General features: G+C 43.5%; 1 protein-coding gene across 1 annotated transcript; it reads left to right on the top strand.

Annotated features, from left to right (window-relative positions):
- The first annotated feature begins 11562 nt into the window (after nt 1-11562).
- Nucleotides 11563-36693, top strand: NUAK2 (NUAK family kinase 2). Its single transcript, XM_044673524.1, has 7 exons — nt 11563-11941; nt 22962-23082; nt 28059-28210; nt 29655-29720; nt 32121-32240; nt 32935-33067; nt 34674-36693. Exons 1-7 carry the CDS (start codon nt 11708-11710, stop codon nt 35732-35734), a joined length of 1887 nt encoding a protein of 628 aa, XP_044529459.1. The 5' UTR covers nt 11563-11707; the 3' UTR covers nt 35735-36693.
- Nucleotides 36694-69240: the final 32547 nt, after the last annotated feature.

Below are 69240 nucleotides of genomic sequence, written 5' to 3'. Positions count from 1 at the left end.
AAAAAAAAAAAAAGACAATGAGTTCTGTTTTAGACTTCTTGAATTTTAAATACCAATGAAACATTCAAAAAGTAGTTTGGGGGGGGGGGGGAGGGGAAGCTGGTTAGCTCAGTGGATTGAAAGCCAGGCCTAGAGACAGGAGGTCCTAGGTTCAAATCCGGCCTCAGACACTTCCCAGCTATGTGACCCTGGGCAAGTCACTTGACCCCCACTGCCCACTCTTCCACTAAGGAGCCAATATACAGAAGTTTAAGGGTTTAATTAAAAAAAAAAAGTAGTTGGTGGGGGCAACAAGGTGACTCAGTGGATAGAGAACCAGGTCTTGGGTTCAAATGTGACCTCAGACATCTCCTAACTTGGGCAAGTCACTTATTCCCCATAGCCTAGCCCTTATCTCTCTTCTGACTTAGAACCAATACATAGTATTGATTCTAAAATGGAAAGTAAGGGTTTGGAGTTTTTTGTGGGGTTTTTTTTGGTAATGAGAGTCCTTAGAAGGGAGACTAGGGTAGAATTTATAAATCTGAGAATCTTCTAAATAGAGATCATTGAACTCATGAGAGCTGATGAAATCATCAAATGAGATAGTATCAGGGGGTAAAAGAAAAGATCTAGACAACTAGGTTGCTCAGTGGATAAAGAGCCAGGCCTAGAGACAGGAGGTCCTGGGTTCACATTTGGCCTTAGACACTTCCTGGCTGTTTGACCCTGGGCAAGTCACTTAACCCCCACTGCCTAGCCCTTACTGCTCTTCTGCCTTAGAACCAACACAGAATGTTGATTCTAAAAAAGAAAGAGGCCCAGGATAGAGCCTTGGACTTCACCCATACTTACCTGGCATGATATGAATAAAGAACCAGTCAAGGAATCGGAAAAAGAGTAATCTGATAGATGGTCAATAGTAAATACTTATTAAGCACTAGCTAAGGGCTACAAATGCAAAAAGTAAAAACAAAACCCAAAGACAATTCCTACCCTCAAGGAGCTTACAAGTAACCAGGGAAGACCAGGCACAAAAGAAACCTGAAAATGTGGAATACCCCCTTGATGATAGTTGGGGGCCTGATGGACAGGTCAGAGATGGCCCAGAGTCATGTTGTCAGATGAGGAATGAGCAGTTGAGCTGAGCTCCCTTCTAAAATAGAAGTTTTGGAGTGGCTAGCTCCATTCCTCAATCAGAAAGGCAGAGAGTAGTGATGAGGAAAAGTCCCAAGGCTGTTGGGATCTTGGTGGATGATGTTGTTCAGTCTTGACTAACTCCTTTTTTTTATTATTATTAAAATAATCCCTTCTTTTCTGTACTAGTATCAATTCTAAAACAGAAGAGCAGCAAAGGCAAGGCAATTGGGGTTTTCCAGGGTCACCCAGCTAATAAGTGTCTGAAACCAGATTTGAACTCAGGAAGATGAGTCTTCTTGACTTCAGGTCTGGCGCTCTATCCAGTGTAACAGCAACAACAACAACAACAACAACAACAACAACAACAATTTTTTTAACCTAGAATCACAGGCCAGATCTATTCGATTTTCAATTTATATTCGAAGTTTACAGATACTAACAACCGTGGCCTCCAAGACCCCTTCCAACTTTCTATCTATGATCTGATGATCTAGAAAGGCCCCAAGTTCCTTGAAGGTGCTCATCCCAGGACTCTTAAATGCAACCTTCCTTGTGCAACCTGACCCTGGGCAGGGAGCCAGCAGAGGGCATCCATGAGCTGAACCGGAATTGCCAAAGACAATTCCAAGAGCTACCCTTTGGGTCTCCCACTGCCCTTGGGCTAGCAGACACAATTCCAATGTGGTGATGCCTGGCCCAGACAGTCTAGCTAAGAGTGGAAGGTTTGCAGGTCCTTCCTGTCCACCATGGGGGGCCCCAAAGGGAACCGATGACTCACCTTCTAGGAGGCTCTGGAGAAAGGAACACAATGGCTGAGGTCACTGGCTGGAAGTGGGTGGTAAGAGCTTCTGCGTCACCTGGAGTGGTCTAATACTCCGGACAGCCCCGAAGCTCTTGTCTGAGAGATGGAGATCTGTCAGGAGCTTCTGTTAGGAATTGCAACAAGTCTCTTTTCCAATCACGCCAACCTTCCCCCACACCTGCTTCCAGGCAGGATAATTCCTGGTCTAGCCTAGGCTAGGGAGAAGGTCTGTCTGAAGATCTCCAAGGAAGAAGGGCTCAAGGGGGGGAGGGGTGGTTTGCACTTTTATCATAGCCAGTAGTGCTGCCTTACCTAAGTTAGGGGAGGCCAGTGGGACTCATATGCTAGCCCAGGAAGCTTATTCTTGTCGGAGTCCAGAATAGGGAGCAGGGTGAGGGGTAGAGATGAGGGGGCTGCCCTTCCCCAGGTCGGGCTGCCAATCTACTCTTTGTTAGGATTCCAACTGACTTTATTCAGGAAAAACGGAGCTAGAAAATTAAGAGTGACATGGAGAGAGGAGCAAGATGGGGAAAAAAGTAGGAGGGGGGATTCAAAGTGGGAGGGGGGAATTCAACAGCTCTCAAATGTGTCAGGTTGGGAAGAGGGGAGCCCTAGCTAGAAAACCCCTAGATTGGCTACTTTGGTCTGAAAAAGGTCACGAGTTTAGAGCTGGAAGGGACCTCAGAGTCATCTAGTCTAACCTCTTTGTTTTGCAGAAGAGGACACTGAGACCCAAAGAGACTTTGCAGGGGCAGCTAAGTAGTTTAGTGGATAGAGAACCAGGTCTAGAGGCAGGTATTGGGCTCAAATGGAGTCTCAGATACTTCCTAGCTGTGTGACCCTGGGCAAGTCACTTAACCCCCATTGCCCACCCTTACCACTCTTCTGCCTTGGAACCAATATTTAGTATTGATTCTAAGATGGAAGGTAAGGGTTAAAAAAAAAAAAAGACTTTGTTAAGGTAACACAAGTAATAGAGAAAAGTGACATTTGAACCCCAGGTTCAATATCCTTTCCATTATAGTATGGTAGTTTTCTTGTTTCTTTTTCCCTCTGCCAGTCAACAAACAAAAAAATATTTATCAAGTGCCTCCTATGTGCCTGGCATTGTGCTAAGAATTGTCAGATACAAAGAAAGGTAAAAGACAAGCTCTACTCTCAAGGAATTTACAAACAACATGGAAACAACAATGTACAAACAAGATATAAATGAGATAAATGAGGTTCTCCACAGGGAAGACATAAGCTTATACATGTTTTTTTTTTTGTATGTAGAGGGATGTACGTGCTACTCTCTAGGAAGTAATGAATTATTTTAATGATTAGTTTAGAGTTAGTGGGCATGACTTATATAGAACACTTCCCAGGCCCAAGACACCCCACCTTGGTCTAACTAGAGTTAGTTTAAAGTTAGATCTTAGAGATCATCTAATCCAACTTTACTCATTTCAAGACAGGGAAACGGAGGCCCAGGATGAGGAAGGATTTGCCCAGCCATGCCCAAAGTCAGTTAATGACAGAGTAGGAGCTGGAACCCAGGTGTGCTGGGGCCCTATCTAGTCCTCTTTCCACTTCTCCCTTTCATTCTTTTTTCTTTTTTAAACCCTTACCTGCTGTCTTAGTATCAATACTGTATTATTGATTCCAAAGAAGAGAGGTAAGGGCTAGGCAAATGGAGTTAAGTGACTTGCTCAGGGTTACAGAGCTAGGATGTGTCTGAGGCTAGGTTTGAACCCAGGACTTCCTTTCTCTAGGCTTGGTTCTCAATCCACTAAACCACCTAGCTGCCCCCTTCCCTTTCATTCTTAGAAAGACTATTCAAAGTCTAGGAGAACTTCATCGAGGTGCCTTTCAGATCTCAGCTGTCCTCCAAATGCCCAGAGATCTTGGAGGCACCTCCATGAAGTTCCTCTAGACTTACTCAAAGTCTTTCTAAGAATGAAAGGGAAGGGGTGTGAGTGTCTCCTAACCTCTTTCCCTCTAATTTAGAGACTAGGATCTGAGGAGGCGCTCTCTCCTCTTTTCCAGAGTCCTTGCCCTGAGGTTGGGGATGGGGTTGGGGGATGGAGGAGGTTTGAAGAGACCCAGATCATCTTCATCTAGGTTTGTCATCCCTAGCAGAAGATTCGGGAAATTCCCAGAAATGGGTGGCGGTGATGTAAGCAAATTCCCCAGTCAATCACTCACTCTCTTTGCAGAGTTTCCCTTTGGGGATGGGGGGAAGAGTTGAGTTTCTGAGATTAGGATCATTTGCTCTCTGTTCCTGGCTCAGAATACTCTGCCTGCCTCCTGGGCATGACTTATATAGACCACTTCCCAGGCCCAAGACACCCCACCTTGGTCTAATAGCTAATGCTCCTTTCTTTCACAGGCTAGAGCTAAACAGATAGGGCTTAGATAGGAATCATCAAGATACCCTGGTTTGGGTTCTAGCCAAGCCGTGGGTCCCAAGAGGTAGTTCGAAGGTCGAATATTGCTTAGACCAGAGATTCTTGAACCTTTTTGTGTGTCATAGACCCCCTTTGGTAGTTTAGTGAAGCCTAATAAGGTTTTTAGATACATAAAATAAAATCAATGGGATTGCAAAGAAACAAATTATATTTAAATAAAGATATAATTTTCCAGACCAAGTTCACAGATTTGAATCACCTATTGAGATAGATCTAAGGACACCCCCCCTCCCCCAAGTTAAGAGCTTCTGTTTTTTATTTTTTATTTTATTTTTTTATCCCATATCTCCCTTCTTAGACTTAATACTATGTATTGGTTCTAAGGCAGAAGAGTGGTACGGGCTAGGCAATGTGGGTTAAGTGACTTGGCTAGGGTCACCCAGCTAAGAAGTGTCTGAGGCCAGATTTGAGCCCAGGACCTCCTGTCTCTAGACTTGGCTCTCAATCTACTGAGCTATAGACCTGCTCCCTGTCCCCAGAACCTCTGGTTTTTTTTTTGTTGTTGTTGTTGTTTGTTTGTTTTATTTTGTTTTGTTTTGTTTTGTTTTAAACCCTTACTTTCTGTCTTGGGTTCCAAGGCAGAAGAGTGGTAAGGGCTAGGCGATTGGGGTTAAGTGACTTGCCCAAGGTCACACAGCTGGGAAGTAAGTGGCTGAGGCCAGATTTGAACCTAGGGCCTCCAGTCTCTAGGCCTGGCTCTCAATCCACTGAGCTGCCCAGTTGTCCCCTAACCTCTGGTTTTTAATGGAAAGCTAGAATGAGGGAGAAGAGTTTCCTGGATTGGGACAGAATTAATGGAAGCCTGTACACTACCCATACCTCAATTTAACTGATAAGATTCATGATCCTGAAATGTGTAGTCCAGTAAGGTATAGGAGGTCACAGCTGGTGGGGAGGGAAGGCTGCTAAATGGCTCAGTGGATTGAGAGTCGGGACTAGAGAGAAGAGATCTTGGGTTCAAGTTTGACCTCAGACATTTCCTAGCTGTGTGACCCTGGGCAAATCATTTAACCCCCACTGTCTAGGCCTTTCTGCTCTTCTGCCTTGGTGCCAATACACAGTATTGATTCTAAGATAGAAGATAAGGGTTAAAAAAAAAAATAAGGTCATAATCAGGCTGGATAAGACGAGTGGGGATGGGGATCTCTGAGAACAGGGAGGTTTAGAAATATCGCTTGCTATTTTAGAGCCATAAAGGACCTGAAAAATTCCAGAGCAGTGATAGGATCTATGAGTTGATGCCACATTGCAGCTGATGATAAAGAAATGGTGAAGCACATCAAGGTGACCAGAACAAAGGACCAAGAGTTCTCCACCCTGGTCCTATGCCCAGGGAATTCTTACCTAGTGTGCTTATCTACTTCATCTAAAGAATTTGAAATCCTATTTTGCAGGCTCTAGAAAGGAAAGGGACTTACCTGATTCCTCTGATTCCTCCAGGGCATGGGGAAGGGGGTCACGTCTACCCACAGGTAAAGGATGAAATCACCATCAGGAAAAAAATCACGTGTTCTAGGTAAGTCAGGGCAAAACTAAGAGTAGAACCACTGGTCACCATGCTCTTAAGCTGCTTGCCTTTCCAAGTATCACACTGCTTCCCTGAATCCCAATTCATCTTTTTTTTTTTAATTTTTAATTTTTAAACACTTACCTTCTGTCTTGGGTTCCAAGGCAGAAGAGTGGTAAGGGCTAGGCAATGATGGGTTAAGTGACTTGCCCAGGGTCACACAGTCAGAAAGTGTCTGAGACTAGATCCCAATTCATTATAGTGGTTTGCTAAATATTGAGATCATAGGAATGTATTAGCTAGAAAGGACCTTAGTGGCCAAGAAGGGCATGCTAGAAAAATGTTAAGAGCAGTATTTCAAAAGAAACAGGAATAAAACTGTGAATGAACAAACTTCAAGTTAAATATGAATTACTTACATTTTTTTCATCACTTTATTAAATCTAGACAATCAACAAACCAAATCAAGCCCAGTTTGTAGCTTTTGCAAATTTCTCAGATATAAATGTTGACACTGAAAATTTAACAATTGACTCTCCAGAGCCTGCTCTCCTGCTGGCTCCAGCATACCTGTGGAAGCCACTGAGTCCCAACTTCTTCTCTTACAGATAGAAAGGAGATTGAAGCTGGTGAATGATAAGCGTTTTGCCCAAGGTCATCACATAGCTGGTAAGTAGCTGAGGCAGAATTTGAACACGAGTCTTGCTGTTGTCAAGCCCGTGACTCTACATACCAAACCACCTACCTAGCCCACATTCCCACTGGCAAAATGGCTAAAGGCATTATTGTCCAAGAGATTGAACCATCTCCTGGGCCTGCTCTGGGACAGGAGATCTTCTCTTCCCTCATTGTAGGGGTAATAGGAGAATATGGCTACAAAATGGTGCATGAGTTACAGGAATTGCCCCATTTCTGTAAAGTGGCTCCCTCACTAGCCATGGATCTGGCAAGGCTAACCCCAGCCCTGGTTCCTACAATTTTAATAACCATAACAATGGATCTTTATGGTTTAAAAGGTGTTTTCCTCACAACAAACTAGGGAGGGATATGGGTACATGTGTTAGCACTCCAACTGAACAGAGACACATTGAAATAAGGTCACACAGCAATTCTAACTGTTGAATCCAGAGTTATTTCATTACACTGGAGGACATTCCTCCCAAGAAAGGAGCTTGGGAATCAGAAAGAAGACAGATACTCATTGGATTCAGGGTATGATCCCTCTGGGAGTCTTTCTACAACCCTTCCCATCAACCCCCCCACTAACTTGCTCATTAGCCCTGATGGATTTTGGAAAGCAAAGCTGGAGATGTCATCTTGGGCTTCTATCAATAGCTACTAGAATCCATCCAGAAGACTGTGGTTGGCTAGGGGAAAGAGGATGGGGGGATCCCTTCAAGGATATGGACTAGAGATTGATGTCCTCCATCTTAATCTCCCAACCAATTCCCTCCCACCTCAAGGATGCAAGGTTATTAGGCGTGGGAGATATGTATAGAACTATTTTTCATGTTAGGTCTGTATGAAATAAAATTATATCAAGTATGGGTTAAACCAGGTGAACTATAGGGTCCTTTTCAACTACATTCTAAGTTTTGGGACATAACTTCATTGCTTCAGACTCAGAAAATATAGGAAAGGACAACATAGACTGAACAGATAAGAGCCTCTCTCTTTCTCTCTCTCTCTCTCCTCTTAGCCTTCATTTTGTTTTATATTTATGCTTTTATTCATTCTCTTTTCCTCCTTCCTTGTACCCCTCTCCCTCTCCTTTTACTCCAAGAGATGTGAACAGAGAGCTTGATATGTAGAAGAAGCACTCACTAGGCTGGGGGGCTAGAAAACTGGTTTCTAGTCTTGCCTCTGCCAGAAACTTCATGTGACCATCTCAGCTTGATAAAAGGGGGAATCCTAATAATTTTCACAGTCTATAATGAGTTCTCTAGCCTTTGTGTTTTTCAAGTGGAAGCCAATCAACTGATCTGTTGTTTAGAGATGTTATAGATCAGATTTATGTTTTGGATCTGGGTTGGATCAAATGACCTCTGACATCTCTTCCAGATCTGTTTTTCTTCTTTTTTTAAACCCTTACTTTCTGCCTTAGAATAATACTAAATATTAGTTTCAAGATTAAAGAGTGGTAAAACTGTGGAAAGTGGGGTTAAGTAATTTGTCCAGAGTCATCCAGCTAAGAAGTATCTGAGGTTGAATTTGAAACTCTGTTCTTTCAACCTGAGCCTGGCTCTATCCACTATGCTACCCAGTTGCCCCCAAACTTGTTTTTCTGTAAAAATCACTTCACCCTTCTAATATATAAAAATGAAGTGTTTGGATCTCTGAAGTCTTTTCTGTCTTTTCATTCTACTCATTTGAAAGAGCTGTTGTGAGGAATGCTTTATAAACTTTGCGGAGCTATAGAAATGCAAGTTATATACCATGACAATATTATTTCCAGGGGAAAAGATAAGCCCCAAAGTCATCCCACAGCAGATATATTTCCCATAGTTGATTTTGTTTTCCCTCTAATCATATTTAGATAGTTAAAAATTTTCCTTGGAACTAGATTTTTTATTCAAAGAGGGAACCAGAGATGGGAGAGTTTTGATGGATCCATCAATTAATAGGCCTATATGTTTTGTAAGTGTTAAAATTAATGGTTTGGCTAAACATATGAAAATTATAAATCTTTTATTTACAAAAGAGGTGGAAAGAGTGAAAACAGAGGAATACAAAAGGGTAGAGAATACATTAACCTATCTAACTAAATATTGTTCCAGTGCTTGGCTCAGCCAGGATTTGTTAACCTTCAACCAGAATTAAACTCTCTCCAGAAGACAGGAAGGGAAAGCCAGCTATCTATTCACCCAAGTTCCCTCTAAGAGGCAGGTCAAGACAATGACTTGAGCTCAGGGTGACTCCTGAGGCTAACTTTATTTTTCTTTAATTGAAAATTTTTATTTAATTAATTGATTTAGAATATTTTTCCATGGTTACATGATTCATGTTCTTTTCCTCCCCTCCCCACCTTCTCCCTGTAGCCAATGAGTAATTCCACTGGGTTTTACATATGTCATTGATCAAGACCCATTTCCATATTATTATTTTTTTTAGACCCTTACCTTCCATTTTGGAGTCAATACTGTATATTGGCTCCAAGGCAGAACATCAGTAAGGGCTAGGCAATGGAGATTAAATGACTTGCCCAGGATCAAACATCTGGGAAGTGTCTGAGGCCAGATCTGAACCTAGGACCTCCCATCTCTAGGCCTGGATCTCAATCCACTGAGCCACCCAGCTGCCCCCTTCTTTATTATTAATATTTGCATTAGGGTGATCGTTTAGAGTCTAGATTCCCAATCATGTCCACATTGACCCATGTGTTCAAGCTGTTGTTTTTCTTCTGTGTTTCTGCTCCCACAGTTCTTCCTCTGGATGTGGCTAGTTTTCTTTCTCATAAGTCCCTCAGCCTTGCTCTGGATCCTTGCATTGCTGCTAGTATAGAAGTTCATTACATTCCATTTTACCACAGTATATCAGTCTTTGTGTACAATGTTCTCTTGGCTCTGCTCCTTTCACTCTGCAACAATTCCTAGAGGTCATTCTAATTCACATGGAATTCCTCAAGTTCATTATTCCTTTGAGCACAATAGTATTCCATCACCAACAGATACCACAATTTGTTCAGCCATTCTCCAATTGAAGGGCATCCCTTCGTTTTCCAATTTTTTGCTACCACAAAGAGGGCAGGTATAAATATTTTTGTACAAGTCTTTTTCTTTATTATCTCTTTGGGGTATAAACTGAGACTTTCTTCTTTGAGCTGACCTTCTTCTTGAAGTTAACTTCCTTTCTTGGAGTAAGCTTTCTTGTTGGAGTTCACTCACTCCCCTCAGAAATTCAGGGCCTTTTATAGTGGCTTCTTGTCTCCTCCCCTCCTCACAGAGGTCAATCACAGCTTCCAAATAGTCTATCACTACCCCTTGGGGCAGTGTTTGTGGGACCCAGTTCACATCTTCTGGAGGGGTGAAAACTCATTGAAAGGGTTCATACTTTCTGAGGGTATGAACTTTTCTGATTGAGTTAGAAAAAAGGGAGGAGCTCTCCAAGTATCTTGCTGGCTTCTCACCTAGCACTAGGTAGGGTGTGAATTCACTAAGTGGTTTGTGAGCTCCTCCACCTAGTTCAAGCTTGTGTTGATTCAAAGTTATTGTTAACCAAAGTGTTAACTCCAACTAGGCAAAGAGAATAAAGGAATCCCTTTTCACAAGTGTGAACTCAAAGAGAACCAAGAATTTCCTTTTATAGTTTGTGCTATATAGTACATGCTAGATACTTGTGTCAGTCACTGGGCATACAAATAATAGGGGTTGAGACTAGATTTGTGATTAGAGTTATAGCAGGAGACTTCTAGATGAGGAAAACTCATTACCAAGGCAGGTAAACACTTATACTGCTACACCTTAGGGTGATTTAATCAATATTTAACATTTAGTAAGCACTTACTGTTTATGTGCAAGAGATTGTGCCAGAGGTTGAGAACAGGAAGGTGAAACAGCAGTACTGAACAGGAATTTAAACTATTCTAGAGTTAGATACAAGAAATATGACATGTCCATAGGTAAGAACAACGCTAGAAGTGATGAGAGCAAAGGAAAGGAAAACTTTTTCTTTCTTTATAGACCCTTACCTTCTGTCTTAAAATCAATACTGTATATTGGTTCTGAGACAAAAGAGAGGTATGGGCTAGGCATTGAGGATTCAGTGACTTGTCCAGGGTCACACAGCTAGGAAGTATCTCCAGGCCTGGCTCTCAATCCACTGAACCACCTAATCACAGAACTTTCTGAGAATTTGAGTCAAGATCCCTTTTAGCTGGTGGGAATCTGGGCAGACTTCCTGGAGGTCAGGTTTCCTAAGGGTTTAAAATAGGGGTTCTTAATCTGAGGCCTGAGAATTTGTGTGCTTTTGAAAGTATTTAGATAATGATTTTTCTTTAAATAAGTGGTTGCCTTTCTAATTCTATGTATTTTATTTTAGGCATTTAAAAGCACTATTCTGAGAAAGGGAAACTGGCTTCACCAGAATGTCAAAGGGGTCCATGACAAAAAAAAAAAAAAAAAAAAAAAGGTTAATGACCCCTGGTTTAAAAGATTGCTTATCTCGTCTCCCATACTCCATCCTCCCATAGAAAGTACAACTACAGCCGAAGCGGGGCTGATGGCATCATCCTGTATCACCAGAGAAACCCTGACAATGAGCTCCTAAATCACTTTAACATTATCCCAGCGCCACGAAGTGAGCGGTTGGACTTATAGCTGGGAAATTCCTCAGTCCTCGAGAATCAGAGGCTCTCAGTCCATCCTCAGGCCCAGGACTGGCTCCAAAATTCCCCCAACCATTCTCTGCTAGAGTCCTTCGCACCCCCCTCCCCTTCTCCATCCCTCAGTAACTGGGGGCCAAGAGGGCAGGACCTTCATTGACACCTTTTGCAGTCCTGCCGAAGGGGGAGGGGAGAGCGTTCGCAGAGGCAGAGGTGAGCCAATCGAAGCGTCCTGGGTCACGTGAAGCAGGGTAGCTGACCAATGGGCGGATGAAGGCGGGGCCAGGCTGCAGGGGGCTTGTAACATTTATTAGAACTTGGAATGTAGAGTTTCAGTCAGTTTCTTCTATGTCTAAGTTTCGTTCTCAACCTCTAGGCAGCTTACACATGTGCCCCAGACCCCTGCGCAGCTGAGCTTTCCCGGTGGCGGCTGCTGCTTTCTGCTGATTTCCTTCTTGGTTCTGGGCTGCGTCTCCCGGCGTCTCCGCCTGCTTCTCCTTCCCAACTCCATGGAGCCTTTCACTTTCCCTAAACGCTCCAGCCTGGCTTCTTCCCCTTCCGTGGGGCTCGCGTTGCCCCTTGCCGATGGACTCATCAAGTCTCCCAAGCCCCTGATGAAGAAGCAGGCAGTAAAGCGGCATCATCACAAGCACAATTTGCGGCACCACTATGAGTTCCTGGAAACCTTGGGCAAAGGGACCTACGGAAAGGTGCAGAAAGCGAGAGAGCGATCGGGCAGACTGGTGAGTACCGAACATTCGGCTTTGGCCGGGAGGGGGGAGTCTACGCAGCGTGCACAGCCTGCGTGATGGGGAAGGGGACCGAGTGGTTCCAGGAGCGAACCTGGACCCCATTTAGATGCCCGGAACTATCTGTGAAGGGACAAGCGAGACCTCCTCTCCTGTGTCCTTCCCCATGAAGGGGGGGAAAAAATCCAACCATCTGGTAATTTGGATTCGATAGCGGGAGAGCAGGAAAAAAAAAAGGGAGATGAGAAATGTATCCTTGGAATACCTACGTGGGTAGCTTTGAATGTTTCTTCCATCAAGGATGGAAGAAAGAATAAGTATTTTATTAGGGAACATCCCCAATTCCTGAGATCCACCTGTCAGCTCCCGAGCGGGGACAGATTGCTGGCTGCCTCTGGGGATAAGTCTGGGACTTGTAATTCCTCCTGCTATTACCCCATTGTCTCTGGGTTTCTTTCTACTGTTGCCATCCAGGTTCAATTTAAAGACAGGCCTGCCCCCACTCCCTTTGCCGGCGAAGAAACAAAAGCTGAGATTGAACCTTTAGGGACTGCTGAGGTTTGGGTTAGCCGGGAGAACACTTTATGTAAACTCGTTTCTAGAAGCGTATGAGAGTTGGGGCTTCAGTATCCCCTTTTACGGCTGGGGTATCGAGGAAATCCTTCAGCAAAACTGAAACAAGCTCTCTGGGATCTGAAAGCCAAGAGGCCAGTCATTATCTGGAACGGGGAGTCCCAGAATAGAAACAAACCCCCTAAAGAATGGATTCTAGTAGGGAAAGGTTGTGGGGATTTTTGGATGAGTTTTTCTTTTGTTTTTTAATGTCCTTAAAGGTCAAGGTTTACCATATTGGATCTGACCCCAGTCTCCACCCCTTACTGGTGTTTGCCGCTTTTGTCAGTTGCTGATTTGAAATGCAAAAGTCCTTCTCTGGTGAAGGAGGGAGATGGTTGGAGATGGGTGGAGATGGGGGATGGATTATGGACCAATCAATAGGATCTTGTGTGTGTTTTCACTTCTAATGCCTGGCACAGTCCCCAGATTCTGACTGCCAGCTTGGAGCTGTTGGGCAATACTGTACTTCACATTTCTTTTGCTTTCTGAAGTACAAGGGCCAGGTGAGCAGGATCCGGGGTTTTGAGATTAGAGCCTTTCCTCTGCTGTTCTTGGATTGAAATGCATTTCTCATGCCACTGCCTCCTTGCCCTCTCTTTAAGCCCCAAAGAGAGATGTGTTCTTAAGGTTCTAAGAGTCTGCACTTCTTTTTCTAAAGGAAAAACCTGGCATTAACAAAACCTGAAGTTTTTATTAGCAAAGCTGGGTACCAGAACTTCTGTTCTTTAGAACTTGTAGGAGCAGCTGCCTCCCAGAGGCCATCACAGATGATACCCAGGGTGATTCCCACCCTGTACCATAGTCTTCTAGCTGTGATTATAGATTCTCAATTCACAAGGCATCTTCTCAGTCCCTGTCTTGAGAAGAGGGCTTATCGTAGGAGAAAGAAAACCCTTTGGTCATTGCTTAACCCTGGTACCAACCACTTCCTTAATCAGTAAATGCTTGTATTTAGTAAAGCTTTTACTCTACTCTCATGCATTGTGTGCCTCCTCCAAGAAGTCTTCCTTGATTTCCCTCTCCTATTTTTCCTTGAAATGACTGATACTGTTGTGCCTGGCTCTCTCACTCTCTCTCTCTCTCTCTCTCTCTCTCTCTCTCTCTCTCTCTCTCTCTCTCTCTCTCTCAAAACCCTTTCCTTCTCTCCTAGTTTCAATTCTTAAGACCAAGAAGTGCTAGGCCAGTGATTCCCAAAGTGGGTGCCACTGCCCCCTGGTGGGTACTACAGCGATCCAGGGAGGTGGTGATGGCCACAGGTGCATTTATCTTTCCCATTAATTGCTATTAAAATTAAAAAAAAATAATTTCCAGGGGCACTAAGTAATATTTTTTCTGGAAAGGGGGCAGTAGGCCAAAAAAGTTTGGGAACCACTGCGCTAGGCAATTGGGGTTAAGTGACTTACTCTTGATCACCCAGCTAGGAAGCATTTGAGATCAGATTTGAAACCAGGATCTCCTAGCTGCCCCTCTCATATTTCTTAAATCAGTTTTTGTATATATGCTTTTCCCCTCCATTAGGACTAAGGATTTAAAGCTGAAAGAAGTCTTAGAGGTCCCTTTTCTTCATTTTGCAGATGAAGAAACTGAGGCCCAGAGAGAAGTTAAATAATTTGTTCAAATTTACCTAGATAGTAGTGGCAGATTGCAAGTGCCTTCAGAGAAGGCTCTGAATCATTTCTACCTTCATGTCTGGTACCTTGAGCATAGCAGGTACTTAATAAATAGTTTTCACCTGGATTTGTTTAAGTCAACAGTATCTGTATAGTGTCCTCAAAGGAAGAGTCCTTAGTTACACTCCCATAGGGTTGGGTTGGGAACATGGGGAAGAATGACTTCCCACCTACCCCCAACCAGCTTTGACATGGCATCGTCAGAAGCCAGATGGGACTGCCCTGTCTGAGAAGAGGAAGGAGGGACGTTGCTAATGGATCCTCCAGAAAGGCATCAAAGGGAAGGCAAATATTTGCCCTGGATCCATCAGCCTCCTGAGGATACTCCTGGCATCTCAATGACATTTCCTCCTGTTCTTCCCCAGCAGGGAGCTCCAGGACCTATGCCCCCAGCCTAGAGACACTTACTTATCCTGGCATCATGTGCTTATGATGGAAGAATTGCCTGAATTCCACTCTAGGCATAATCCCAGGGAGTAATCGACTTATAAAACCCTAGACCAGAGCCTACCATATGGTCTTAACCCCAGATCCTCCTGGATAATCAGATAAATGATCTGTGCCAGGTAAACCACTGTCCGTGTCTGGCTTTCTCTAATCGGTCTCTGCCCTTTGGCCCCAGTCCAGAATGGCCTGGAACCTTGTCCCTCTTGCCTAGGGTAATGAGAGTAGAGATCCTTGTGCAATTATTAGACCTAGCCTTTCCCCAAAGAGTGTCCTCCTTTATATGTTCCCCTTTTACCTCCATTTTTTTCTCTGTATCTATATTGCAGTTGCCATTGGTTCCTCAATATTCTGGGCTTTTGAGTTAGGTTTAGGGTGCTCCAGAGAATGTTGTTTTTTGTTTGTTTGTTTCATTCCTTGGTATCTATTTATTGGCCAACCTCATTGAGCACAGTGGAAAGGGCAGGGGCTCTGGGGTCCAAGGACTTGGGTTCATTTCTCCCCTCTGATACTTCCTATAAGTATAGGCACGTAACAATGCCCTGGGCCTCAGTTTCTTCATTTGTAAGATGGATGGATGGGCTCTAAGAGCCTCCCTGGGTCTAGGATCTAAGGTAGAGTCCATGAAGAGTATGGCTAAAGGAAACTCCTGATACTGGCTGACTCAGCTCTCATTTCACACTGCCCCCAGGGGTTGTGGGCAGGCAGTGGTCCCCAGGCCCCCTCTCTGGTCAGCTTCCTGGAGGGGCTCCTTTCTCTCCTGGTACTATTCCTTCTTATGCCTACCTCCTCTGCAGCAGGCCTGTGAGCAGGAGAGGGAGGCTGCTGGCTGCAGGCAGCTCCCATCCTTGGGTCCTGGCCAAGCCACACACACAGGGCTGGGTTGTGAAGCTCCTCGCCTGGGCAGCTTGGCAAGAAGGGTGGAGCAGGTTGAGGCAGGGGGACCTGCCATGAGGGCAGAGAAGGCCAGTCAAGAAAGTTTTTCTTCCTTTACGAGCCAATTTCCAGCAGCAGACTCAGTGTGCCCACATTCATGCCAGCCTCTCTGGCCACTTATCTAAATGGACCATCTCCTACCCTCTCCTTGCCCTGCCTCCCCTGTTCCAGTTGTAGGTGATAGCTCCTACTCCAAGTGCCATCACTCACTCCACATCCCCCAGACACGTCCAGCTTCCTACCCATGTACCTGAAACCCGGCAGCTCCGGTCCTCTTGGGATCTCTTTCTTGTGCTCTCACAGCTTACATTCAGACCTTTCCCGTCTGTCAATCCTCCAGAGAAGATGCTTTCCACACCCAGGGCCCAGGCATCCACCTTGGCAAGAGGGCAGGTGTGTGGGGAGAAGGCCTGAGGCCCAAAGCTAGATGCTGAACATTGTCTTCCTTGTGAGCCTTTGGAAAAGAACTGGCAGCCAGGAGACGGGGGAATAAGGATGGTGGAGAAGCCAAGGAGTGGGGAGGTTGGAAATAAGGACAGAAGGATTCAAATGGAAAAGGGATCTTGTATCAGGGAGCCAAATTACTCATTCTACTTAGGAGGAAATTGAGGCTAAGAGGTGAAGTCACTTGCCGCCCACTGTCATAGATCTAGGATTAAAATATTTGTTGTCAAGGACTGGACTACTCTGGCTAATTCTCCTTACCATTACTATCAATGTATCCTTTTTTTTTTTTTAACCTTTCTTAGAATCAATGCTAAGTTTTGGTTCCCAGGCAGAAGAGAGATAAGGGATTTATGTTTTAGATCTGGACTGGATCAGATAACCTCTGACATCTCTTCCAGATATGTTTTTCTTTTTCTTTCTCTTTTTAAAAACCCTTTACCTTCTGTTGCAGAGTCACTACCAAGTATTAGTTTTAAGGCAAAAGAGTAAGGACAGGCAAATTGGGATTAAGTGACTTGCCCAGGGTCACACAACTAGGATGGATCTGAGGTTAGATCTCCACCCAAGACTGCCTGTCTCTAGTCCTGGCTTTCTATCCTCTGAGCCACACAACTGCATGCTCCTCTCCTTTTTTGTTCTAGTTCTGAATCTGCTTGGTTTTCTTAACCACAAACAAAAAAAACTTTTAGGGGGACAGAGTTCAGGCTTGCCTTCTTGTTACTTATTCCCCAATACCTGTCACATAGTAGGCACTTAATACATACATAGTGGTTAATTGATGGGGATCCAGAGACGCCATGAAGTAGTTTAAATTAATTAGTAGAAATATTATGGGTCAGATGAAATCATAATATCATAATAGAGAGGGAAAGAGTAAATAAGAGCATTGGACCTAGAGTCAGGAAGACCTGGGTTCAAATCTTAGCTTCAGGTACTTACTGGTTGTTAGAAAAGCCATTTGCCTCACTTTCCTTATCTGCAAAATGGAGATTATAATAGCACCTACCTTCCAGGGCTGATGTGAGAATAAATAAAAAGAGATAACATATGGCAAATGCTTTGAAAACCGTCAAGTGTTTTATAATGCTGGTCTTTATTCATGGAAGCATACTTGGTTAAGAGACATCATAATCTTATGAAAATCTGATGTGACAGTTGCCTAGAGCTACTGCTTTTTTGAGAAAGTCTAGAGTCAAATTTAAGAGCTTAGAACAATCTTAGAAGTCATTTCATAGACAGCTGGTGGAACATTTTGGTGAATATCTCCAGTGGTAGAGAGAGAACTCCCTACTGATGAGAAGTTTTCTTTCTTCTTAAAGACAGCTTTTTAAGCAATTCTTCTGTTGAATTGAAATAGGACTCCCTGTAACATCCACTCCTGTACATGGGAGCACCCCGCCTTTTTTTAAGCCCTTACCTTCTATCTTATATCAGTTCCAAGGCAGAAGAGTGGTAAGGACTAGGCAATTGGGGTTAAGTGACTTGTCCAAGGTCACACAGCTAAGTGTCTAAGGCCACATTTGGACAAAGGTCTTCTTGACTCCAGGTCTGGCCTCTGTGTACTGTGTGGCTGTATAGGTTGTTTAGTGACTGTGCCAGAATTTTCCAGATCTCCTGGTTTCAGTCTGAGGCTTTTTCTATTAGAAGCTGCTTTCAATCGATGTTCACACTTCTACTATTATTGTAGTTGTTTTTATTCTCTCTGGATGAGCTCATGGGTGAGGTTGGATGGTAGAACACTGATCCTGCCCTTCCTGGCCTTTGTCTGGCTATTCTGTAAGGAGAGAAAGACTCTTGTCCTGCCCCAGTGTATGATTGTTGTCTTAAACCCTCAAAGAGTTAGGTAAAGGTCCCCAGAAAACTCCTAGAAAGAGATGGCATTAGCAGTGTGTCCACCTGGGACCCTCGGAAAAATAGCTTCTTGCTCAGACCAGCAGGAGAACAGAGAGAAGGCAGGAGAAGCCAGAGTAAAAGTTAGTAGTACTCTCATCTTGTCACCTGTTTGGGGACCAACAAGGAACCCTGATGACACAATCTGTTTCTGGGCTGGAAAACAAAATTGGCAAGCCCCTCCCACCCCTTGGGGACCCCAGCTAAGCTGAGATGTCCCTTGGGACAGAAAGCAGAAGAAAAAAGGAGTGGGAAACTTGGTGGAGCAGAAAAAACACCAGAGTCTGGGTTCCAGCTCTGAGATTTACCAGCCTCACCATGTTACCCTGGCCAAGTCATTTTACCTCTGTGCCTTGAGTTTCCTAGTCTGAAAAAATGAGAATAACAATATTGTCACACTGAGTTGTTGGGAGAATTAAATGAAGCTTAGAAAAGCTTTTTAAAATGTTTTATTCATGCTTTCGTTCTTCACATATCAATCATTTCCCACCTCTACCCTTCTGGATCAATCCTTACTCTATGACAAAGGAAAAGAATTATGCAAAAATATCTGATATTGTATACATCCTTTTGAAATCAGAATTTCTCATTTATTGTCTGGGAACATCATTACTTTAAAAAAAAATAAGGTTTTTTATTGGTATCTTTGCTTTTTTTTTTTTTTAACATCATCTAAGTTTCCCCCATTTCTTTTCCCCTGTCAGAGAATCATTTTCTATAACAAATAATATTTTTAAAGCCTCTCTTCCTACCCCCCCCCAAAAGAAAGGGAAAATCAGCAAAACTGATTACTACATTGAACTGTTGTTCATTTTTCGTTTCCCCAGAATCTGATTTCCTTTTAGAGCTCCTTTTCATTTACAGGAAAAAGTTTCATTACATTTCATTGTAGTCGTTCTCTTGGTTTATTCCTTCGGTTCAGTTCATTCAGGTCTTCCTGTACTCCTCTTGATGCTTCATGTTCCTTTCTCCCCAGAAATAATATTCCGTTACCTTCCTGAGCCATAGATTTTTCAGCCTTTCCCCAGATGGTGGGTACCCACTTTCTGTCCAGTGAGAGCGCCACTCTGAACACTTTGGTCCAGACTGGCCCTTTGAGTCTGCCCTTGAGCTCCTTGGGGAGGTGGGGTGTGAGTAGGATAAATGGTTAGCTGGTCTTTCTGGTCCATCATTCCCTACCGCTGGGGCTCAGGGGTGCTGGCCAGGATAGTGTTCCCTTGTTACCTGGCATTCCTACTTGCTGGCAACCCAATTTATTTTATGATGATAATAATAACAACAACAATCCACATTTTATAGAGTACTTTGGTGTTCACAAAAAGCCTTTCTCACAACAGCCTTGAGCTAGGGAGTATAAATAGTCTCATCCCCATTTTACAAGGAGGGAAACCGAGGCTGAGCAAGATGGGAAGAGCTGTCCACAATCACCCACTTTGGTTCAATATAACAAAAAGTGTCTCCTTTGAACATAGAAAGTGCTTAACGAAGCTAGTCAAAAATGAAATAGTCCCAGCCAGCAAGGAAAAGAGATTCCCTTCTGTACCCACAGAGAAGATTCACACCCAGGACTGCTGACTTCCAGGCCTGGCCCAACTCGTTTTGGGGATCTGGGCTTGCTGGCCCGTGTTAATTTCTGTGACTAATATGTATGTATTTTATTTCTCTGCTCGGCGCTCTAGTAAGAGCTCAGTTATTACTTGCTGTTTGATCTGCATTTATGGGTGTGTTTTATTATACAATTTTTTATTATATGACGATAATACGTTTTCTATAGCTCCTTTATTGGGAAGAACCTATTGAAACTGTTTCTCAGGAAATAGGGAAGGGAGGGCCCAGAATAGGATCTCTCAGTGAAAGTCAAGACCCAGAGAATTTCAAGTGACTTCCCCAAAGGCACCTCGGGAATTGGTTTTAGCGTCTGGAGAATGTGTTGGTTGCCCAGAGAAATACTGGGGGACAAGGTAAAAAGAAGAAGGGCAATCCCATCTCCTCCTAGAGCCCCCGGCCTCATTTACTGTGGTCTCATTCATTCTGGATATTTGGGAAGGGGGCCTCTGGGGTGACTGACCCCGGTCTCCCTCTCCTGCCTTGCCCATTGTCCCCGATACCCTGCTCCTAGCGGGCTCTGCGCTCTGCCCATTCACTGGGGCTAGGTTGGGCCCCTCCTCCTGGGGCTTGGGAGAGAGGGCCGGGGGCGGAGGCCAGGCCATCCCCTGGCCCTGTTGCTGGGGTGACCAGGCTCTTGGCTTTGTGAGCCAGCTCTTCTTACGGGATTATGACTGTTCCGCATTCTTGTCCGATGGGGGAACTCGGTCCCAGCAGAGTTGGCTGTCCCTCTGAGCCAGGGAGGGCATTGTCTGCCTTTGGGACCCGTTTGAAAGGGTGGATTAGAGGCCCCTCCTCTCCTGGGATGCTTTCCTTTTCTCTGTCCCCCTTTGGCTGATGGGGGTTGGGGGCAAATATTCAGAGCCCCTCTGGAGAGGAGCCTCCTGCAGTATTCAATCAGGAGCCATTCACCTCTGCCAGTGTTCAGGTTTCTAAAAACTTGTCTGTCAGGCTGGGTGCGGGAAGAAATCTTATGTTTACTGTTCCAGCCCTCAGCAGACAAGAGGTTATTGGGAGCAGGTTGATCCCCGCCACATAATCAACCCTAATGGCTGACTTTCCCATACTAATAATCCCAAATCTCTGACTTTGTTTCTCCAACACTGACTAGGTTGCTTTCCCCTACGTCCCCCCCAGTCTGGCTACTTTCTTGTCGTGAGGAAGGTAGCCACTGCTGCTCTGAGCTCACAAAGTAGAAGGACTCCCTCAGAGAAAAAGTGTGTTCTCTAGGGCTCCTGGCAAGCAGATTTTCCTCAGTTTCCCCTCCTGCTCCTCAGAAGGAGAGCTCCATCTCTAGGGTGCTTCCTCATCTTCACAGGTGAGGAGAGGGAGGTCAGTGGAAAGTCCTACCTTGGGAGAAGGGCAGAGGTAGGATTAGTGCCTTTTGCAGCATTTTGACTTAGAGAGGGATTGGCTTCCACCAAGAGCTGCCTCAGTCTCGGGTTTTTTCACTCCAAGAGGCCTCCTTCCCAAATATCCAGAATGAATGAGACCACAGTAAATGAGGCTGGGAGATTACTAGACATTCCCAGGTATAATAATAATAATAGTGCCTCCTATGTGCCAGGCACTGTGCTTGGTGCCTTACAAATATTATTCATCCTCACTATAACCATGTGAGGTAGATGCTTTTATCACTCCCATTTACAGATGAAGAAACTGAGGCAAACCCAAATTAAGAGTCTTACCCAGAGTCACTACTCAATAAATAGACAAGATTCAAATTCTAGTCCCACCGAACTTCCTAGCTGCCTCAACCAACACAGAGACCCTGGCCCTAGGGCAAGAGGACCTTGGTCTGGAGACCTGGAACTTTTGCTTTTTATTTATTTATTTATTTGCCTTGTTTTGGGTGGCTGTTTTTAGGTTAGAATTGGGTTCCTTAGTGATCCAATGTAGTTGATTTCATACAGTGAAAAGCATGATTCTGAGAAGGGGCCCATAGATTTCATTCCACCAAAAAAAGTTGGGGATCCCTGAAGCTCTTCCTACTTGTCCCAAGGAATGGACAGCACCCAGCACCTCTGGGGAGGCCAGTCACAAATCACCTGAGAAGCTGAGATTCTCTGCCAGCCGTTCTGATGACCTAAGAGCCCTCCCTGGGCAAGAAATTCTTTATCACGTCTTACTTGTATCCAGCAAACTACAATTTAAGCCTGTTTCCCTCTTCTTCTTCTTTTTTTTTAATGTTATCTTTATTTTATTCCAGTAACAAATTTACACATAAGTTTTCCAAGGTTACATGATTTATGTTGTCTCTCTCGTCTCTTCTCACCCCTCCTCCTGGAGCTGACAATCAATTCCACTGTTTCCCCTTATTCTGATTTCAGAAGTCAGGGTTAGAATTTATTCTATTCTATTCTATTCTATTCTATTCTATTCTATTCTATTCTATTCTATTCTATTCTATTCTAATCTATTCTATTCTGTTTGTTTGTTTGTTTGTTTGTTTGTTTGTTTGTTTGTTTATTTTTAGCCCCTTACCTTCAATCAATATTGTGTATTGGCTCCAAGGCAGAAAATCAGTAAAGGCTAGGCAATGGAGGTTAAGTGACTTGCCTAGGGTCACACAGCTATCAGGGTTAGAATTTAAAGCTGGAACAGTTTTTAAAGGTCATCTAATCCTCCCCATCTCATAGATCAGAAAAATTTAAACTAGAAGAAACCCCACACTCTTCCCTCATTTTGCAGATGAGGACAACAAGGCATAAAGAGATTAAGTCATCCAGCTATTAAATGTCTGAGTCAGAATTTGAATCCAAATTCTGGGTTCTGTCCACTACCCAGAGAAGTTTTTGAAATAATCTAAGAGAGATAAAAATGACTGCCCAAGATGACATGAGCAGCAAATAGCAGGCTCAGGATTTTAATAAAGATTTCATTCAATCTTTTTTTTTTAACCCTTTCCTTCTGTCTTAGAGTCAATAATATATATAGGTTCCATGGCAAAAGAGCAGTTAAGTGACTTGTCCAGGGTCATCCAGCTATGAAGTGTCTGAGGTCATATTTGAACCCAGGATCTCCTGTCTCTAATGCTTGGTGCTCTATCTGCTGTGCTACCTGCCTGTCTTCCCATCCCATTTTTAAAAATCCCTCCCTTCTATCTTAGTATCAATTCTAAGACAGAAGGGTGGTACCATCTATTCAATCAGGGTTGAATCACTTGCCTAGGGTCACCTGCCCAGCTTAGGAAATATATGTGGTCAAATCTGAACCCAGGACCTCCCTTCTTTAGGCTTGACTTTCTAGCCGCTGAGCCACCTAGTTGCCCCCAGGGTCATTCAATCGTATCCTCATCCTTTCAGTGATCTTATGTCTATAGGAAAAGAGACTTTGAAGAAATGAATATGATAAACCCATTCACCTCCCATCCCAATCTCTCCCTCCCTCCCCCATTCTTCTCACAGGTGGCCATTAAGTCCATCCGGAAAGATAAAATCAAAGATGAGCAGGACCTGCTGCACATCCGGAGGGAGATTGAGATCATGTCATCGCTCAACCACCCACACATCATTACCATCCATGAAGGTGAGGAAGGCAGAGGGGGAGGAGAAGCAAGGGAGGGCATCCTCCAAGGCTCTTCCCTCTCCCTCAGGACACTCTTCCCACTTCCCTGGGGATGTTGGAATAGCAGGCTATTCAGCTGGACCAACCTTAGGGGAAGGGGGTGGGGAAAGGGAAGAAGCATTTATTGAGCACCAACTGTGTGCCAGGCACGGGGCTAAGTGCCTTACAGAATGCACCTCGTGTGAGCCTCACAGCAACCCTTGGGGTGGTAGCTGCTATTTTATGATTCCCATTTCCCAGTGAAGGAAACTGAGGCAAACAGACATTAAGTGACTTGCCATGTTGGAATAGCTGGATGGCTTGGAGGATAGAGAATCCAGCCTTAAAGATGGGAGGTCCTGGGTTCAAATCTGGCCTCAGACACTTGGGGAAGGCACTTACCCCCCACTGCCTTGCCCTTACCACTCTTCTGCCTAGGAATTAATATTTAGTATTGATACTAAGATGGAAGGTAAGGGTTAAAAAAAAAAGTAGCTTGCCATGTGGTCACCCAACTGGTCATTCTGAGGGAGAATTCAAAGGTGTTCTTGACTCCAAATTCAGAGTGCTCTCAACACTGTGGTGCCCTGTCCTTGTATATGTTATTATATAATAACTGATGTTTATAGTGTTTTAAAGTTTAAATAAAATCCAGGCACCCATCAATCTACAAATTGTAAAATAGCTACAAAACACTTTCCAAACATTTTTTCTTTTGATCTTTACAATAGCTCTCTGAGCGCGGGGATGACCCCGAAGCGGGGACACCCTTTATTATCCCCATTTTACAGAGGAGAAGACCAAGTCTCAGAGACTGACTTGTCACGGTCACACAGCTATTAAATCGTGGCTCTGGGGTTTGAGGCTTTCGGCTTCAGATTCTGGTTCCAAGGCCAGTGCTCTCGGCACCTTCCCCTGCTGCTGGCTTTCTGCCTGCTGGCCCAGAGTTCATTTGTACGTGATCATGTCTGCCCTCCTCACCACCCCCCAGAGGTGTTCATCCAGGCACAGACACACGCTCAGAGACAGAGCTGAAGTGTCTTATTTCCCCCAGACCTGGAGCCTGAATCACTCCTGCCCCGGGGCCGGCTCCCCACCTGCTCCACTGTGTTCTCCTCCCCCCTTGACGTCAGTGTTTGGCTTTGCCATTCCAGCCACCTTCGGTCCTGGGTTCCAGACAATTGAGGTGGGGGAGAGGGCAGACACCCACATGCACCTGTCTGCATTGTGGTCTTAATACGACTTAGAGAAGGGAGCCAATAGAAAGGGGGCGTGGTGTTGGGGGGGAGCTGAGACACAAGGAGGGATATGGAGGGAGCTGAAACACCAGGGGAGGAGGAGGGAGGGAGCTGAGACACAAGAGGAGGAGGAGGAGAAGGAGGGAGGGAGCTGAGACACAAAGGGGAAGGGAACTGAGACACAAGGGGGAGGGAGCTGAGACACAAGAGAAAAAGGAGGGAGGGAGTTGAGACACAAACCAGGGAGAAGGGAGCTGATAGAAAGGAGGCATGTGGAGGGAGCTGAGACATAAGAGGAGGAGGAAGAGGAGGGAGGGAGCTGAGACACAAGAGGGGAAGAAAGGAATTGATAGAAAGAAAGGGAAGGGGAAGGAGCTGAGACACAAGGGGGGAGGAGAAAAGGGAATATGGGGGGAGCTGAGACACAGGAGGAGGAAGGAGGGAGCTGAGACAAGGGGGGAAAGAGCTGCTAGAAGGGGGGATATGAGAGGAGATGAGACATAAGAGGAGGGAGGGAGCTGAGACACAAGGGGGGAGAGAAGGTTGCTGATTGAAAAGAGAGGATGTGGAGGGAGCTGAGATACAAGGGAAGGAGGGTAGGGAGCAGAGCCACGGCAGCTTTTCTCTTTCTCCCCATTTAATGACGGGGAGCAGGCAAGAAAGCATCCCTACCACTCCCTCACGCTGCTTCTGACCTCTGGGAAGGCTCAGGAGGGAAGAGCAGCTAGCCCAGCCCTGGCCCATCCANGGGGGGAGGAGAAAAGGGAATATGGGGGGAGCTGAGACACAGGAGGAGGAGGAAGGAGGGAGCTGAGACAAGGGGGGAAAGAGCTGCTAGAAGGGGGGATATGAGAGGAGATGAGACATAAGAGGAGGGAGGGAGCTGAGACACAAGGGGGGAGAGAAGGTTGCTGATTGAAAAGAGAGGATGTGGAGGGAGCTGAGATACAAGGGAAGGAGGGTAGGGAGCAGAGCCACGGCAGCTTTTCTCTTTCTCCCCATTTAATGACGGGGAGCAGGCAAGAAAGCATCCCTACCACTCCCTCACGCTGCTTCTGACCTCTGGGAAGGCTCAGGAGGGAAGAGCAGCTAGCCCAGCCCTGGCCCATCCACCCCAGCCAATCATGCAGAAAGCTTGGGCAAATGGCAGAAAAGGCTGATTGTATCTCTGTGTATTTCCCCAGGGGAGGGCAGGAAGATAAGCTATATTGGTTAAGTCAGGTTTGGTTTGCTAATTGGACAGTGAGTGTATGTACACATCCGTGTGAATTTTCTTTCCCACCCATATCTAGGTGATGTCCACGGCCTCTTTTCTATACTTGGTTTCAGAGAGAACTAACTCATGTAGGGATTTTCTTATGCCTATTCACACAAGGTTCATTAATACATGATTGGAGGGAACAGCTGGGTGGCTCAATGGATAGAGCACCAGGCCAGGAATAGAGAGGTCTTGGGTTCAAATCTGGCCTCAGACACTTCCTAGCTGGGTGACCCTGGGCAAGTCCCTTAACCCTCAATGCCTAGCCCTTACCCTTCTATCTTAAAGTTGTTACTAAGACAGAAAGTAAGAGTTTCAAAACAAAACAAAATACATATGATCATGAATTCAAAGGCTACCCTCCTTACCGCTTACCACCTCCCAATTTTTTGGTAACCTATATTGTGGGGTTGGGAGCCCCATTTCTGATCCTGCTGTGGGCTCTGGGGTGGGGGGAAGGGGATGGAAGGATTGTGCTCCTCCTGGATGTGCCCTGACTAGCCCCAGAGGGAAAGGCCTGTCTCCTCCGGGACAGAGGTACATTCTCTCCTCTCCCATAGGCAGAGAGGTGCCAGGAGGTGAAGCCATCGGGCACGGTACCCAGGGACTCGAGCCATCGGGAGCTGCGTAATTCTTCCCTTCCCCACCCCTCGCCCCTAAAAAAAGTACAGAGAGTACAGCTTTCACCACGAGGCCCCAGGCACATGTTTCATTGTGTTCTAGAGAACTCTGACCCAAGCGTGGCATCTGGGTTCTAGTCTTATGATCCTGAGAGTTCCAGCTCAACTTCCTTCTTTGGATGTAGACAGGAGAATGGGAGAAGCTATGGTGTAATCTTTTTCTTTTTCTTTCATTGGGTGGGGGAGGTGGAGGGGTGAGTGTGATGTAATCAACACCAGATATTGGTTCCAAGGCAGAAGAGCAGTCAGAGATGGGGAATTCTTTTAAAACTTGCTCTGGGTCACCCAGCTAAGAAATGTCTGAGGTCAGATTTGAACCTAGATTTGAACCCACCACCTATCTCCAAGTCTGGTTCTTTATCCACAGAGCCACCTGGCTGCCCCTTAAAGAGTATAATATTGGGGCAGCTGGGTAGCTCAGTGGATTGAGAGCCAGGCCTAGAGACGGGAGGTCCTGGGTTCAAATCTGGCCTCAGCCACTTCCCAGCTGTGTGACCCTGGGCAAGTCACTTGACCTCCATTGCCCACCCTTACCACTCTTCCACAGAAGTTAAGGGTTTAAAAAAAAAAGAGTATAATATTAGAACTAGCTAGGCAAGCTAAATTCAGGCAACAGGCATACACATCTGTGCACCTCTCTTACCCATCCTACCTGCTAAAGGACTTGTGATCAGCTTAGTAAATCCGTCTTTGCCCTGGTTTTTCAGGAACAGCAGGTAGGCAGTTCCTTGGGGCTAGGGCATGGGCGTCCAATGCTGCACCCTTTTAAAGAAGAATAATGTCAGAGGCACCAGGAAGGGTCCCGAGAGGTGCCTCCCTGCCTTCTGAATATGACAGACAGTAGTAGAGAGATGGCCCAGGAGGAGCTGAGAGACCCCTCACAGTCCTGTTTTATGCCCCTCTCCATCCACACAAAGGCATTATTTGGGTATTAGGGTAAGGAGCGTGTCTAAATAAATTTTGCTATCTTCATAAATGTTTGTTAAATTTAATTGAAAAAAAGACTTTTTTTTCCCTCCTTCCTTAAAAATTGGTAGCCTGGGGAGCCTTTAGTTTCTCAGCAGTGGGTTAGCCCTGGTCCACTGGGAGATTTGGGGTTGATTACTCTCCTGCTTTCCATCTCCCCATAGTTATTATTTTTCAAACCCTTTCCTTCTCTCAGGATCATATTAGGTATTGATTTTAAGGCAGAAGAGTAATAAGGGCCAGGCAGTTGGGATTCAGTAACATCCTCAGTTACACAGCTAGGATTTATCTGAGGCCAGATTTGAACCCAGGATGTCCAGATCCACTGTGCTCCCTTGATGCCCCCCAAAGTCTTTAGTTTTACAACAAACAGTAGGTTTAGCCCTGGTCCATTGTTGCTAGGAATTTCAGATGCATTACCCCGACGCCTTACATCTTCTCATCGTTTTGAGGCATCTAGGTGTACTGTGAGCAGAGGGATGGATGGTCTTCCTGAGTTCTGTTTGCTCAGCTATAAAAATTAGGGGTTTGGACTCAGCGGCCTCCAAGGCCCCTCTTAGCACTAGATCCTTGGTCCCATGAAAGGCCATACCAGAGTTAGTTCTCCCTGAAAGCAAGAAGCCCAGAGTTAGTTCTCTGTGAAAGCATGAAATTCTGTCCTGGTTGTATTTTGGCAGGAGGGTCTGAGCCCCTCAGGCTTACCTCTTAGGTATGGCTCTGGCTTCCTCAGCTGCTGCCAGCCCCCCTATCCTACCTCCTGTAGCCCCAAGGAGGAACCCCCTAAATCTGACGGTTCCCCTGTTCTCTCTGCCGTAGTGTTTGAAAACAGCAACAAGATCGTCATTGTCATGGAGTACGCCAGCCGCGGAGACTTGTATGACTACATTAGTGAACGGCAGCGTCTCAGCGAGCAAGAGGCCCGGCATTTCTTCCGACAGATTGTCTCAGCCGTGTACTACTGTCATAAAGTAAGACACCTTCTCCCCAGCCTACACCCGCCCTCTTTTCCCCTCCTTCTTCTTTTCTCCCACTCTGAGCCCCTTTTCCCCCATTCACCCTCCATCTTCCTAGGAAGGGTTTGGAGAGTTTCTCTGTTGTACCAATGAGAGGAAAAAAATATGCCTGGGATCACAGTAAGACAAGAATAAAGGCTTAACCGGAGGGGTGGCTTATGGCTCAGTGGATAGAGTGCCAGGCTTGGAGTCAAGAGGACCTAGATTCAAATCTGGCCTCAGATACTTCTAGCTAGACCATGGGCATATTGCCTAGCTCTTACCTATCTTCTGTATTAGAATTCATTCTGAGAAGGTAAAAGGGTTTAAGAAAAAAAAAAGTCTTAACAGGACTCTCTAGACTCCCATTCTAGGCTCCATTGCTTCAAGGGAGCATATCAAAGGCAATATTGTTGGCATTGGGACAGACCTTAGGAATGAGCATTTCTGGATGTCTTGTGGAACAAAAGGAGATGATTATACATAAAATTTGGACTATTACATAATTTGCTTTTATTTTTAAGTATTTGGTAAATTTCATATGTGACTCTCAAAGCTATCCTGCTTGTGGGGTGACTCCTTCCATTCACTTATTTGTAGAAGGGGGAATTCTTTTCCTAGTCACACTCACCCCACCCCCCCCCCACTTCCCCACCCAATGAAAGAAAAAAAAATCCTTATAATTTGTTATAAGTGAAGCAAATTCCTCCTTTGACCATGTCCAGAAATGATATCTCATTTCACATTTTGAGTTCATCACTTTTCTGTCTAGAATGGACAGCATGCTTCAGTGTTGGTCCTCTGGAACTATAGTTGGTCATTACCTTAATCAGAGTCCTTACTTAGATCTTTCAAACTTTTTCTTAAAACATTGCTTTTATCGTATAAATTGCTCTCCTGGTTCCACTCACTTTATTCTGCATCAGTCCATAGAAATCTTCCCCAGGTTTCTCTGAAACCTTCCCTCTCATTTCTTATAGAGCAATAATATTCGATTACATCAAATATCTTAATTTGTTCAGCCACTCTCCATATCGATGGACACCTTTTTATTTCTAGTTTTCCACTATAAAAGCTAACTGCTCTAGAAGCATTTTTGTGCGCACTATCTCCCCTTTTTTGTTTTTATAAAGATATTTTAATTTACCAATTACATGTAATAACAATTTTTCACATACACCATCCACTTTTTGCAGAAGCAACGAGAGAGAGGAATTGATTTGCCCATCATAGTAGGTGGCAGACTTAGGATTTCTGACTCCAAAGCAGAACACACTTCCAGTTTTTAACCTGTCACTCCCTTCATGTTAGTGGATCCCCAATTTCTCCATGCTTGTTCCATCAGCTGGCCTGGGCTGCTTCCTCCCCTGGTCAGCCTGCCCTTCTGTTTGACCAATTGTTATCTTTTCTCCCTTTTTAGAATGGGATTGTCCACCGAGATCTTAAGCTGGAAAATATCCTCCTGGATGCTAATGACAATATCAAGGTGAGCCCCTATTTTTATTTCTAAGGTCTCCCCACCCTAAGCCTGCCAGACCCTTAAGCTCTCCGGGTAGCTGAGCAAAGCTTTCCTCGGACTCGGAGAGCCCTGGGCAGTTTGGTCTTTGCTCACAGCCCAGGTCTTTATCCTTTTTATCTGCCTCATATGATGGGGACCTGCATTCTGTTTCACTTTCCAGAAATCATCCAGGGCATTCCCGACTATGCATAATTTCCCTGCTATCTTAGGTCTGCTAACTGGATTCCTAAGCAATGATAAGCGGCTTATTTGAAGTTGAAAGACATTTTTTACTAATATAAATCTCCATCTGTATGTCTGCTGACTCAGAAATCCAGGAAAACAAGGGGAACATAGTACAATGGAAAGAGAGCCAATTCTAGAGTATTCTAAGTATTAGGGTTCAAATCTCATCTCTGACACTACCTGTATGACTTTGGGCAAATTACTTCCCTAGACCTCATGGCTTCATCTGTAAAATGAAGGGCCTGGATTAGAGGCGGGCTGAAGCTCCAGCTCTAGACCAATCATCTGACTTTGGAATCCAGCTTTCTTATCTCAAATTTAGCCATATATTCCTTAGAAAAAATTTTTGTCATTGTTAAAATAACATTACCTTTCCTTCACTTCCAAATGCAAAACAACAACAACAACAACAACAAAAAACTAAATTTATGTCCACATTGGTCATATCAGCACATGTATGTGTCATTTTATGGTGTCTTTAGTCCATGGCTGCTGTGTCAGGAGGTAGGTTTAACTAAGTATCCTTGAACTCGGGTCTTTTAGCCAGGAAGGCTTCAGCACAGGGAATGAGCATCTCTGTAGCCGTGCCTCTGGGTACCATGTAAGAGGAAGAGGTCTACCGCACAGCTCCGACCCAATCCTAAATATGAAACGTGCTTCCCATGAGCAGCTTGGGTTCCTTGCCCTCTGGTGCCCTTTTGCCTCTGGATTCCCGGAGCAGGTGGGGCTTTCCCTGCATCTGGCCAGAGACAACCGGCGCCAGTAAAATAGGTTTCAGAAATAGGCTTGAACTTTTCCATCTGGGCTAACGACCTGGCTACCTTGATAAGGGACCAATTAAGCCATAAACATTCTAGTCAGAGTTTCATAAACAACCACTGGCTGAAACTAACCTGGGGTTGACTTGGATGGGACTCCCTCTGAGGATAATCATGCAGGGGGTCTTGGTGACTACCCTCGTCTGATCAGCCTTTGGGGTCCCCAGTTCCCAGATATTACTGAATGGTGAGTTGGTCAGTGGAGAGAATGCTGGATTTAGTCAGAAAGACCCATCTCAGATACTTACTGGATGGAAGAGTTCCACCCAGTCAAGTCCCAGCTTTTCAGAGCCTCAGTGTCCTCATTTGTAAAATAAAGCCCAAGTTTGCTATGAGGGTCAGATGAAAAGATGGATATCAGGTGTCCAGGAAACAAAGCACTTTGTAGAAGTGAGTTCTTTCTGCTACTACTATTCCTGGAAGTTCCCTCCTGATTGAGGCTCCCACCCCAAGTCTTGTTAGCACAAAGATAGGTTTATTTAGGTTGTTTGCAGGCCAAATACCTCCTGCCCATTATTCTTTAACAGCCTACAGACCATCCCACCACACCCCTCTGAAGCTCAGGCAGTATAGAGAGGAGTAAATTCTTTACTGGGAAGAGAGACAGCTTATGCTTATAGGGCTAATCAGTAACCAAAGGATCTCTTAAGGTCAAGGCCTTTGGATTACAGGGAAAAACGTATATTTATTTCTCTTCCATCCCTTCCCCCACCTCCACTCTCCCAGATACTCCTTTTTTTTTTTTTTTCCAGGCCTCAAATATGTAGCCTTTTAAGTGCCTAGCACTGTGTTGGATAAGAGGGAAAACAGGTCCATGGAATAGGGGTGCCCTTCCCTCCCTTGGTAGCTTAGATTAGTTGGAGGAAAGGAGGCTAACACATGGAACTTTCTTGAGAATGGTACAAGCCCTTATTTAATCCTCCACTCCTATCCTCCCAACATAAGTATTATGGACTTGAATGTTTAAGGGTCATTGAAGGCTATAAAAGTCGTCAAAGGCTTCATGAAGCAGAGGAGGGATCATAGATGTGGAGTTTAAAAAAAAAAAAAAAGATTTTAGGCATCAGGTCCAACCCTTCATGGGAAAGGAACCCTAACAGGCTCTCCTCCACAAATGCCCCTTTGGCGAGGATGTTCTTGGCTGATATCTCGTCTCCTAAACAATGGGCAGAATCCCATGGGCCAAAGGACCCGTTCTTTGTTGGATGTGTCCAATGTAGGGTGGACAAGGAAAGTGAGCAGGGGCTACTAGAGAGGGGTAGGGTAGAAAACCTCTTCAACCTGAGCTTCCACGTCACCATCTACCTCTTGTTTGACCCTCTAGATTGCAGACTTTGGCCTCTCCAACCTCTACCATCGGGACAAACTCCTGCAGACCTTCTGTGGGAGCCCCCTCTATGCCTCGCCAGAGATTGTCAACGGGAAGCCCTACATGGGCCCGGAGGTGAGCAGTTCCCACGTCTGCTGGTCTCCCTTAGGACTTCCCCTTCCTAGAGTCTTGGTCCAGATGGGTGAAACCCAGAGAGACAAACATGAGCCTTTAGCCTGTCTACTCAAGTGCTCATGGGAAGTTATTTAACTGACTTCAAAAAACACTGCCAACCAAGTGCTTTAATCTTAGTTTTTAAAATTGGGGTAAAATGGCAATTTTCATCACCTGTCCTAGTGATTTTCTTGTAAAACTCCTATTTTCAGGGGGTTGGTAGAATTTGTATAGCATGGCGTGTTAGAAGGAGGGCTGGATACTTGAGCTGGAATAAGGGCAAAGACTCCTCCACCTCCACTCTCCTACCTTGTGACAACAAATTCTATGAAATGTGAGGAGGTTGGATTCTGTTTGTGCTTTCTCAGTCTCCAGGCTTCAGATACCACATAGGGCAACTGGGCATGGTCTATTTGCCTTGTGTTTGAAAGCATGCCTCAACTGACCCCTCCTTAGATCCAGGAGTGGTGCATCTAACCTTCCCTTTCCACCATGAAGAGGGAAGCAAGTGGGCCTCCCACTGGCCCTAAAAATCCAGCATGCCCAAGGGCATTTCTTCTCCTTGGATCCATGGTTGGGTTAGGGATGGGGAGGCTGGCAGGTTGGCCAAGGAAGTGACTGTTCCCCGTTGCCAATACCTTTCTCTCTGTCTCAGGTGGACAGCTGGTCTCTAGGGGTTCTCCTCTATATCCTGGTACATGGCATGATGCCCTTTGATGGGCAGGATTATAAAAGCCTTGTGAAACAGATCAGCAATGGAGAGTACCGGGAACCCACCAAGCCATCTGGTGAGTAGTATGGGTTTACTGGATTTTCCTGGAAAAGGACTTTTCTCTCTCTGGCCTCTTTAGTAAAATGGAGAGAAGGGCAGAAGAGTAACTTACAATGACTGAATTCAAAGAGGTCTCCCCCCATCCTTCCCAGATATCATTTTATATTATCCCTCCCCTCCAAAAGACCTGCCAAGATCCCAGAAAATAGAAATATCACCAAGGAATTATGGATTATAGGGCATTATCCTTCCTTGGGAAAGATTTTTTCCCCAATATTTTGCTTAGATTCTTCCTATATATTTAAGAAAACCCTTACTTTCTTTTTCTTTGTTTTTTAAACCCTTTCTTTCTGTCTCAGAATCAATGCTCTGTATTGTTCCCAAGGCAGAAGAACAGTAAGGGCTGGGCAATGGGAGTTAAGTGACTTGTTCAGGATCACACAGCTAGGAAGTATCTGAGGTCAAACTTGAACCTAGGACTTCCCCAAAACCCTTACTTTCTTACTAGGTATGCAGAAGAGTGATAAGGGATGGGTAATTGGGGTTAAATGACTTGCCCAGGGGCACAGCTAGGATATGCCTGAGACCAAATTTAAACCCAGGTCCTTCCAGCTCTCAAGGCTTCACACTTTATCCACTTGAGCTACTTAGCTGTCCCCTTCCTATAGGTATTTAAAAAATTTTTACCTTCTGTCTTAGAATTAATACTGCATATTGGTTTCAAGGCAGAAGAGTTCCTAGGAGCTAGGCAATGAGGGTTAAGTGACTTGCTCAGGGTCATACAGTTGGGAATTGTCCAAATCCAGATTTGAACTCAGGAACTCCTTCCTCTAGGCATGGCTTTCAATCCACTGAACCATTTAGGGGCCCCCCTTCCTAAATGCTAAAAAAGAAAAAAAAAATCCAAGCTTCTTTCATTTGGGAGGAGAGAGAATCAAAAGAAGGCTTTTACTGTCATCTTCCTTTATTATTTTACATCTCAAAATGTGCCCTTTTCTGCTCCTCATCCACCCCTGGAGAAAAGGAATAGGTCAGCCTGGTCAACAACAGGATCCAGTGAGCACCCCCTTGTGCACCGCACTGCCCTGGGCACTCTGGGGGTGGAGATTGAAGAGAGGCTATCCATGGCAATAGTCCTAATAGTCCTTGAGAAACTGAGTGAGGACACACATAGGAAGCAGGACCAAGAACACTAAAAAACCAACAGTGACCATCCGCACTGAAGCACCTCCGTGCAGAGAGGTCCAAAGATGGGTGGCGGCATCAGCTTCCTGGAGAAGGTCCACCTGGCCCGATGAGAGAGGAGAGGAGTGAAAAATGGCAGGGCCAGAGAGACAGGAGAGAATGACCGAGTTCAGTCGGCCAGTCTATCAGTCAGGCGACGAGCATTTTATGAGGTGCTGCCAGTCTGCCTGGCTCTGTGTAATAAAATGCTGGTGATATGATAGTCTTTTCTCCTAAGGAGATCCCCTTCTGATGGGGGAGCTAGCACGTCACTAGGAACAAGGAGAGCAGTGGTCTGAGGAGGGTGACAGGCGGTGGGGCAGAGGGCATCGAGGGAAGCCGGGTCACTTTTCTTGGGGCGCTCCGTTGAGTCCATTGCTTTCTTTTCTGCTTTCCAGATGCTTGCGGACTGATCCGATGGTTGCTGATGGTGAACCCCACTCGCAGGGCTACTCTAGAAGACGTGGCCAGCCATTGGTGGGTCAACTGGGGCTATGCTGTGCCAATAGGGGAACAAGAAGCTCTTCAGGAAGGTGGGACTCCAGGGGAGAACTCTCCCAAGGCCACGGTGGCTGAATGGCTCCGCCGCTCCTCTCGGCCCCTCTTGGAAAATGGCGCCAAGGTGTGCAGTTTCTTTAAGCAGCATACGACTGGTGGGGCTGGGCTGGAGCGCCAGCACTCACTTAAGAAATCCCGAAAGGAGAACACTATGGCTCAGTCTCTCCAGGGGAGTGTAGCTGTAGAGGCATCCCCTAGCCCGAGCAAAGGGATTCTCAAGCTGCCCAAGGGTATCCTCAAGAAGAGGGTGGCCCCTTCCCTAGAGGGGCAGAGAGAGAATTCAGGGGAACCGACACCAGAGCCCACTGGGGTCCCCAGCAGCCCCAGGCACACTGCCCCGGCACTACCAAAGAAAGGTATTCTTAAGAAACCGCGGCAGAGGGAATCAGGGTATTATTCTTCCCCGGAACCCAGTGATTCCGGGGACCTTCTGGATGCAGGTGATGTGTTTGTAAACAGTTATCCTAGTGTCAGAGAGCCTTCCCGGCCCCCTCAGCTGCCCCTCCACCGAAAGGGTATCCTCAAACACAATGGCAAATTCTCAGGAGCTTCTCAGGAACTCGCTGTCTTTGGCTCCCTGGATGAACTGGCCCCAGTCCTGTCTGCCACTCGTGCCACTCGCCCGTCGGGTGCCGTGAGTGAGGACAGCATCCTGTCCACAGAGTCCTTTGACCAGCTTGACCTACCAGATCGCTTGCCTAAGCCCGAACTGGCCCTGCGGGGCTGTGTGTCAGTGGACGACCTGTTGGGTCTAGAAGAACCAGCCCCCCGAGGGTCTGCCTCGAGGCTTAGGCGATGGAGGCAGGACCCCCTTGGGGACAGTTGCTTCTCCCTGACAGACTGCCAGGAAGTTACTGAGGTATACCGGCAGGCATTGGCTGTCAGTATGAAACTCAGCTGAGGGTGGGAAAGCAGCAACTCCACCCCATCCCTTGGGTCAAAGAAGGCTCAAAAGTGTTGCCATACCTCTGCCTCGGAAGAGACTTGAGTTCACAGCCATAGAGGCCAAAAGGACTTGGGCTTAAGCCCTGAGGAGGGGAAGGGAAGAAAATGAGTGAGATGAGAGTTAGAGCTCCCCTTTAAACCATATGCCTTTGTCACCACCAATAGAAAGGGGATGGAAGGAGGACAGATGGCCAAAGAAATCTGAATGCAAAGTCTACAAGTGACCAACTCCTAATATGCCAAGTGAGGACTGACCATACAATTGGACCCACTTCCACCAGGAGACCTTTTCTCTCTCCCATACGAGGAGAGCTGTTGAGTGGGGTTGGAAGACACCCAGAATCCAGTCTTCAGAAGAAGTGAATTCTTTCTCCAGCTTAAACTTCAAAATTGAAGTAGGGCACCCATTGTTGTGCCTTTGTGACTTTTATGACAGCGTCATGATGTTGGGGTCTCTGGTACCTTTCTGGGTACAGTGTGGGTCTCCCCAGTACTTACAGAAGAGGACCGCAAATCTCTTCCCCCTTTCCGCTGCTGCCTAAGCATGAGCCCCTGACCCTTATCAGGCTTTCCCCTCTGCACCATTGAGGGAAGCTGCTATAAATCCAAGGACTTGAAAAGGACCCTTTGTTGCTGCACAAATAAAACAGTCATCTCAATGGGAGCCCAGGCCTCCTAGATCCTTGAACCTCAAATGTGGAGGATTGTCAGCCCTCCTCATTCTTTCTTCAGTTCCCCACCCCAGACAATGTCTGGCCTCTTCTCTGATGGGTGGGGGGAATGGATCATTGTCCTGGAACCTTTTTGCCTTGAAAAGAACTGTTTTCTATTTATTTGTATTTGCTCAGTTATGTATTGTTTTTTTAAAAAATGAATTTTACTGTTTTCAATAACATGGATGGATTGACTCTTCCAGAAATGTTTTTTTGGTGGTGTTTTGTGTTGCTATATACACAAGAAACAACATTCAGCAGCAATACACTCCCCGAAATAGCACTGATCACATTTTAGGGAAGTGAAAGTGCAGAAGGAAACCCAAAGTGGGTGGCCAGTGCCTCAGCTTACTGATCTGTGTCAACTCAAGTTCCTCAGTGCCATGATTTTCCAGACCCACCAGCTTTTCCCTGGAGTTGAATTGCAGCCTTCGTCGCCTCAGTGGAGGATGACTCTTTAGCCCCATCTCATCCCTTGGCTGATGAGTTTGGGACTGGCCCATCTCCCTCTATTTTTCTATTTGAATGATCCTGGTTCCTGGTGGGCTTCCGGGAAGGCCTGTGCACTCTTGTCCTTTCTAGCTGACACATGATGGCCCTTTTCCCCACTTCAGTCATCTGATTGCTTAAATCAAACTGATCTCTCAGGTTTTGGAAGTTTGAGTCAAGGGTCACGCTGACAGGTTGGCACTTGCTTGCCAGTAGTTCAGATTAGCTGTTTATTGGGTAAGGATTTAAGAACAGCATCAGGGGGTGGCTTGAGCAGTGGATTGAGAATCAGGCCTAGAGAGGGGAGGTCCTAGGTTCTAATCTAGCCTCAGACGCCTCCCAGCTCTGTGATCCTGGGCAAGTCACTGAACCCCCATTGGCTAGCCCTTCCCCTTCTTCTGCCTTGGAACCAATACACAGTATTGATTCTAAAGCAGCTGGGAAGGGTTGTTTTCTTTTTTTTTAAATAAGAGGAATTTAATTATCAAAATCCAGAGTTTGCAAGCAAAGTAAAAAATAATGCAAGCAGATGGAGAGAAAGAATACAAATACAAAGGAATTGGAGTCAGGGTTACACAAAATTCTTTTTCAACTGCATAATAAAATAAAAAATAAAGAAAAATGTTGAAAATTCCAAATGGCAAAAGATAAAAGCTAATAACCAAGAATATCTTGAAAACTGAGCATAATCATGAAGGTAAAGATTAAAAAAAAATCACCCTTCCTTGGGCCTCAGGGTTCCTGAAATCTGAGATTTGTAACAGGAATGCTTTCAGAACTTCCCTTGCACCAGGATGACCCAGAGTGCTGGTATAGACAAGACCCATGTATATTAAGAAGCACTGCAGCTTGGAGGAGTCCACCATAGCAGCAGAGGCCAATGGCAAATCTTGTCCAATCATAGGAAGAGGAGGGAAACAAATACACCTGTACTGTGCAGGCAAATCCAGGCATACAAAATGGATCAAGGAGGGCCCCGTTCAGGCATATAAGAACTGGGAAACTAGTCTATCAGAGAGTCCTATTTTAATGTCCTCTAGACTGACAAAGGAAAATGTTGCTATACAAAATCAATATTTACTCTAATATCTCAGATAACCTAGTTTCTGAAAACATCTAGCCTTTACAGCCTTCCAGAAGAAGCACGCATCTGGTATCCTTTTTTTTTTTTACCCTTACTTTCTGATCTTGTAATTACGCTTTAAGATGAAAGGACAAAGGCTAGGCAAACAGGGTTAGTGACTTGCTCAGGGTCATACAGCTGAGATCAGATCTGAACCCAGGTCCTCCCAACGCCAGGCCTGGCTCTTATCCACTGTGCCACCCGGCTGTCCTCACACCTGATCTCTTGACCTCAAGGTTTTTCACACCACGTGAGAGAGTTGGAAGGGATCTCAAGCAGGCATCTACTCCCAACCCAAGTACAAAAGGAATCCCTTCTAGGTACACCCCAGCACCTACTCATCCAGCTTCTCCTTGCATTAAGAGATGGATCTGAAGAAATTAGTCTTTTGTTTGCTAACATTCTTGTGACGCCTCCTGTGTGTGATGAGGGATCGAGTGTACCTGAAGGATCTTCCTACAGCTGTCATATCAATAAGCTTTCCCTTGACTTCTCTGATTAGTTAACTTTGACCTATTGCTAAAGTCTTACCCATGTTGTTGTTTTTTTTTAATGAAAAGCATTTAAGGGAAAGGAAATGAGCATTTGTAATTTCATTTTTGTAATTTTAATTTTTTAATTTTGATAAATTTCCACACAACTTTCCCCATTATAAGATATAGATCATCTTCCTCCCTTCTTCCCTCCCCCCTCCCAAGAGGGAATAAGCAATTCAGTCTGGGTTTTATGTGTATTATCAGGCAAAACATTTCCATATGATTTTTTGTAAGTGCATAATCTTATGAAACAAAACCCCCCAAACACATATCCAAATGAACAATTGATAAATCATATATTTCCATCTTCAGATAATAGGCATTTATATAGTTCTTATTATGTTCTAGGCATTATGTAAAGTGCTTTAAAAAAAAAACACAACACCTTACCTTCCATCTTAGAATCAATGTTATTTATTGGCTCTAAGGTGGAAGAGAGATAAGGGCTAGGCAATGGGGGTTAAGTGACTTGCCCAGGATCACACATCTAGGAAGTGTCTGAGGCCAGATTTAAACCCAGGTCCTCTCTACTCCAGGCCTGGATCTATCTCTTGATACCACCTAGCTGCCTCCTATTTGCCTTTTTTTTTTTTTTTGATTTTTTTTTTTTTTTATTTTAAACCCTTAACTTCTGTGTATTGACTTATAGGTGGAAGAGTGGTAAGGGTAGGCAATGGGGGTCAAATGACTTGCCCAGGCTCACACAGCTGGGAAGTGTCTGAGGCCGGATTTGAACCCAGGATCTCCCGTCTCTAGGCCTGGCTCTCAATCCACTGAGCTACCCAGCTGCCCCCCTATTTGCCTTCTTTTTTAAAAAAATCATTAATTTATTTCTAACATTCTTAAATTTTTTTTTTTATTTCCTCCTATCCCCTTCCCCATCCACTGGTAAAGAAAGCAAAATGATATCCAGTTATACATGTGAAATCATGCAAAACATTTCTGTGTTAGGCATATCTTTTTTTTTTTAACCCTTATCTTCTATATTAGAATTCATGCTAAGTATCAGTTCTAAGTCAGAACAGCAGTAAGGGCTAGACAGCTGGAGTTAACTGATTTGCCCAGGATCACATAGCTAGGAAGTACCCGAGACTAGATTTGAACCTAGGGTCTCATATCTCTTTATCAAATGAGCCACTTAGCTGCCCCTAGCTGTGTCTTTTTAAAAACTCAAGAAAAATAAAGAGAAAAATTATATTTCAATTAGCTCTCAGTTCATAAGGTCTCTCTCAGGAGCTGGATAGCATTTTTTTCAGCATGAGTCCTTTTGGAATTGTCTTGGACCACTGTATTGATGAGAGTAACCAGATTTTTTTTTTTTAAACCCTTGTACTTCGGTGTATTGTCTCATAGGTGGAAGATTGGTAAGGGTGGGCAATGGGGGTCAAGTGACTTGCCCAGGGTCACACAGCTGGGAAGTGGCTGAGGCCGGGTTTGAACCTAGGACCTCCTGTCTCTAGGCCTGACTCTCACTCCACTGAGCTACCCAGCTGCCCCAAGAGTAACTAGATTTTTCCAGTGGATCATCGTTACAACATTGCTGTTACTGTGCAAAGTGATCTGGCTCTTCTCACTTCACTCTGCGTCCATTCATGTAGGACCTGCCATGTTTTCTGAGATGATTCCTCTCTTCATTTCTTATTCAGCCATTCTCTAATTCATGGGCATTCTCTCTCTTTCCAATTCTTTGCCACCACCAAAAAAAAAAAAAAAAGCTGCTATATTTTTGTACATATAGTTCCTTTTTCTTTTATCTCTTCCGGGTACAGATCTAGAAGTGGGATTGCTGAGTCAAAGGGTATATGCAGTTTTATAAATCTTTGGGTATAGTTCTAAAAATTATTTTCCAAAACTGTTGGATCAGTTCACTATTCCATCCTAGGTCCATTAGCACTCCTCCCCCCCATCATTTCTCAATTTGGATATGTGTGAAATGCTACCTCAGAGTTGTTTTTATTTGCATTTCCCTAGACAATATTGACTTAGAGCATTTTTCATACAGTTGTAAACAGCTTTGATTTCTTCTGAAAATTGCCTGTCCATTTTCTTTGACCATTTATCAATAGGAAAATGGTTCTTGTTTTTAATAAATTTGACTTAGTTCTATACAAAGTATATATTTGAGAAATGAGACGTTTATCAAAGAAAATTGCTATACAATTTTTTTCTTTTTTCTTTTTTTTTTTTTTTTTTACCAGTTACATGATCGAACATATCTTCCTCCCTCCCCTTCCCTTCCCTTCCCCTTCCCGGTGGTGGCAGGTGATTTGATCTGGGTTACACATGTATTATCATGCAAAACATTTCCATATTGTTCATTTTTTTTTCAAACAAACCGATTGTTTTTATTGATATTTGTTTTTATTATATAATCAGAGTACTTTATGTGTCCTTCTCTTTCCATTCCCTGAGAGCCATCCCATAAAACAGTGGTTTTTAAGAAAGAAAAAGATAGTATAGCTGATTGATGATACAGTAAGAAAATCTGAAAACATATGCAATATTTAATACCCAAGAACTTTCACGTCCATGAAGGGGTAGATTGGAAGTGTCTTCTTATATCTCTTCATTCAAGTCCCACTTGATCTTTATAACTTTGTTTAAGTTGACTTTTGATTTTTTTGGTGCTGTATTTTTTTTTGTTTCATTCATCCATCCATTCATTCATTCATCCATCCATTTATTTGTTTGTTTGTTTATTTATTTAGAATATTTCCCCATGGTTACATGATTCATTATTTTCCCCACCCCCTTTCCCTCCTCCCTCCCAGAGCTGACAAGCAATTACACTGGATTATACATGTATCATTATTCAAAACCTATTTTCATGTTATTCATATTTGCAGTAGAGTGATATTTTAACATCTAAACCGCAATCATATCCCAATCGAACCACATGATCAATCCTATTTTTTTCTTCTGTGTTTCTGCTCCCACAGTTCTTTATCTGGATGTTGAGAGCATTCTTTCTCATAAGTCCTTTGATGTTGTTCTGTGTCATTGCATTGCTGCTAGTAGTAAAGTCTATTACATTTGATTGTGTCATAATTTATCTGTCTCCGTGTACAACTTTCTCCTGGTTCTGCTCTTTTTGCTCTGCATCAATTCCTGGAGGTCTTTCCAGTTCACGTGGAATTCCTCCAGTTCATTATTCTAGTAGGGCAAATGCTGAAGTAGGAAAGGAGTAACTTTTCTTTATTTCTTGAGGGCAAACCCAGGCATCCATCTTGGGCAGGAAGTCCATATTGTTCATTTTTTGTACAATTTTTTATTTTGCTTTATTGTCTTCAGTACCTTTTTAGCAAGATGTAATTTCCCTATTTCTTTTCATTGTCTTTGCTTTTGCTCTGACTGAAAGCATGAGTATTACTCCCTGCCCTTTTCACTTCAGTTGAAACCTTTTCTGCTCTAGTCCCTGACCCAAGCTTCAGGCTTTTTTATGCTACTGCTTTAATTTCTAGGAGTCTGCAAGTTTTTGATGCCTCCGAGGTGGTATGATTCTGAGAGGAGGATGGTCACTTGTCCTCCTGGTCTGTGCTCTGGTTTTTACCAAGGAAGGGCCTCTAGTCCCCTGTAGCTTCAGATGCCAGCACTTCTCTGGTACTGTGACCAGGGTCTTTGTTCCCTTTCTAACCAACCACCAGCACTCCTCTCCAAGTTGGAACCACTACCCAAATAGATACCATCACCTGAATATACTAAGTTGGGACAATAAAAAGCAGGAGAACAACATATAAAATAATAGAAATATTATGTGGTGATCAACTGTGAAGGACTAAACCAGATGCAGCCCCCCAAAATGTTCTATCCAGCCTCTGACATTATTCCTAATCTGATGTATACAGTGAGTAGGATACAATACAATGAAACTTTGAAAGAGTTGCCTTAGAAAACAGACTGACAGATGAGCATTTCCTTTCCTTTAGCCCCCTCTTTAAAAAGTTTGCCCATCCCTGGACTAAACCATCATTAGCAAAGCAAGTTCTCAAGATTTCCAAAAAGAACCCATGATGAAAAATACTAGCCGTAGCCAAAGAAGGAACTGTCGGAGTCTGATTGCAGATCATAGCATGCCATCTTTATTTCCTTTATGAGTTTTTTGTTTTTAACCCTTATTTTCCATCTTAGAATCAATACTGTGTCTTGGTTCCCAGGCAAAAGAGTGATAAGGGATAGGCAATGGAAGTTAAGTGACTCACGCAGGACCACAAAGCTAGGAAGTGTCTAAGACCAGGATCTCCCATCTCTAAGCCTGGCTCACGATTCATTGAGCCACCTACCTGACTGCCTCTCTTCATGAGTTTTTTAATTCTAATAAGTATGTTCTGTCATGCTATGAGCAATATGGAAATATGTATTGCGCAAAAGATCTGGTATAACCTATAATAGATGATTACTGCCTTGTGGAAGGTAGGAAGAGAGAAAATCTGAACCCTAAAATTTCAGAAAACAATCATCAAAAATTGTTTCTACCTGAACTGAAAAAACAAACAAACAAATAAAAAACTGTGTCCCAGGCTGGAGAGGATCCAGCTAGAAGCCCGGGGTCGGGAAGACCTGTGTCACTATAGCCAGCTTCCCAGGTGAACTGCGAACACTTCTATAATGAGACAAAGTTATCTTTGTTTCTTATTTCAGCCCTCTTATAGTGTGGAGGAATAAAGCCTGTAAAAATCACCTAAAATAATAATGATTGCTTTCTGCTGGAACACTGGACTGGTATTCCAGTAGCTCTACTCACTTCTGGCAGGGAGAAGCTGTCTAGACTGGCCTATCTCCCTGACTCCTGTGTTGTCCCAGTCACTGAGTGCCTCAGTCTTCCATAACCCCCTCCTCTAATCTTTAGCTCTGGGTGTAGGAGTTTCAGAGCTGTGGTAGACAACTCTTCTTATACATCAGATGGAGTCCCACTTATTCAAAAGCCTAGTTAACTGAGTCCAAGGTCAGGGTTTCTATGGGAAAGTGTGGGGGTGGCTAGGTTGGGAGGGTACAAATTAGTCTTACTCATAAAACTAAAGCCCAAGAGAAGAACTCAAAGAGGATCATAAAAAAAAAGCAAATTGCAACTCATCTATGATTTAAGAAATAATTTTTGAGGATCAAGAAACATTTAGTAAGCACCTACTGTGTGCTAGATTTTTGGGGGGCACAGATAGATATGAGGTGGACTGTTCTCAAAGAATTTAATAGGTAAGATATGATAGGCAAATATATCTTTGCAGTATAGATCCAAGTACAAAGAAGGGGTGCTGACAATGTTCTATGAGAAATTTGCAAGAAAGATCACTTTTCCCTCTATGTAGGGGGAGGGAGGTCAGGGGAGACTTCTTGGAGTAGGTAACATCTTGGTCAGGTCTCAAATAATACTAACTGCCCCAGTGGAATTGTGCGTCGGCTAAGGGGGGTTAGGGGGGTTTGGGAAAGAGGGATAGAACATGAAATATGTAACTAGGAGAAAATATTCAAAATTTAAAAAAATTAAGAAAAAAAACAAAGTCAAATAATACTAACTAGCCTTCATTTAGCACTTTGAGGTTCCCCTTATGGTTTGCTGAGAGCATTACACACACTACCTCATTTTATTCTTATGACAATCTTGAGATAAGCATAGTGGGATTACAGTCCCTATTTTATGGATGAGAAGACTGAGACTGTAAAAAGTTAAGTGAACTGGGTGGTCCTTGAGGTCCTTTCCAGTTTGAAATCCAAGATACTAAGTCTGATTCATGATCATTCCTCTAGTGTCAGGGGCAGGATTTAAACCAAAGCCTCTCTCGATTCCAGGTTCAGCATTTTGGTAGCCTACAGCAGGGTACCTCATTGAAGGAAAGAAAGGTCTACAACCTATAGTACTGGGGGAGGGAGCAAGAAAGAGGTTGGGGTAGTCTATTTTGGGCATGGGGAACAAACAGCATGAGCAAGGGCCAAAGAAAGGGGAACCATGTATCTGTTGGTGATGGGAATACTGTTGTGCTCAAAGGGATAATAAACTGTAACGACCTCCAGGAATTGATACAGAGTGAAAGGAGCAGAACCAGGAGAACCTTGTACACAGAGACGGATACCCTGTGGCATAATCAAATGTAATGAACTTCTCTACTAGCAGCAATGCAATGATCCAGGACAATTCTGAGGGACTTGTGAGAAAGAACATTATTCACATCCAGAGAAAGAACTGAGGGAGTAGAAACACAGAAGAAAAACACCTGCCTGATCACATGGGTTGATGGGGATATGATTGAGGATGTAGACTCTAAACAATCACTCTAGTGCAAATATCAATAATATGGAAATAGGTCTTGATCAATGACACATGTAAAACCCAGTGGAATTGCTCATTGACTATGGGAGGGAGTGGGAGGAGGGGAGGGAAAGAACATGAATCATGTAACCATGGAAAAATATTCTAAATTAATTAAATGAAAATTTTCAGATAAAAAAAAAGAAAGGGAGATCATGGACAGAGAGTATGTAGTCCAATATTGGAATATTAGTCTAATAGTTGGAATGTAGAAGATCTGAAGACAAGATTGGAAACCAAGGCTGGAAGCTGATTATGGAGGAACTTGAATGCCAGGATCAAGAGTTTATACTTTAGGGACAGCTAGGTGGTCCAGTGGATAGACATCTGGTTCTGGAGTCTGGAGGTCCTGGGTTCCCATCACACCTCAGACACTTCCTAGGTGTGTGATCCTGGGTAAGTCACTTAACCCCAATTGCCTAACCTTTACCCTTTTCTGCCTTAGAACTGATCCTCAGCATTGATTCTAAGACGGAAGGTAAGGGTTTAAAAACAAAAGGAGTTTATATTTTGTCCAATGGGCAATGGGAAGCCACTGAAAGGTTGTTAGCGGGGGATAGAACAATCGTAGTAGCTTAAGGAGAGCAGCAAACCCGGCCCTTTGGCTCTCCCCCAGCAGCCCACAGAAAGCTGAGAAGATTTCTCAGAGCCTCTGGTTTCTCAGCACCTTCCAAAGAAATCCGCCTGGCTGAACTTCCTTTTGTTCCTGGGGAGTGCAAGACATCCCCCACCCCCACCCCCTGAGGACGGGAATGCTTGGAATGTGAGCCCCCCCTTCCCCACGTGCCATCATCTAGGTCCCCTGCAAAGCATTCCCCACATGCCTCCTGCTCCATTGAGAAACTCCCAGGCGAGGAAATCTGAGGACAGATGGGGACACAGCAAGGACAAAAGGGAAACCCTGGGCAGCGGCGGCGAGCTCTCTGGCCCCCGATCCGCACCTGCTCCCCCGGCAGCCCACCCCCGCCCCTCACCTGGCCCTTTCTCTCCTCATCTCTTTGTCCCCCGCGCACCTGGGGGATCATAAAGCGTCCCGGAGCCTGGAGAAGAGGCTTTCGGGCTTTACTGCTGTGTGGCGGAGAGAATTGAACTTGAAATGAGAGAAGAGTCCAGGGGAGCTGAGGGACTGGCTGCCCCCGCTCCTCACGGGGTGGTGACCCTTGGCAAGGCTCTTCAGCTATCTCTCGGACCTGCCGCTGTCTTCTTATCTACAAAATGACTTGAATCTTATTTGCCCTTCTCCTTCGCGGAGATGTGGGGCAAATGCGATCATAAATGTCAGCGGGGGGTTCTTTTGTTCGCTTTAATGCTAGCTTTTGTTTTTACCTCACCTTCCTCTCCAGGTAGATCTCTTTCTCTGTCCCTACCCAGAGAGCCAGGCTTTGTAGCGAAGCGGTTTTTTTTTTTTAAGAGAAAAAAAAAATAGATCAATAAAAGTAACCAATGGAGGGATCTGACTGTATCGCCACTTCTGCCAAGAGAGGAGGGAGGTGCATTTTCTCATCTCTTCTCCAGTGACCAGTTTGGTCATTACGATGAAAGGAATTAGGGGGCAGCTAGGTGACTCGGGGGATTGAAAGCCAGGCCCAGAGGCAGGAGGTGCTGGGTTCAAATGTAACCTCAGACACCTCCTAGCTGGGTGATCGTGGGCAAGTCACTTGACCCCCATTGCCTCACCCTTACCACTCTTCTGCCTTGGAACCAATACTCAGTATTGATTCTAAAGCAGAAGGTAAGGGTTTAAAAAAAAATAGAATGAAAGTAATTAGAAATAACACTTAATTGAAGGAGGAGCTTTGCTATTGTTTTCCCCACTTCATAATAATAATAAAATAGCTAACATTTATATAGAACTTATTATGTGCCAGGCATTGTGCTAAGTGTTTTATGATAAAGATAGCTAACATATGTTTACTATGTGCCAGGCACTGGGCCAAGCACTACAATTTTTGTCTTGATCCTTACAAAAACCCTGGGAGGTAGATGATGATAATATTGAACATTTATCTCTTGTTTACTATGTGCCAGGTCTTATGCTAAGTGCTTTGCCATGATCTCATTTGATCCTCACAACAACCCTGGGAGTAGGTGCTGCTATAATTCCCATTTTATAGATGAGGAAACTGAGGGAAGCATAGGTAAGGAGATTTGCCCAGAGTCACACAGCTAGTTAATATCTGAGGATTTGAACTCAGGTCTATCCTGACTTCAGACCAGGCACTTTATCCACTGGATCACCTAGCTTGCCCCTACGTTGTTGTAATATAAGTTGCCACTTCCATTTTTTTTTCATTTTTTTTATTGTCATGAAAAACACTTCCGAATTGGTCATTGTTGTAAGAGCAAATTCATACATAACCCAAAACTCCAAGATAAAGCCTTAAAGACACTGATGTGAAGGAAAGGATTCCACCAGTTCTTTCTCTGGAGGTAGAGAGCATTCCCAGCATTCCCTGTCATAAGTCTTTTAGGATTGTCCCAGGTCAGTGCATTGCTGAGTTTTTACAGATAATCACGGCCCAATGTTGCTGTTACTGTGTACAATGTTCTCCTGGTTCTGCTTGTTTCACTCTGCATCAGTTCCTGCAGGTCTTTCCAGCTCTCTCTGAAATCATCCTGCTTATCATTTCTTATAGCACAATAATATTCCGTCACCGACATGCACCACAATTTGTTCAGCCATTCCCCAATGGACCATCATGTCCCCAATGTCCGATCCTGGGCCACCACCAAAAGAGCAGCTACAAATCTTTTTACACGAGGAGGTCCTTTCCCCTTTTTGATAGTCTCTTTGGGATAGAGACCCAGTAGTGGCCCCTCCGTTACTGTAGGAATTGGGCATACTATTCTTCCCCTTCTGCTTATTCCTCCTTCTGCTTTCACTGCCTAATTTCTGGTGCCTTTCTGTACGGTCTTCATATTCCTGGTTTCTCATAGCTCCATAATCTTCCACGACCGTGAAAGCCATGAGAGGGGAGGGCTTTAGAAACGTGAAGGAGCCGGTGCCAGCTATGGCGCTAGGATGGCTCTACAGTCTGCAGAGGGGTCTTAGCCATATACCTCTGCCCACATTTGGCGTATGAAGAGATAGCTAAAAGCCAGAGTAACCCCTAAGTACCGAGTAAGCAGTTCAGGAGAAGCCAAGATGCTGATGTCATGGCTAAGGAGGGGATAATATGTAATGCTAGGGAAGGAAGGAAAGGCCAGTGATGTCCTGTCCTGAGACCTTTGTTCTTTATTGGATGTGTTTACTTAACCCCTTCGGACCCCACACTGGCCCTGGCTGGTTTGCCCTGCTCTCACTGTGGGACGTGGGGGCTGGGCTCGAGGTGGGGGTGGGGTGGAGCAGAGGAATTCCATTTGAGTCCTGGAAATCATGGAAAAGGCTAAGAGAGGGCAAGAGAGCCTGAGCTCCCAAAGGGCAGATGGCAGAGAGGCTGGGGCTCCCGTGGGCTCCAGCCCTTCCCCCCACCTACCTCGGCTTCTCATAGCTGCAAGCATTCCAGAAAGCGGGCCTCTGAGAAATGATGTTGGCTCAGGGAAGGGGGGGGGAAAGGGGCCGTCTGGAGCTCCAGGAATGATTAGTGCCACATCAACACTTCCGGAATGTGGATACCCCCCCCCATGACCTTGGGCAACTTTGGAGAACAGGAAGGAGCCTTGTATGGGGATGCTGGAAACTTCTGGGTGCACACTTCTCAGGCAGAGTCTTCTTCTTTCTCCCTCCTTCTTTCAGCCTCTCCCCTGGCCTTCTGAGTAGCCCCTAATCCTCTCCCCACTCCCCTGTCCCTTCTTCCCTTTCGCTTCAGGAAAGCCCTTTCTCTTCTTATCCTTTTTTTAAACCCTTACCTTCCATCTTGGAGTCAATACTGTGCATTGCTTCCAAGGCAGAAGAATGGTAAGGGTAGGCAATGGGGGGTCAAGTGACTCGCCCAGGATCACACAGCTAGGAAGTGTCTGAGGTCAAATTTGAACCTAGGACCTCCTGCCTCTAGGCCGGGCTCTCAATCCACTGAGCCACCCAGGTGCCCCCAGCCCTTTCTCTTCCTAAGTGGAAATTTACTCTTGTGGGAGAGTCCCCAGGAATTCCCTTTGAGGAGGATCTCCAAACTGGACACTTAGCATCCATCTTCCTCTGGCAGGATTTCCCCTTCCACTGCTGATTTAGGGCCCCCTCCCTGGACTCCAGCCACTGTTGACGTAGTGCTTCCCCTTTGTCCCTGGGGATCAGATAGATAAAGGAGGGTCTGAAGATCTGTCACACTTGAAACTTTTAGCACAGGCATTAATACTACAGGAATCTCCCTGCTTCCAATCCATTGGAACCAGTCCAACAAGAAGAGAATTGGCAGAGGCTGACTGAGCCCTTCTGGGAGATACTACCAACATTTCAGTAGTGCTTTAAGGTTCGTGAAGCCCTTTTCTTGCAACCATGCAGTGTGATAAGCATTCTACATAGTAACTGCCCAATTAATGTTTGTTGATTGACTTTTTACAGATTTAGAAACTGAAGACCAGAGAAATAGAATCTGTCCATGGTGAGGAAACTGACTGATGTCAATTCTAGGATTTAAATCAATGAGATTTAAATCCTAGAATTAAAATGATTATTCTTAAAATTGTCTTTAAAAATTATACTTAAAATTTTTATAATATAAACATTTCAACATAATAAAAAACAAAAAGATAATTTTATATGAAAGTGTGAATATTTACTACATGTAGTTTGGTTTTTTAGTGTGTATCTACATGATGATAATACCAAGAAAACACTAAAAGGGGTCACAAAGAGTCAGACACTGCTGAAAACAATTAAACAACAACAAATGCCTTGCATCTCTGTGTCTCCTGAATTGCCTACTATGTATTTTTTACTCTTTCAGTGATATGTTTTTTTCCATTTTTTTGTGTCGCTATTACAAATAGCCCTCTCCCCTCCCACAACTCTCTTTCTCCATCCCCAGCCCCCAATAAAAAGTCCTCTCCTGTAATAAATACAGAGGTTAAAAGAAAAGACATTCTTATATTGGTGGCCGTGCCTAAAAATTTATCTGTCCCACTCTGCCCTTCTAATCCTTCATCTTTCTTTCTGCCAAGAGATGCTTCATCATCCCTCTTCTGTAGTCCTCACTGGTCATCAATCAGAGCTCTTAGACTTTCAAAACTATTTTCCTTTATAATATTGCAGTCACAGGCAAAGTATTCTTGGTTCTATTCATTTTACTCTGAGTTAATTCATACGATTCTCCTTACGTCCAGTATTCTTTCTACTCTACCTCAATGAGGGGTTGTTTAAGGGATTCTGCTCAGAAATAAGTTAGATTAGCTCTGAGATTCTCTGATTCTACTCTGTTCAATTTGGGGTTTCATATTTTAGGAGGGACTTGGGCAAATTGAAGCATATCTGAAAAAGGGAGACCAGGATGGTAAAGTCACTTGAAATTGAATCTTATGAATAAGTAGGGCAGTGCCTTGTACAAAACAAGTGCCTAATCTATATTTGTTTAGTATCATAGATCTAGGTCTGAAAGGGCCCCGCCAGACCACCTAGACCAGTCATGGCAAACCTTTTGGAGGGTGGTGATGTGAGAAATGTCCTCAGGTGCCAGTGGAGAGGGGGAGGGTAGAAGCTTGGCCCCACATCCCTCTGGCTTTCTAGTAATGAACTCTGGCGAACTCTGTGCTGGGATGATGGCACATGTGCCATAGATTCACTAACGCAGACCTAGACCAACTCTCTCACTTAACAAATGAGAAAACTGAGTCCTAGAGAAGATTAAGTGACTTCCTTAAGGTCACAAAAACAATCCAATGGCAGAATTGAAAGTTGAACTGAGGTTTTCTGACTTGAAATTCAGCAAACTTTTCACTGAACTACCTTCTAATTGAACAGAATCAACCATTATTAGAACCAGGGTTATTTAGCCTGTAAGAGAGAAGACTTGAGGGGAGGGGAAACACAATAGCCAAATTAAAATTTTGAAGGGCCATATTACTGAAGAAATATTAGACTTCTGCATAGTTCCTGAGGGCAGAGTTAAGAACCAGTGGGTAGAAGGTACTGGAAGTAAATTTTATCTCAACAGAAAAAAGAATTTCTAAAAACTAAGCCTGTGTAACACTGGAACACCTTTCTGAGAAGGTAGTGGACACTGGAGACATCTTTGACCATCTATGAAGGATGCTGTAGAAGAGAAACTGATAGATGGTACAGGAGGTTGGTCTGGGTGATATCTAAAATTCCTTCCTTATTATTCTGTGACTATGAATAAAGAGGGGAGCCGTTTCCATGGTGGAGGAATTGCTTAGTAGCAACTCTGAGAAAATGACTGGCAATGAGGTTAGGGCAAGAGAATAAAGAAATGTTACAAGCATCATTTACCATCTCTTAGGATATAAGAGATTGATAGCCAGCTCACGGCTGAGTATCTGCTTCTCAACAGATCTCCACTGGCATCAGAAGGAACCATGTTCAAATCTTACCTCAAACATATTTACTAACTATGTAGTTCTGGCAAGTCAGTTAATCTCTATGGGCCTCAGTCTCTTCATCTGTAAAGTGGAGAAAATAATAGTACTACCTCCAAGGGTCATTGTTTGGATCATAGTTGTAAAGTGTTTTGCAAACCTCAAAGTGTTTTTAAAATACTCATTATTGTTGTTGTTATCCTGGTACAAATGAATTGTCCCACTGGAATGCTTATTCCCAGATATTGGATTTCTGTCTCCACTGAGGATGTTAAAGGACTAAGAAGCTCCGGGGAGTTGATTGATGGAGAAAATATTCTTTGGTGTTATTTACTTCTCTGGGGCTCAGTGTTGCCTAACATGAGGGGCTTGGTTAATCCTATCTGATTTCTAAAGTCCCTTACTGTTTCAACCCAGTATCATTTTGTACCTACAAAACAAACGTTGTTTATGTCTTAAGAACACCAGAAGTGCCATTCTGTAGGAGATTAGGGTTCTCTCTGGCAGTGGCACCAGGCATCATAGGATCGATCCCTGGATTAAAGAACTAGAAGAAAATGTAATGATAATGGAACGGAATGGAAAAGACTTTATTAAACTCTTCCTATTAAATACTAGGGCAGCTAATAGTAAATCAAGACAGTCCCTCTTGACTTATGGCAAAAAAATGCTGTCCACCTCCAGAGAAAGAACTGGTGTCGTTGGATGTAGGTCAAAGCATATGATTTTGGGGTTTTTATTGGGGGGTTTTGGTTTTATAAGATTATTCACTTATAAAAATGAACAATATAGACTTATATTTTGTGTGATAATACACATATAACCCAGAAGGAAAAAAAAAAAAGACAGTCCTTCTTCTCAAAGAACTCACATTCTAATTGGAGGAGACAACACATAGAGGACGGGTCATGTTTATGTTCTCTTCTTGGCCGATAGAAAGAACAGGTAGTACTTAGAATAAGACGCTGGTTGGGCAGATAGAATTCTAGCTCCTGATGACCTTGGGGAAGAAAGACAGGGCAGATGGTCCCCTACCAAGAGGATAATGGGTCAGAGACCTAGAGCGGAATGGGGTTCTGGGCTATCTCTAAGAGAGGTAAGCAATCCAATCTTTTCATTTTACAGATAGGGAAACTGAGACCCCAAGAAGTGGAGTGATTTGCCCAAGAGTAGATGTGGATTCTAGATCATAGCAACACTAGAATTCCAAGCCAAGAAAGACACAACAGATTGCCATATTTCCTGGTCCTTTTTTTGTGTCCCAGGCCCTTTGTCAGTCTGGTGAAGCCTATGGAGCCCTTCTCAGATTGATATTCTTCAAAGCACAAGACAAATTACACAGGATTGCCAAGGAAACCGATTTTGTTGAAATAAAGTTATCAAACATTTTTAAAAAACAAACCAAAAAGCCAAGTTCATAGACTGCAGGTTAAGAACCCCTGTGGTAAAACACAAGTTCCATGGGGTCCAGGACTCATTTTTATTTTGTCTTTGTATGTGATGCCCAGTGGCCAGCACAGTGCCCTGTAGATAGTGGGGTGTTGAGTAAAACCTTATTGAGCCTTTCTGTATTGGATCATCCCTAAATAGGAGCCACCACCGGAAAGGAACAGAATAACTTAACTGCTCAGCACATGGCTTTTCCCAACTTGATCAGAAGCCTTCCTCCTCCCTTCTTATCAGTTTCCCTTCTCCTCAAAGCTCTCATCCCCATATTTCTTCTCTAAATCCTTTCTCTAATCCTTCTTTCCCACCTTCTCTTCCTCTTTCTTAGTTTTATCTCTTCTGGTCTTCCCAGGGGGACTAGGGTATGTCTGAGAGGATGAGTCACCCCTTGGGGGCTTCAAGTCCATAAATGGTCATATCTCCGGTTTAAGTCTCCTGGGATGGGCCTGGGCTGCCCTCCCTTTCCTCCTGTCAAAGGAATTCCCCAGAGATGGGAAAAAGAGCCTGAGGCTGGCTCTGGACAAATGGAATTCTTTGGCAGTAGCTGCCCCTGAGAGAGATAGCTCTCTCTGACTCATCTCTCCTGATAAACAGACACTGCCGGCCAGTAGTGGGCTGTCCAAACTGGGGTTTTCCCAGACTCAGAGATTTCCGACCGGAAGAATCTATTTATTGCTGCCTCTGGACTTGGGGGCCAGAGCCTTTCACACTCACCCACTTTCTCCTTCCAAAGGGAGTTCTGTGGGCTTGGAATGGAAGCCCAGGTGGCAGGTAGATTCTTTGACAAAGAACTAAAGAAATGCTAGTGACCAATGTGGGAGTTTGTTTTACTGCCCTAAGCATTTTATAAGGGTTTTCTTTTTTTGTTTGTTTCATTGGGGAGGGGAGGGTAGTAACAGATTGAGAGAGAGAGGAAGAGAGGGGCAGGGGAAGAGAGAAAAGGGAGAAGGAAAGGGAGAAGGGGGGGAGATGATAAGTGCTTGTAAAACATATTAAAAAAAAAACAATCCCTTACCTAATCAATATTTTGTATTGGTTTCAAGGCAGAAGAGCAGTGAGGACTAGGCCATGGGGGTTAAGTGACTTGTCCAGGATCACACAACTAGGAAGTATCTGAGGTCAGATTGGGACCCAGGACCTCCCATCTCCAGGCCTGGTTCTTAAAACCACTGAGCCACCTAACTACCCACTAAAATACATTTTTTTAAAAACTATTTATCTATTTACCAATTACATGTAATAACAACTTTCCACATAAGTTTTCCGAAGTTATATGATTCAAATTGTCTCCCTCACTCTTTTCCCTCTCAACTCCTGGAACTGGCAAGCAATTCAGTCTGGGTTATACATATATAATCATGCAAAACATATTTCTATATTGTTCATTTTTGTAAGTGAACAATCAAATAAAACCAAACCACGCCCCCCCAAAACATAAACCCAAATAAATAAGTGAAAAATCTCATGCTTTTCATCTGCATTCTGACTCCAGCAGTTCTTTCTTTGGAGGGGGATAGCATTCTTTGTCCTAAATCCCTCAGAATTGTTGAGGACAATTCTGAGGTACTTATGAGAAAGAATGTTATCCACCTCCAGAGAAAGAACTGTGGGAGTAAACATGGAAGAAAAATAACTGCTTGATCACATGGTTTGATGGGGATATGATTGGGGGTGTAGATTCTAAGCAATCACTCTAGTACAAATATTAATAATATGGAAATAGGTCTTGATCAATGACACATGTAAAACCCAGTGGAATTGTGTGTGGGCTATGAGAGGGGGTGGGAGGAGGGGAGGGAAAGAACATGAATCATGTAACCACGGCAAAATATTCTAAATTAATTAATTAAATAAAAAAAAGTTAAGACTAAAAAAAAAAAAGAATTGTCCTGGATCACTATATGCTGAGAGGATCTGAGTCTATGACAGTTGATCATTTTAAAATACAGCAAAAAAAAAAAAAAAGAATTGAAAAATGTTAGAGCAGGAAAGAGTCCTAGAGATCAATCTAGTTTATCTCCTCATTTTCGATGAGAAAACCAAGGCACATAGGGGGTAAAAGTGTCTTCTCATATAAGGAAATTAGTGTTAGAGCTGGGACTTGATCCCAGGTCCTTCAGCTCTCCTCAGTGTTCTTTCCACTATCATGCATGAGTTTTTTTTTTTTGTTATTGTTGTTTTTAACCCTTATCTGCTATCTTGGAATTAATACTGTGTGTTAGTCCTAAGGCAGAAGAATAATAAGGGCTAGGCAACGGGGGTTAAGTGATTTACCCAGAGTCACACAGCCAGGAAGTATCTGAGGCCAGATTTGAACCCAGGACCTCCACACATGTGTTCTTAGCGGAGAGGGTACTCATCCACTGAGACTTGCCTGATCATGTTGCCCTGCCCAGATGCAGGGGGATGAACAAGTTGACCCTTCCAAATTTGTTCAAGTCGGAAGATCCTAAATCTTCCCTGCTAACTGTAGGGCTGCATGATATTCCTTCCTCAGTGTTAGAAGGGACCTCTGAATGGAATGGACTAGATAGACTCTAGCACAGCCTGTGTCTGAGCAGGAATCGGTCATGTGCCATCCTGGATTAGAGGTCATCATCCAGCCTCCGTTGAAAAACATCTAGTAAGGGGTGATCTACTTCCTAAAGCAGCCCATTCTTCATTTAGACAGCTTTAATTGGTAGTAGGATACTTTTCCTGACATTGAACTAAAATTGCCTCCTTCTCTGCAACCCCTTTCTTCTTAGTTCTGTCCTTTAGGGTTAAACAGCAAATGTAACCCCCTTCCCACATGACAGCCCTTTCTTTAGACTATCAGATTCCACCCTCACTCCCAAGTTTCTCTGAGCTAAATGTTGGCTCTCCAGTCCCTTAGTCTCTGGCTTGCTCCCCTTTGTATGTTCTGTACCTGGTCTGGGTCCTTATAAAAGGGTGGTGCCCAGCACTAATACACTGTTGGTGCAGCTGAGACCTGGTCCAACCATTCTAGATAGCCATTTGGAAATGTGCGAGAAAAGTGACAACTTCTGATCCATTGACCCCACAACTGGGCATTTATACTTTAAAAAGGTCAAAAAAACAAAAGCCGCACCAAAATATTTATAGATAAGTGAAGAACTGGCAGGAGGGGAAGAGAAGTGGGTGTCAGTTGGTGACTGAAATAATCTAGCGTAGTCTCCAGTTTTGGAAAACAGCATGGTACAATAAACACTGTTTGTAGAGTTGGGGGGACCTGGGTTCGAATCCTGCCTTGGATGCTTACTGTTTCTGTGACCTTGTCAAGTCCTGGAACTTGGGTTCCTTATTATAAAATTGGAGCATAGGACTAGATGACCTCTAATGCCCCTTCTGGTTTTCGTTCCATGATAGATGAACAGTTTATAGTATGTAAATCCAATGGGATATTATTTTACAGTAAGAAATTGCAAATATGAAGAATTCTGAGAAATGGGAAAATTTATATAAATAGATGCAGCATGAAATAAATAGAACATTATGTATGATGACTACTGGAATGTAAATGAAAAATCACTCAAAGGAAGCTTGGATTAGAATCCAAGTCACCTCACTCCTTGGCTCATGCTCTGATCTAATTCTCTGCCATCCTTTATCTGTCATCTCTTCCAGAGTTTTTCCCTTCTTGGCTTAGGGTTCTTGAAAAAAAAAAAGTTTTATTCCCATTCACCAAATAAAATGAGTTTCTCCATATAGATAGAACGGAAAAAGACGTTTGTACATGAAACAGCAGATCTCTGTTAAATACTCTTGTGTTTCTTTTGAAGTATATGCTAAATTCAACCCACAGCTTTCAAAGTTGTCTGCTTGTCTATGCTTCTTTCTGGTCTTCCTTCTGGATTCTTTTCAACATTAAAAAAAAGAAAAGAAAAGAAAAGATGCCTCGGTGGCTCATTTTTCTTTCCTCTTACTATTTAATCCCTATCCACCTCACCCTATCGCCTACACTTCTCATCACCCTTCTCTAAAGTAAAAAGGAAAAACAAAACCCATTTACCAAGTGTGCATGCTCAAACAATTCCTGGATAGGCAGACTCTGTCCAAAAATGTGAGTTTTATTCTTGAAACCATCACTTCTCTTTCAGGAGGCGGACGATATGCTTCAATTCTTTGGAATCGTGGTTGATCATTGCATTGATGGGGGATCTCAAGTAACCAGGCTCCCTCATAAACTTTTGTTTTGTTTTGTTTTGTTTTGTTTTGTTTTGTTTTTTAAACCCTTAACTTCTGTGTATTGGCTCCTAGGTGGAAGAGTGGTAAGGGTGGGCAATGGGGATCAAATGACTTGCCCAGACTCACACAGCTGGGAAGTGTCTGAGGCTGGATTTGAACCCAGGACCTCCCATCTCTAGGCCTGACTCTCAATCCACTGAGCTACCAAGCTGGCCCCTCCTCATAAACTTTAAGATGCAGAGGAAGCTTTGTTTATCTTTTTCTTTAGGCTGATTCTGCAGAGCAGGGATTGCAACCTGGATCTCTGGGGAGTCTGGAGACTGGAGACTAGAGAGAGCTAGACTCCCCTAGCTGGAGTTTGAATTTGGTCATACCCTGGCTTCTTCAACCCTTCAAACCACTTTCACTTTGGAGGCATTGAAAGAAACAGACCTGGTTGTACTGTCTCCCTGAGCCTCGCCGTCACTAGTTGTATCAAAAGTGCCGGCTGGGTAGAAACTCTATTGAAAACCCTCCCTATTTGTCTGGTTTAAGTAACTCTGATTCTCATGAAAATTTCAGGAATTGCCCTTTGAAGAGAGAGTATTGCCTGGATCTCTTTCTTGTTTCCTGGATCCGTTTGGTAATCTAGTAAAGCCCCGGGACTGTTCTGCTACTCTGGGTTTTTGCCTACCTTCAGGAAAGACTCAATTTCAGTTAGAGGTCAATGAAAATCAAAAAACATATTTTTTTTCTCATTCAAGTTCACTGCCCTCCAGGAATCTATTCAGGCACTATGGACCCATGGACCCTATGTTAAAAAACTCTCGTACTGGAGTCAAAGGTTATAACAGAAAAGATTTAGGGCAGACACCAGAAAGAATGTGAAGTTCTTCTATTGGAATTACAGAATGCTGGAATTGATTGTTAGACCTGAGAGATTACTCTAGATTATTTTAGTGGTAAGAAAATTGAGTCTCAGGGAGATAAAGCCATAAAGTTATGAAATGAATAGCAAGCATATATAATAGAGCTTCAGATATGTTTTCTTATTTGAGCCTCACAAGAGCAAACTAGGTGGTGCAAAGGATAGAACTCTGGGTCTGGAGTCAGGAAGACCTGAGTTTGAATTTGGCTCTAGACACTTACTAGCTGTGTGATCCTGGGCAAATTACTCAATTCTGTTTGCCTTGGTTTCCTCATCTATAAAATGAGCTGGAGAAGGAAGTGACAAACCTCTTGGCAAGCCTTTGCCAAGAAAACTCCAGATGGGGTCTTAAAAAGTCAGACGAGACTGAATATATATTATCTTATTTGAGCCGTACAACAACCCCGTGAAGCTAGTGATATTATTATTCCATTTTATAAATGAAAAAACTGAGATTAGTTAAGTGATTTGTCTAGGGTCACACAGTAAGCATCTAAGACTAGTTTTGAACTCAGGACTTCATGATTCCAAATTCAGCTCTCTATCCATTGTGCCACTGAGTTACCCATAAACTCAATAGTAACAGAGCTAGAATCATGATTTATGTTTAAGAAATGAAATAGATGATACCATCGGGGAAAAATATGATTAGAAGAGAAGGTTGGGCTAGTTATTTAGTGAGAGGAAGGGATAACAGATAGACAGCCCCAAGAATGTACTTGTACCCAATAAGTACCAGAAAAAGGCCTCTAGGACAATACTTTGTGAAGCTTTTATGGACCCAAACTGGCTAAGTCCATGCAATAAACCCAATTTTGTTAAGATTATGGGCCTATTAAAAAAAACTCCGTTGGCTCCCTATTACCTCCAGGATCAAGTGGAAAATCCTCTGTTTGTCTTTTAAAGACCTTCATAATCTGACCCCTTCTTACTTCTCCAATCTCATTACACTTTACTTCCCTCCTCATATTCTTTGATCTACTAACACTAGCCTCCTTACTCTTCTTCCAACAAGGAGCATTTTCTCTGGCTGTTCCACAAGTCTGGGATGTTCTCCCTCCACATCTCTGCCTTCTGGTGTCTTTTAAGTCTCAGCTAAAGTGCCATTAAAAAAAAAAAACTTTAACTTTTTAATTTTTTTTCAATAACACAAAGATTTTTGACAATTTGTTATCTGATATTTTTCAATTCAGATTCTCTTCCTTCCTCCTTCCCTCACCACCTCCATTCCTGAGACAAGAGACTGATATAGGTTATACCAGTGCTATCATGTAATACCCATTTCCATAGTCCTCATGAGATGAGAGAAAAAACATAGCACACACAATAAAAAAACTCATGAAGGAAATAAAGTGAAGCATGGCATGTTTTGATTTGCAATCAGGGTCTATCAGTTCCTTCTTTGGCTGTGGATAGCATTTTTCATCATGAGCACCATGGGGTTATCTTGGAAACTTGTATTGACGATAGTAGTTTGGTCCTTCACAGATGATCATCATATACTATTTCTGTTACTGTATACACTGTTCTCCTGGTTCTGCTCACTTCACATTGTGTCAATTCATATAAGTCTTTTCAGGTTTTTGTGAACTCTTCCTATTTATCATTCATTTGTTTGCTTCTTCTTTTCCTTCCTTTTCCTCCTTTTCTTCCTTCCCCTTTCCTTTCTCTTCCTTCCTTCCTTCCTTCCTTCCTTCCTTCCTTCCTTCCTTCCTTTCCTTCCTTCCTTCCTTCCTTCCTTCCTTCCCTCCTTACCTTCACCTTCTGTCTTAGAATCAATACTAAGGATTGGTTCCAAAGCAGAAAAGTAGACAATGGGATTTAAGTGACTTGCCCAGGTTCACACAGCTAGAAGTGTCTACAACCAGATTTGAACCCAAAACCTCTTATCTCTAGGCATGAGCCACCTGGCTGCCCTTATTTATTATTTCTTATGGCACTATGGTATACCATTACCACCACATTCCACAACTTATTTATCCATTCCCCTATTGATGATAAAATCCCATCTTCTGTGAGAAACTTTTGCTAGTGTTCTTTAATCTTAGAGCCTCCTTTCTTAGATCTCTAATTTATCCTGTCAGTATCTCATTTGTTTTGCATGTTGCTTCCCCTATTAATGACTTTGAGTCCCTTGAGAGCAGGGATTGTTTTTTGCCTTTCTTTCTATTTCCAGTGTTTAATCCAGTGCTTGGCACATAAAAACCTGTTGACTTGACCAGCATTGAGAGGAGATCTATCTCCTCCAAAAGAGAAGAGCAGAGAAGTGTATGAAGACTCATAAGCAAATCGGAGTATTATACTCAAGGAATACACGGACAAAAACAAAATCTACTCTTAAGGATCTTACAGTCAGCTGCAGATGAAGACAAAAACGTATCACATGCCTGGTACATAATAGGGGTTTAACAAATGTTAGTTGGCTGACTAACTCTAGACTAGATAGAATGTATGAATAGTCCATGATCTGTACCAGGAATGCTCACATGGATCAAATCCCAGATTTTTTGTGGTATAAACGGAAGCGGCTGACATCACGAATGGAATGCTGTGGGCCTATGTTCTGTTCTTTTTTTTTTTTTAAACCCTCACCTTCTGTCTTAGAATCAGTACTAGGTACTAGGTATCAGTTCCAAGGTAGAAGAGGGAGAGGGGTTAGGCAATGGGCGTTAAGTGACTTGCCCAGAGTTACATGATTAGGAAGTATCTGAGGATAGATTTGAATCCAAGACCTCCAGGCCTGGCTCTCTATCCACTGAGACACCTAACTGCCCCTTCTGTTCATTTTTGTCAGAGATGCGGACAAAGACATGAATGACATGCTTGTCAAATTTAACATGGAACTGGGAGGGACAGTGACTATGCCGGGTGACAGAACTGGGATCTTCTTGGGGAGATCTCAACAAGCCTAGGCAGTGAGATGAAATTTAATGGATAAAAACACCAAGTTCTGCCCAGAGGTTAACAAATTTTACCCACGTAGGGAATGGAAAGTTGTAACTAGACATTGGTTTCTGTCAAAAGGATCTGGCAGTTTTTGAGACTATCGGCGCCATTTGCAATGCAAGTTGAATTAGTGTTCAGTCTTTTTAGTTATGTCTGACTCTTCTGGGCAAAGATACTGGAATGGTTTGCCATTTCCTTCTCATTTTACAGATGAGGAAACTGAGGCAAATAGGGCTCAGTAATTTTCCCAGAATCACAGCTGCTAATAAGGGTCTGAGGCCAGATTTGAACTCAGGAAGATGAGTCTTCCTGATTCCAAGGACAGTGCTCTTTCCATTATGCCACCTAGCCACCCAACCGTATGTTACAGGAAACCCCAAAACTAATGGGATCCTAGGCTCCATTAACAGAAGAAGGGGAAGGACCAGGAAGTTATAGTACTGCAATACACTGACTTGGTCAGACCATATGAAGAGTACTATATTAAGGTTTAAACCCTACATTTTAGAAAGATGCATTTTATTTTTTAACCCTTTTTTCTACCCTAGAAACTACTCTAAGACAGAAAGGCAGGGGTAGACAAAGAGGGTTAAGTGACTTGCCCAGAGTCAGTCACACAGCCAGTAAGTATCTGAGGCTAGATTTGAACCCAGGACCTCCAGGCTTGGCATCTATCTACTCTGCTAATTAGCTGAACCTTTTAGGTAGGATATTGATAGCTGGATCATAACTAGAGAGAAGGGCTACCTGATAGTGCAGAAAAATGAAAGGAACTCAGAATTTTTAGCCCAGTGATGAGAAGGATTAGAAAGACATAATAGAAACTGTCTTTAAGAATTTGAAGGATTGGAGCAGCTGGGTGGCTCAGTGGATTGAGAGCCAGGCCCAGAGATGGGAGGTCCTGGGTTCAAATCTGACCTCAGACACTTCAAAGCTGGGTGACCCTGGACAAGTCACTGAACCCCCAATGCCTACCCTTACCACTCTTCTGCCTTGGAACCAACACACAGTATTGAGTCTAAGAAGGAGGGTAAGGGTTTTAAAAAATTAAAAACAAAAAAACATTGGAAGGACTGTCAAGTAGAAAAAGACCTGCAGAACTAGTGGTGATGAGTAGTAGTTCAAAGAAATAAATTTCTACTAAATAGGAGGAAGAACCTATTTAGGGAGGGTTTGAGCTGTCCCCAAGTAAAATGAACTGCTGTAAGAGGTAGTGAGCTCCCTGCCTCTGGAGGTTTTCAGTTGGCAGATGGATAGCCCCTCATCAGAATCATTGCCGAGGGATTCCTGTCTATATCCAAGTTGGCCTAGATGACCCAGGAAGTTCCTCTAATTCTGAGGTTCTGATTCTAGTAAATGTGGCCTGAGAATATATGATGCATTATAGGAGAAAGAGCTCTGGGTTTGGATTCATGAGGATCTGGGTTTGAATCCCTGCTCTCTGCTTTTATTCCCTGTGGAACTTTAACTTCTCTGGGTGTTAGTGTCCTCTTCTATAAAGCAGGAAGGCTGAATTCAGTGACCTCAGACCCCTTCCAGTTCTAATCTCTGGTCCTCTGATTTTATAAATGCAAGGAATGGTTTCAAAATCCATCAGACCTAAGACCGGGAGCCTCTGTCAAAATTAAGGTTAATCTGGGAATTGGCAGAATTCACATGTGAAGCAGGGGGATGAACTAGATAACCATCACTTTTTCTTCCAAATTCAAGAGTTTGTGATTCTAAGATCCTATAGTTGGGGCAGATCTCTTCCCCAGTTTAGACTTTATCTTACTCTATTGGGAAAAGGAGTAGCCCCTAACCACTCAAGCAGCTAGGAGGAGAAGCAAAGACCCATGAAATGGGGGAGGAATATCAAGATTCATGTCAAGCCGTGTTATGATTATTCAAAAAGAGGAAGTGTGGTCTGGTGAGCTGGGAGTAGTGGGGACAGGCTTGAACTTGTAGTCCTTGGGGAATGTCAAATACTTAGAAGAATGAAATCATATGCTCCCCCTTCCCCCATAGGCCAGGCTAAAAATAATCCATCTGACTTGGGCCTTGGAGAGGCCAGAGAGCAGAAGCTTATCATGGGACACAGCAGAGGAAAAAGAGAGAACTCTGGGTGAAGTCACATGGAGGGCACAGCATATATGAACATTGTCTATAGGCTATAGGCCAGAGCTCTAAGAGAAATAGGTATGATGCCGTTGTTTTTTTTTTTAATTATATTTATCATCATGCAGAACACACTTCCATATTGGTCACTGTTGTAAGAGCAAACTCATACATAACCAAAACTCCAAAATAAAACTAAAGATACACTGATGTGTAAGATGAATCCAACAGTTCTCTCTGGAAATGGACAGCATTCCCCATCATAAGTCTTTCAGGATTGCTCCAGATCGGTGCATTGCTGAGAGTAGCCAAGTTTTCATAGTTGATCAACGTCCAATATTGCTGTTACTGTGTACAATGTTCTCCCGGTTCTGCTTGTTTTGCTCTGCATCAGTTCATGTAGGTTTTTTCCAGCTCTTTCTGAAATCATCTTACTTATCTTTTCTTATAGGACAATAGTATTCTATCACTGACATGTACCACCGTTTGTTCAACCATTCCTCAATTGATGGACATCCCCTCAATTTCCAATTCTTTGACACTACAAAAAGAGCTGCTACGAATATTTTTATATCAATAAGCCCTTTCCCCTTTCATATTATCTCTATGGGATACAGACCCAGTAGAGGTATTACCAGATCAAAGGGTATACACACAGTTTTATAGCCCTGTGGACGTAGTTCCAAATTGCTCTCCAGAATAGTTGAACTCCACCAACAATGGGTATGACACTCTAAAGAAACAAAGTGGTGCCACGGCAAGAAGCCCTTGGTTCTGAGGCCAAGCTCTGCTGTTTACTAGCCACATGAACAAGTCACGGCTTCTTGGAGGTTGAATTTTTTTATTTGTAAAATGAGGATTATTATGATAATAGCTCGCCTTTATAAAACAACTATTTCAAATTTGCATATCCCTTTATGTACAGTTCCTCAAGTAACAGCTCCAATTAAGAGGCCTTTCCTAAGTTTTCTAAATGTTCATCTGTACTCCCAGCCCCATCACAATTCCTTTGTATTTCCTCCATCATGCCCCAGAAACTCTTCAAACTGGAAGGTCATGTTAATCCTGGAATTTGCACCTCAGAAGTAGCCTTGAAGGCTAGCTAGGTAGCACAGTGGATAGAGCACCAGGCTTGGAGTCAGGAGGATATTGGCTCAAGTCTAACCTTAGCTACTTCCTACGTGGGCAAGGCACTTAACCTGGATTGCCTTCTGTCTGAGAAATGATATTAAGAATTGTTTGCCAGCTCTGGGAGGGAGTAGGGGAGGAGGGAGGGAGGCAGTTTGGATCATATAATTTCAGAAAACTTATGTGGAAATCTGTTATTACTTGTAACTGGCTTTAAAAAAGAAATGATATTAATATAGAAGGTAAGAGTTTAAAAAAAGAAGTACCCTTGAATCAAATGAGATATTTGTAAAAAATAAACATCCAATACAGTCCTCGAATACCTGTGGGGCTATATAAATTCTTATTCCCCACTTTGAAGCCTTTTCTACTAATTGAATGGCTTCTCTCAAAAACTCCATTTAAAGCTGGCTCCCAGGCCAGCTATCTCTTTATTTCTCATCTGTACTTTGGTCTCCTCCATCATGCCTCAAGATGAGCATCAGCCCCTCCTTATTCAGTTTCCCCCATTAGAATGTAATGTGTTGTCTTCTCCTATTAGAACATAAGTTCCTTGAGGGTACAGCCTGTCATCTTTGCTTAGATTTTCATTCCCAGGGCTGAGAGCAGTGCCTTGCCTGGAATAAAGACTTTATAAATGTTTGCTAGTTAACTGACTATATTTTGTATTTATTCCTGTCTCTGTTTTCTCCTAGTAGAAAGAGCTCCCTCAAAGGCAGAAACTTCCATTTTTGTCTTTATCTGTCCAGCACCTAACACATACACTTAATAAATGCCTTTTGAATAAATTGAATCTCATTTGGGCATCTGCCTCACAGCTACTTTGTAAAATAGGAGGTGCTCTTATTCTCCTCATTTTAGAAATGAGAAAACTGAGGTTCAGAGAAGTAAATGAATTGCCCTTGAAGCTGGTAAGTGTCTGAGATAGGATTTGAATCCAGATCTCTCACATTCAACACTATATCCACTATATTATACTGTCCCTCCTAATAATAATACTTATAATACTACTAATCTCACATAGAAAAATGTCATAAATATTTATAAAGTCTCAAACTAAAATAAAGTCTGTAATAAAGGAGAAGACTGTATGGAGATGAGGTACAGGGGTGTAGTTTAGACATTAGTATAAATTTGGTTTAGGATTCAGGCTTTTAAAAAAATTCTTATTTTATATCTTAGTAATGACTCCAAGAAAGGGAAAAGGCAAAGCAAACAGGTTTAAGAGACTTGCTCAGGGTCACACAACTAGGAAGTGACTGAGGCTAAATTTTAGCCAGATCCTCCCAACTCCAGACCTGGCACTCTATCTACTATGCCTTGTAGCTGCTCCTGGGCCCAGGGTTTTTAACATTCTTTTTTTTTTTAATTCCAAATTTTCTTTCTCCCTCCAACCCCTCCCTTACCCATTGAGAAGACAAGCAATGATATTAATTACACATTCAGAATCATATAAGACATATTTCCTTATTAGCTATGGTGCCAAAAAAAGGGTGAGAAAAACAAAGTGAAAAAAATTATTCTTCAGTTTGCATTCAGAGTTCATCAGTTTATTTTCTAGAAGTGGATAATATTTTTTATCACAGGTCCTTTGGAATTGTCTTGAATCATTGTACTGATGAGAGTAACTAAGTCTTTCACAGTTGATAATTGTTACAATATTGCTGTTACTATGTATAATAATCATCTGGTTCTGCACTTCACTCTGCAGCATCAGTTCATTTAAGTCTTTCCAGATTTTTCTGAAACCTTTCCTCCACCTCATCTCTTATGGTACAATCATATTGTCACAATCATTTAACACAACTAATTAGCAAAGGCTTTGAAGCTCTTAAGTCTATAGTCCTTAAGTAATAGAGAAAATGCCAGAAAAAGGGTTATAGCATTTAACTCTAAGTATCCTTCACTTTGTCTCACTTGAGGCAGAAGAGTCAGGCAAGAACCAGATGTCTTATCTAAAAGTAATTATCTCAGTGGCTTATGCTCAAAGTGAGAACCTGCAGTCATCTCAAGGACTAATTGATACAGATGGCCCTATCTGTAAAGGGTAGTTGGGCTGGTCCTGGGTGCTGAGGGAAAAAGAACACAGAGAATTTGGGGATATAGGCTGAGGGTCATATAGTAGAAAGAAAGAAGAAAACATTCTTTTTGTCCATTTTTTCTTATATTGTGAATTTCATGTATCTTGTGTATCTTGTGAATTTCATGTATGTCACCTATCTTGTGAATTTCATGTATCTTGTGAATTTCATGTGTCTTGTGTATTTCATGTATCTTCTGTATCTTGTGAATTTCTCTTGTATCTTGTGAATTTCATGTATCTTGTGTATTTCTTGTATCTCATGTATCTTGTGAATTTCTCTTGTATCTTGTGAATTTCATGTATCTTGTGTATTTCTTGTATCTCATGTATCTTATGAATTTCTCTTGTATCTTGTGAATTTCTTGTATCCTGTGAATTTCTTGTATCTTGTGTATTTTGTGTATCATGTGTATTCCTGGCTGCTAGAGTTGGTTCTCTTTCTTTCCCCTTCTCATACTCTCCTTATTTCTGATGTGAAAATCTCAGGATTACAGAATTGGAATTGGAAGGATCCATAAAGATCATCTAATCTAAACTTCTCATTTTATAGATGAAGAAACATAAGTTAAGTAGCTTGTCTGTTTTTACACATGTCAAAAGAAAAAGAGCTGGGATTTGAAGTCCAGTCCTCTCATTGTAAAAGGTGAGAGATAGAGAAGAGAGGAGGAAAAAAGGAAATCATGAGGGAAAATGACATTCAGGAGAGCATAATAACGTCATAATTTAACAATTGTTTATAATAGAAAAGAGAAAACAGAAGCACTTACGTGAAGACATGTGCAAAGTGCATGCAAATGAATTGCTATTTCAATTTCTTGTAGGTGGGCCTCCACAGAGGAAACACCTGCTCTCCCCATATTGTCTCTGCCTCACTGGTCTTCAGACTCAGCCTCTGTATCCTACTGCACCTGGCTGGGGCCAGGATCCAGGCCCTGGTGCAGCGGGTGATCCCTTTCAAAAGTCCCAGAAAGCAGTCTGGCCCTCTCCCTCACCAAACTGGATGCACCTGAAACAAATACACAGCTTCTCACTCACTGTCCCCTGGGCACAAGGTGGAAGATAAGTTGAGGCCTGCCAGCCACTGATCTCTTTTCTCCTGGATCTTCCTCTTTTTCAGCCTCTCCTGACGATGTTTAACTTAAGTCAAGCAGCTCTCAGGCAGAGAGGGCTATTCTCCTAAAGTTACCCATTGTCATGGCCATTATTCCCCTCATAGAGGGTCAAGCCTGGAACTCCCTGGAGGCAGAACATCATAGAGGGTAGGACATATTCCATTCTTTCTCCTGGCAGGCCAAGGAAGTCTCAAGAAGGCCAAGGTGCTGAGCAGAGTATCCAAGGGCTCTCATCTGTTTCTCCCTTCCAAAGTTAAGGCCACAAACCCACTGGTGAGTTAGGGGGTGTCTACCCTAAGCATGTGATGATTTTCCCTGGGGGAAGGGGTACTTGTGAACAATTGATTCCAATGGCCATGGAGGCAGCTGAAGCAGGCACTGTGGAGCACTTGGAGCTCCAAGATCATCCACTGCATCCTGGGCCATGACCAGTCTGCCTGACTTTCATCTTGCCACTGGACATCAATGACTCTGGAAGAGAGAGTGAGGCTGACAACCTGGTGAAACTCTGGCTCTCTTCAATCTAATTAATATATAAGTCAAGGCATCATTCCATGATGTCATCAGCCCACTTTGAAAATGAAGGACAAACAGCAACTCCCTTCCAAAAGGGCAGGTCTTTGGGTATCTGCCCCATAGTTGTAGGATGGGTTTGGGGAGCCTTGACCTGGGGTATGAAATAAAGCTTCATAGTTTTCTAGATTTTGAGCTAGAAGGAACCTCAGAGATCATCTAGTCTCCTTTCACTACTTTACTTTATTTTAAAAACCTTTACTTTCTGTCCTAGCATCAATTCTAGGATAAAAGGTCAAGGATTAGGCAACTGGAGTTAAGAGACTTGCCCAGGGTCACACAGCTAGGAAGTGTCTGAGACCAGATTTGAACCCAAGTCCTCCAGACTCCAGGTCTGGCACTCTAACTACTATGCAACCTAGCCTGCCTGCCCTGCTTACCCTCTTATTTTATAGTTGAGGAAAAGATTGCTCCACATAAGCTAAGTGACATGTCCAAGGTGACACAGATAATAAATAGTAGAGAAAGTTTTTTAACTTGGGTCCCCTGACTCCAGATCCAGCATCCTTTCCATTGTACTTAAATCAAAGAGAGAGGCAGTAGGGTAATAGTGGGTAGATCACAAAAACTTGGAGTTAGAGGAGATCTGTGTTAGAATCTAGTCTCCGTCATTTCCTAACTATGAGACCACAGACAAATTATTTCCATCTCATCCATAGTCACAGTGTGATAATACCCAAGGTGGTTGTGGTCACAATGTGACTATGAAACTCAGATGGGATCATATGAGAGCACCATAAAAATCTCAGCTATCATTGTTAGGACCAGATCAACAGCTTTTAGCCTTTCTCTGGTGGCCTCAGAGAAGTTGTGAAAAATGCTCATGACTCATTTCTTTTTCACTGGAGATATTGATACAAAATTTAGGATGTTGCAGAGGGGATTCATGATGCTCTGAGGAAGAGTTGGACTAGATAATGTCTGGTCCAACTAGATGACAGTCCAGCCGGCCCAGGAGAGTTGGGTAGGACACCTTTCCCTCATTTATTTATGTTTGTTCATTTGTTGGTTTAATTCATTTGTGTATTTATTTTGTAAAACTCTTATCTTCTGCCCTAGAACCAATACTAAGTATTAGTTCCAAGGCAGAAGAGTGGTAAGGACTAGGCAATTGGGATCAAGCAATTTGTTCAAGGTCACACAGCTAGGAAGTCCAGGCCTGGCTCTCATTAATCCACCCAGCTGCCCCTCCCACATCTTCCCTGCGCCTGGCCCTTCTGGCTCAGTAAGTTGTGGAGATGGATACTTCCTTTCTACCTTTCTTTCTTTCTTTCTTTCTTTCTTTCTTTCTTTCTTTCTTTCTTTCTTTCTTTCTTTCTTTCTTTCTTTCTTTCTTTCTTTCTTTCTTTCTC

The sequence above is a fragment of the Gracilinanus agilis genome, chromosome 4, assembly GCF_016433145.1.
Source record: "Gracilinanus agilis isolate LMUSP501 chromosome 4, AgileGrace, whole genome shotgun sequence".
Classification (NCBI taxonomy): Eukaryota; Metazoa; Chordata; class Mammalia; order Didelphimorphia; family Didelphidae; genus Gracilinanus; species Gracilinanus agilis.
This window is presented reverse-complemented; position numbering and strand designations above follow the sequence as displayed.

Excerpts from the sequence above, each read along its gene's own strand:
- NUAK2 (XM_044673524.1), top strand. The coding sequence starts at position 11,708 with ATGGAGCCTTTCACTTTCCCTAAACGCTCCAGCCTGGCTTCTTCCCCT. Across the intron at positions 28,211-29,654 it reads CCGTGTACTACTGTCATAAA|AATGGGATTGTCCACCGAGA; the intron begins GTAAGACACCTT and ends CTCCCTTTTTAG. Across the intron at positions 32,241-32,934 it reads AGCCCTACATGGGCCCGGAG|GTGGACAGCTGGTCTCTAGG; the intron begins GTGAGCAGTTCC and ends TCTCTGTCTCAG.